This window comes from Pleurodeles waltl, chromosome 8 (assembly GCF_031143425.1).
Source record: "Pleurodeles waltl isolate 20211129_DDA chromosome 8, aPleWal1.hap1.20221129, whole genome shotgun sequence".
NCBI lineage: Eukaryota > Metazoa > Chordata > Amphibia > Caudata > Salamandridae > Pleurodeles > Pleurodeles waltl.
The window spans coordinates 496,131,807-496,203,895 of NC_090447.1; positions in this window are offsets into that span (position 1 = coordinate 496,131,807).

Here is a 72,089-nt window from a genome sequence, read left to right on the forward strand (position 1 = left end):
TGTGGTTGTAATAGGCCACATGTACGTCTAGATCCAATTCATTAGGGAAACAAAAAATGGAGAATGTTAATCTCCTAATAGATGTTGATTAATTTTACCTCACTGTGGCCCAGTTTTAAGAGGGCCTACTGCCATTTTAGGGCTGCCTTAGCATAATTTTTTTGACTCTAAGGCGACCTTTTCTCGACGCCAAATTGACAAAGTAGCTACATTATGCAAGTACCATGCATAATGTATTCAAAAGGGGTGTTCCCGCATTAGAAGGGCTGAAAAAATGGTTCAAAGAAATCTAAGAGACTTCTTTGTGCCATTTATTTGGCAGTTTTAACGCCTGCTCAGAGCAGGTGTTAAAGGGGGCACACCATTGTTTACAATGGGCCCCTATGTACTGTTCAGGTTTACCGCCCAAATTTTGGTGCTAACCCTGAACAGTACAGAAATAGTGGTACAAATGCTGATGGTTTTGCCCCCTACTCTGCACCATGGTGCATGTATCTTAGATACGGCACACACATGGTGGTGGTAGTGGGGTGATAGGGGCGCAAGGAAAGTGGCATTGCACTGGGTGCAGCACCACTTTCCTTAAATCTACCCCTATGTTTTTTTTAGAAATTAGAACTCATTATTGGTTTAAAATAGGAACCACAAAAACTAAGTATAACATACAAAACATGACACATAATCATTAAAAGTCACATAGCTGCTGTTGGGTTTAATAATATTTAAAATCTTTTTTACAGGGTGTTAATAAACTTTAGATACATTGTCCCAACTATTGTTTATGTTGATTTTGTACATATTTGTATATATTTAAATAATTAATACCATTAAGACAGAATTGTCATAGCATGCGCAGTTAAAAATGATACACAATTCAATTTACACAGAATATGAGTTAGGATTATAGAATGAACATGATGGGAAATAGAAACTTCAACTTTCTGATCTGGGAACATAGCATATGATCCATGACATACTGTAGCTGGATACAGTGTCCTCTATATTGGAAACATGCCCCAGTATAATTTGCATAAACCTCCTTTTTTGGAATTATTAGGGCCCATTCACAAAGGCATTTTATAGAATGAAAATGAGTACTCCTGTAATACTTTTCCATACTCTTGCATGCCTTCTAAATTGACCCCAAAACAGCTCAAATTGGAATAAGATGAGGGTATTCTTGTGCATGTAGTCCAAACAGAAACAGCCGTGCTCTCTTTACATTAGACATTTAGGGGCAGTTAAAAAAGGCATGTAAATCTCTCTAGTAGGTTACTTCTGTTATACTACCTCCCATACTCAGAAATGATTCTGTGAATCAGCTGCAATCTATTCTCTATTCATTTATCCAAATCTAATGGGCCTGTTCAAAAAGGCATCTGGAGTATGTAAAGTGGTACTCATGTAGTACTATTTTATGTACTCTTGGATGCCTTTTGCAGATTGGCTCCAAACATCTAAAAATGAGAATAAACTGGGACCAATCAGGTCATATTCACATACAGTTAGTACAACGATAAAAGGATTGTGCCCTTTTTAGACTTCTACTAAAGGTGTATTGAATGTTTCAAAGCTGATTTACAGAAGACTGTAAGAGCATGCAAAATTACACTCCAAAAGTACTACTCCCCATATTTATTAATGATTTGGAGAATTAGTCCCAAAGGAGTGTATCTACTAAATGGGCCAGTTCTCAAAAGTATTTATGAGTATATTGAAGTAATACTACAGGAGTAGTCTTGTACATACTCTTAAGTTCCTTTGTTAATGTCTCTCCAACTCCCCAATAGTGAAAGTGGAAAGTCAGCAGAGTCTTTTCTATTTGTACCAATTCTACATGAAGATGACTTGGCTATTCCCATTGTATTTCCAGTTTAGAAGCCTTATTACAACTTCACAAAGACTATCTAAAAGAAAACTACAGCAATACTCTTACTTACCCCATGCACACCTTTCTGAATCAGCCCCTAAGGGTCTAGCAAAACCTATGTCAGGTTAGGCTAATTATGGTAAATTAAGTCCTGGGTTACAGAAAAAGAGAATTACATTATTATGCAAACTCAAATGGGTTTTGAAATTGGAACTCAGTGACTCACAATGTGGTGCAACTGGTGTGAATATTAATTTCCTCATCGTTTTTGATGGGGTCAACAGATGTTTGCTCTAAAATATGTTTACAATAAAGAGATACATGTAAGGTGGCTGGAATAACAAACCCTCCGCTCCATAAACCACTCTTAGGTTTGCCCCTCATACTGCGGGAGGGTAGGTAGCAACATTTTTAAAATCATGAATATTCCTAAGTGGAGTCTTTTAAGTCCTTGATGCTTGATAACGTACCAAAAAGAGCTGCTCCAGAAACTCTGTACAGTTGGGTATCCTATTTTAAAGCACCTTCACCAGCTGGAACTTCATACTTGCACTGATGAAGGACTTTATGATTGGTAAACCAAGTTTAAAACTAAAAATCTCAAGTGCAGGTATAAAGAAAATCTGGCACGAGGACTTCATCAGCTGCAACATTTGAATTTCTCCCACTCTGAGTTTTTCCCGACAAAACCAACAACTTTAGTGGGATCTTGTCCAGCAGCTATCCAGCACTAAGAGGACTTCAGTGATCAACCTGAAACTGCATGCTGGCTCTAGTCAAACTTGAACAAGGTCTACTGAATGGCACTTGTTTTTCTTCACACGTTTTCCCTTAAATCATTAAAAAATTATTTGTCTGATTTCCCTTATTGGAGATTTGTTGCTTTGGTGTCATAATTATCATTGCATTTCTCTCTAGATTAGTTGTAGGATTTTTATTGTGTTTTAGTTTGACTTTCAAAATGTTTTCTTACTGCTTGATATTTTACACATTTCTCTAAGTTAAGCCTCTTTCCCATAGCTAGCAGTGGGTTAAGCCAAGGTTTAAATTATTTAAAAGGTGTGTTGTAGCATAACATTTTTGTAGTTTTTTCTGTTGGTGAACTCCCATCCACCCCACTTGATAACCGATTTTCTTAAACATCTCAAGCAAGGAAACATATCAGTAGGATTTATGTTACATAATGATGCAGTCTTAAAATTTATGACAGAGTGTTACCTGGATTTCTTGCCCACCTTTGGTGCAACTTCCCTGGCACACTTCAGCACCTTGTCCTGGTAATTTGGAGGTCATAAAAATGGCAAAGTCCCATCTTTTTCAAAGTTCTGGAAAAAATCCTTTTGGGCACTCCTGCAGCCCCCAGCATCTCAGGGCAAGATTTTAAGAATTAGGCCTCTCTCCAGTCTGATTTCCTGCATTGCCCAGTCTTCAATGGCCAACTTGGCCTACTTAGGTTCAAAGGTCCTTCTGATTTTTGCATCCCTGAAGCAGGTAGCAAGAGGACAAACAGAGGGTCCACACATAAAAATATAGGACTGTTCTAACTTTTTATGTGTGCAGTCATAAAGATACTAATCATAAAATACCTTTATGAACAGCAAATAATTGCAAACTAACATAAAGGTTTAAGTGCAGCTTTGTGACTAAAGCCCATAGTTTAAATACACAAGGATGACCACAAAATAAAACAATGGAAAAAAAAGAGTGGGAAAATAAAGTATAGGATCATTATTCCTGCAACTGACATCCACATATTTATAGATATATGTCATTGTAGGCAGGCATGATACCTCCACTCACAGCACAAGGCAGCCAACGGATGTAGTGACCTGACCCATTTCTCCGTGCTGAATTGTGCAGTGGACAGAAGCAGAGTGTGAATGACACTTGAACATACCAATGGGTGGAGAGAGCTGAATCAAAGCCCCTCTGTGTATGTATAGATTTATGCTTCTTTATTTATGATTTTTCTTCATTTTATGAGGGAGCAAAATAGCTAAAGCTGTCTCTATTCCACACCTAATAACGTGTCTATTCCAATTATTCACCTTTATGCGAAGTGTGATAATTCATCCCAAGTGATCATAATTCAAAACTTTATAATTGTGTAAATCAAGCCTATACCTTGGGTCATGTTCAATATATTTTGTATTTTTTATCTTCAATATATTGCATAGTAATTGCATTTATATAGTGCTTACTACCCCTGACGATGTTAAACCACTTTATGGCAGTCAGCACACTACTCTGTAGCCCAATGATAGTGGTAAATCCAGTGTAATGTATTGATGAGTTTTTGGGCTATTCGATTAGCTTGTGCTGTAAGTCAACTGACGAATGTCCTCCATTTTCAAGTGGTGATGTGTTACATGAATAGGAATTAGGTGTTCAATATGGATTGATGCTGGTTGACATGAAAACTACTCTTTCTTTTATTAATGTTGTTTCGATCTCCCTGTAATTTAGTAATGCATTATCTCTTTGAGTTATAGAATAGGCTTCATTGACATCAATTATTGTGATGTGATCAGGAGCATGTGGCATCAGCTGTGACTGCTAAAGATTCAATTGTGAAGAATGTAGGTTAATAACCATCAGAATGGGAGGCTGCTAGAGCATTTTAATAAATTATAAAATGAATTCAATAACTTGCAGAATTAACATGTAGGCCTAAGAAGAAACATGATGCTTTAGATTGCAGAGCAAATGCACCAGGCAGTCATAGTCATGTGTATTAGGCTTAAATAGCTGAAGCAGCATTTTCTGACAAACTGACCTGATTAAAAAATGTGAAATGGTATGTTTTCTGGCCTTCCCGTAGGCATATTTCTTGATGCATAATAATTGAACTGAAATGTTTTTCACTTAACCCTGCAAATGTTTCTACTTACACAAAGAACACTGTAGAACCATGCTTATATCTTAAAATGCAATTTCAGGCAGGCAAACAAATGGCAAAAACACTTGTATGATTATACAATGTAGTTGATACAAATGTTTTTTTAGACATTACTGTCTGTGGACTATTGTATTCCTGGTGAGAAGATAAAGGAGTGTACCTGTTCCCATGAAGATTTCAAGAGCTGACTGTCTAACTGGAGGGAAAAGAAGAAACATGCTTCAAAAGCTATGATTATGCTGACTATGATATTATGTTTTCCTAGAAAAGGTTACCTCATTGCTCTTCAAGCTCCCAGACCAATTCTACTTTGCCACGTGCTACTCTGAGACTCTACTGAGTTTCTTGAATCTTTCTTTGTGAGAAGTTCTGCTTTGATTGATTCTGCCATTTGATAGTGATTCTCCATGCTTGACCTCTCTAATTAGAAGTATTATGAGTTCTGACTGACACCTTCTACTCCTTTTCTCCAAAACCATCCTCATTTTTAGAATGGGGATTCTTTCTTTTACGGAACACTTTATGCATTGATTATGGCTTGTTGATTGCTTATTTTTGATCTTTGATTAAACTGATGATTAATATTGATGAATACACTCAATGACTCAATAAAGATGAGCTACTATGAATGGCAAAAAGACAGACTAAGAGGTGCTTATTTAGGTTTGCAGGTGTGTGGGTGTGTGTGCACCCTTTATAGTCAGTGGGAGAGAAGGTGAAGCATGTTTGCCTGCTCCCATTATATTCAACATGCAGATAGGACCAAGAAACACATTAATCTGTAAATTTAATGCTATTATGTTGCAGCTGAAGACAGCGTTCTGTATCACTAAGTTATGCAAACTAACTCAAAGGGCTGATTTTGGAATTAACTTTCCAGGCCTGGAAAGTAGCCATGAAGTAAAGCAAAGTAGCACTACTTTATGCAACTTTGTCTCAAGGGGGCTTACAATATGTGGCACATGAGTGTTCTTTTTCAACAACCCATGGATTTTGACCCATATTGATATCTACTAATATTGGTGGACAGAGGTTTCTGCCAAAAACTTACACCTGCTTGAGGCAAGCATAATGTTAGAGAAGTTTTCTTTTCTCAAAAGCTTTCGAACTTTGCATGTGTGCTGTACTGTAATACATGCATACTCATTTATAAAAGTGTTAAAGCATAATATTTTGTACTGAAAGTGTCCACTTCCAGTACAACTCTGCTTGACATCACGCACATACCTATTCACTATGTTGCAAGGGTATTTTTGTTGGTGCAGGGCAGCTAGCTCAGTGAGAGAGAAAAACAGTTCCATATCATAGTAGATGTACTACTCTCTTCTTTTCACACAAAGTAGTGCAACATCTTTTGATGCTGTGTTGTGTTAATTCATTGCAATTTTGCTCCTCTGTGCTCACCCAGTTTTGGGTTCTGAAAATCTGTGAAGGCCATACCACTGTATTCTTAATCATATCAATGAACAATTTGCAGGCCTTGTGTGAAGATAATCCTAAATCAAGGCTGCAATTAAAGAATGTCTGCTTCAGAGTAGCCTATATCAGCAAGGGGGAAATGTTCAAATGTTTCGACATGTAAAATGAAGCATGCATTTGACATCCTGGCCAGAGCATTGAATTTAATAGTACAGATATATATATGAATTTGAAATTATGTATACAGATTTTTAGAGCAATTGAAAGTATTCATAATGGCCTTGAATTAATTGTTGACAATGTGTTTTTGACTTAGGCAGCATTTTGTGAAACCACCACTTAGATCTGAATCAAGTCCTAGCTCCATGATAATCCACAAACCCCTAATATGTCTCCTAGGAAAAAGCTGTAGCACATGGTAAGATGCTGAACTCCAAAATCATTTTAATGTTAAGACACACTAGCCCCTATGGACAGTGCTTAATAATTCATTGAAGGAGCATTTCCAGTGCAGTTAAAAAGCTTGGATATTGATTAACTGTAACACAGTCATTACCTGAACATGCTGATGCTGATTTGTAAGTATTCGTGAAGGTCAGCGAGCCACACTGGTGTTTATAGTCATCCGTATACCCCTGTGCTACCACTTCTTTTCTTTTGGAGGGGCACAGCATGTAAGAAACACAATGACAGCAGTACGTCCTTTTGTGTACCATATTCTGATGTTCCAATTTAAGTGCATATCTTTCAAAAACCTAGCAGCCCTTTTTACAAACGTATTTAATAAACATTGAGATGAAATACAGTGCATCATATATGGATGTTAGACTCTGAAAAATGTTCAAGTAAAGATTACACCCACAAATATTTGTGTAGCCAAACATATACAATGATAATGCAAGCATCAATTTGAGATATAAAGAATGTAAAGTATCTTTTTCAAACATCAGTTCATAATAAAAGGCTTTTGCAAATAATATGTTTGTCAATGTGTTTTTAAGCACTGTGATATTCTATTTGGATTTAATCCGGCTAGAGGGGGACAATACCAGTCATCTTCAGTATGTACTACTTGACATCATAATATATGTGGGTGCCAGCTCCTATGGTGAATTACCTCAGCACAATCAAATGAGAAAAATTAAACATTAAGGAAGTAGGAATGAAGTTACTAATGTTGCTGTGAGATTATGACGTCCGTCCGGTTCTTTTGTTAAGCTAGCATTGCATTCAATGGTTTTGTTAATGCACAGTGTGGATAAAATCAAGGGCCAGATTTACAAGGCCCTTGAGCCCTTTAGCTCCACATTAGAGGCAACATTGTTGCCGCAAATGTGAGGCTAACGGACCTCTTCAATAGCACCATATTTACAAAGTGGCACAAACTAGGTTTGTGCCACCTTGTAAACCCTTTGACAACATCATGCATAATATATGCATGATGTATGAAAAGTGGGCATTCCCTCGTTAGAGGGTCAATAAAATTGGTGCAATGGAATGTACAAGATTCTATTGTGCCACTTCTAGCATAATTTTTAATGCCTGTTTAAAGCAGGAGTTAAACTTAGGCACCCATTGATTTCAATGGACCTCTAAACACTACACTGGATTAGCAAAAAAAAATTCATGCTAATCCTGTATAGCGTCACAATAGCATTAAAAAAATGAATCTTTTGTCCCTAACATGCGTCATGGTGCACCGTATTGTAAATACGGTGCTACCATGGTGGCGTTAGGGGCCGCAAGAAAAGTGATGGATCACTAGTGATGAGCCACTTTCTTGTAAAAATTGCCCCTAATCATTGAAGAAATGATATGGGGTACTTAGAGAATTGCCTAATGTGTACGGGGTTCACCAAGTTTATAGTCATTTTGACATATATTTACACTTTTTTTACGTTGGCCCTTCCTGCCTGATTTGACATTAAGGATGTGAAGTGTTTACAGAGTTTTTCAACTCACAACTTTGTGCATTTAGAAAACTTTAGCAGTTTCACAAAGTGCAAAGCCCATGAAGCTGGTAACCTTTGCACACCTTTGCCAAGATTGAAGTTTCCTACTTCGCGAGAGGTTGCATACCCAAGAAATCTTCACACACTACCAATTGAAATGCGAACACAAATTTTAAAAAGCAAAAGAAACTCAAAATAAGGGACAGGATTTCTTGAAAGTAGACCCCAATGAAATTTCGATTACGCTGGTGTAATTGTATAATTTCCAGCATTTTGCTTGCCACCCAAAATGCCCATAATTAGCCAAGATGCCAAGTTGCAAATTGATCTTTCATTTTGGTAAATATTCTATTGCGGAGCCCTAAAGCAAAACTAAAAAAGAGGACTCAACCAGTTGCTGTTCTTATCATGTGCAATTTTTAACTTTTTTTGTGTAAAATGTGTCCTCCCATCCAAAAATTAATTTGAAGGTGTATTTCACAAAAAGAAATAGCACAGAATGCTGACTCAGTATTTCACGGTATTTCATATTGCTTTCATCAATTCGCATAATTACTTCTATGGAAATTTAGCACATTTCTACAAAGCCTTACTTAAAACACACTTCATTTGTTCAGAATGCATATCATCAAAAAACTAACACCACTGTAAATCAGAAAACCAAAAATAAGTTAGTTTCTCAAGATCATTAAAAGTATGTCACCTTTTTTAAAATGTTTCCTTCGATATATCAGTGCGCATAGCTGCAATGTGTCCAGTGTGTCCTTGTGATCACATTTGGCCATTCCTGGCATTTTAGCATACATAGTTAGAATTTTGGGACTTGTAGTTTTGATTTTAACTTGTAAACCAAATGGACCAAAATCGCATCATGCAAAATAGAGCTGGTCAAAAACCCACGACCGACAGACATTCTTACACATGAAACTCAGGCTCAAGCATCTGTACATGTGCGATAGTATGCGTGCATTGAGTGAATGCCAGTATCTATGCCTCTGTGCGCTGTACTTATATTAAACAGAACGTTTCAAATATGGTATATGCCTGTAAATAGCCCCTCTTCTTTCTAAGCAAATCACTCAGTCACTGAATTAAAAACCTAAATACAATTCTTTGTCTTTGAGAATCTCATTATTCTTGTCTACTTTTACTTTGCCTTTTGGTAATTGTAGTCCTTTATTTATAGTGAGAATAGTACAACGAGCCCTACACTGCAATCTAAAAAACAGGACTGGAAAAACTGCTCAAGCATCGTATGAGGCAACATGTGACATACCTCTCAACATTTTATGGCAGTTTGGTAGGTGAGGAATGCAATTTGGTAGAGCACTTGTGAGAATGTGCCTCTGTTTGCCTGGTCAACACCATTTTCGCTGACTGGTATTGCTTTTTTTTAAACTCTGCGCACTAGGGCACATCTGTCCAGGCCCCATGTATGTGCCCTGATCCCTGAAACATGATAAAATGGCCTAATCCCCAACTGATGGATTTAACTTTACAATAAAGTCATAGTATATGGTTCAGGAAAATACACCAAAGGCATGGAAGTTAAATGTCACCAATCAACTGCAGTACTTTTTGTGCCATCCACTAGAGTGACAAAGAAAACATGGCTTCAGGCCTACCATATGTAGTATGACTCCTGCAGCTCTCAAACATGCAGGTGAACCTGTCAGAACAACCATTTGTGACCCCTACATAGGCCTTGCAGTCAAAAGTAGGATACATGGAAGAATTTAACATTGTCAAATACCTACAGCGGCTATCCCCCAAAAGCTATTTTTACTGCAAAGGGCTGTAGATGTCCTGTGAGAAAAGGTATATTTCATAATAAAATCATAATCCTGCTATCTTGAGTTTGGAACAAGTTATTGGAATGATTCCAACACTATTTCAAAGTGTAGTAAGAATCCATTCAATGATGACGTTGGATTTTAAATAATATTTTGGAAAAAGTGACTTTTTAAAGTTACACTTTACGTTCTTGAGCCTCCAGTGGCTAATTAGCATTAGCCTGCTGGCAGAAGGCCCTGTCAGTGCTTCCCTGTAATGAGGTGTGAAAATTGCTCCCAAAATAAGAACAATGGCTTATGCTTTTTTACAGGACGGCCCTTGTAAGAGGTATGTGAGAGATATCCGCTGAAGAAGGATAGCTGGGGAGAGTCTTGGAACTACATTAACTTGAAAGGGAACAGGGTGAGGCCTGTCTGTTCATAGTTAAATGTAAACGGAGGCCTGTAGGAGAGAAGCCTTTTGCACTAGGCCCGCTGTAGTCAGTTTGGCACTAGCCCAATGGGATTGGGAGCTGGTCCCAAAACCAGCTAAGTGTAGCTGAAGCCGGGGGCACTCATTTCTATAAGCACACCTCTGGGTAGCACACAGGCTCCCTATGAGGAAAGATTCTGCCATGTTGGATTCATCTCTGAATAGAACACTGTGAGATAGTTTGCAGTACGGCAAACAGTAAATTCTGCCAAAGTGTGAATGCTTCCTATTGGGAACTTTTCCTTCATTGATTAGGTGTGTAAAGAAGCCTCAATTAAGACATTATTTTACTATTCATTCATATACTTAAATCCCTATATTTGAGGCACATTGACTAATCTTTGAAGTACACTGATTAATCATTGGTTTAAGTACCACAACCTTTTTAACAAAGCTGTTTTTTTTTGCACTTGCTCTGTTGCTCTGTACTTCTTTCACAGCTGTGAAATGATCGGCCATATGAGAGTGGCAGGCTAATGTGATGAACACCTTGATAACTGGGTTATAGGTTCAAATCCTGCAAGCCGGATGACTTATAAGTCCATCTTTAGAAAGGTCAGTATATTAGATCCCAATGACATTCTGTTGTTTCCATCTCATAAAAAATCACTATATAAATGAAGTTATTATTTTTAGATGCATCTGATTAGAGCCACAGATGAAAGTGTCAGTTGTAGCAAGGAGGGCTAGCGAGTGATGATGGTGAGTGAGCTGGTGTAAGATGACTCCAGAGCAGATGTCATCCACCAAAGATGGAGAATTATGGTACGTATGAGACCTTCCTAAAATCTCCCTGCACCAGTCAATTGCACATTGATGTGTCGCTCTCAAACTGTGCCCTCAATGCACATAATCCTGTGGTTGCTGATGAGCACACTATACAATACACAAACACTGTGCCCCTGCATTGTATGTTGGTGAATTCTCCCTTGATGTGCTGCATGCATAGCACCAGCATTATATAGAGGTAGAACACTGAGTGCTACAGCAGTGTACACCACCTTGTCCTCTCATGAGATGCATTACACATTGCTATCATAAGATTGCTTTAATAAGATGGATCACTAGTGATCCCCTTGGCACATTAATCACCCTGTGCCTCACCTGATGGACATCCGCTCATGGCTTTCAAGTTTACATCATTTTGTGGTCTAGAGGTGCATATCAACATGCACTTCCTCCTAAACAAGGTTCTGTATAACAACTGGTCTGTGAGCATCTGCGCCATATGTCTCTTGGAATTTGTGTGAAAGGGTCTAAATAGGTGTACTGGTCTGTGCAGACATCAAGTGTGCTTGCAGTATGTCATTTATTTATCTTTGAAATGTGAATTTTTTGTGCCCATGTGCACATGCACAGTACAAAAGCCAAATCTATTGCCTTTGTCAATATTAATTCTTTGTGACTTGAGTTAAGAGTTGTTGCAGATAGGTTATGATGTCACCTATAACTAGAGGAAGTGCATTCTGGGCCCTGAGATGGCGCAGGAAGGAGTCGCGTAGAACTCCTGCCATGCTCCTCGGCTGAGCCGATGTCAGACAGAGGCCGAGATGGTGGCTGGGCGAGTGAGGGACGAGTGTCAGTGAGCAGTGCCAGGGATCAGAATGGGGCCAAGTGTTGCACTGTGAGGTGATGCGAGAGGCGTGACCGACACACTGGCACACTTTGACAGGCAGTGTTGGAAGTGAAGAATAAATACGGATGGTGATCCCCAAACCTGTGCAGCACAGGTAACGCGCAAGGGGAGGAGCTGGCTGACAAGCCATGGTATTCATGAACCGTGTCAGGAGCTGGGCCAGCACACAAACCAGCATGCAAGAGCTTGGCCATTAGGCCACTAGTTGACAGTATTTCCTAAATTTACTAGGCACACAAGCCACCAGAATAACAGTCAAATTTAGTCATGTGAAATGTGAAAATTAATACAAAATAGTTCCACCTATGTACCAGTTATTTATTAGTCCATACACATGTTCAGATTGGCACCACTGTATCCACAGCCACTTTGGTATACAGTCTAATGAGTCATATTCCATAGATCACTAATTCAGTATTCAAGATCAATTCCTCATTGAGTATTCCATCAATAGAATCTCCTGTTCTCTCTCAGCCCGCCAACACGTATCTCGTCAGGGATATTACCCCTATGACTTCTTCAGGGCTATAATGATGTATAACATACTTGTTATTAAGTATCAATTTATATACCAATGTCCTTATAATATTCATATCCATGCGGTGTCCTGTGGGTAATTGAATAGTGATAAAGAACACAGATGAACACATTATATTAATATGATAGGTAACAACCATATGATGTGCATGCGTGACCATGTGACCAGAAATTTCTGAGTGTACCTGAGTAAGTAACAATCCTTCCAATATTATAGCCCAAAATTTGCCCACCAGTGTGAACAATTTATGTGTGCAAGCCACTGTGTTAAGTACCCAACAAGGAAAAGAGGAGAAAAAAGAAGAGAAAAGAAAATTATACCATAATGTCACTAACCTTCACTATCAAAAAAGTCCTTCATTAAGAAGTCTTACGACTTGTCAATATTACAGTGAATTTCATAACGACGTGTCTAGGTCTATAGTGATGACATTCGTATTCTCTGTCCAAATACCAAAAGTAAGTTCACATTAAATGGGTTAAAGACCTCACTACTGTGGTTAAGCTTCTTAGCCCCTAGATAGCGTAAACCTACAAAGTCCTAAATTCGACAGTTACACTATCGGCAATTTAGTAATTGTGACCAAGTAAACGTAAGGTAAATCTGAACTAATCAAAATGCCCTACTCATTAATTTGGGTATTCATTACACATAACATGCCTGTAAACAAATCAATAGCGACCTAAAATATAACAGCTGTCAGTATTTACTTGGTCCCTTTAGAGATAACTCGACCACCGTACACCAACAATCACAATCGCTAATTGATATCACATGAAGCGTATAACAGAGTGCCGTCATTAAGTGCCTCTGCCCAGAAACCCGGTCCCAGTCCGACCGGGCCTGTACACTTACCTCAGTCCAAATCTCTACCATCATTAAGTACAGTCTGGTTTGATGCGAGTGCACTCATCAACCGAGCAACATTCTCGCCAGAGAATAAATACCGTCCCCAGTGCGTCTTGAAAAGGAAAAGGAAAAAACTAACTGGGACGTGTTAGTCCTTCCTCAGTGTCCACGAGCATTACATAGATGTAGAAAGGACTCCTCCCTCACTCAGCACTCAATGTCTCTAAACCGCTAATTAAACGCGTTCAAATTGATATCAGTGTAACCGATAATTTGCCAAACTCCTATTGTAAACCGATGTTAATATTCAATGTTTATACAGTATTCCCACACTTAAAACAGTTTAAACCCAGTTTGTAAAGTGTTAGTAAGAATATATAATGATATATATTAACCTAAAAAACAGTGGCAAGCTCACTTAAGTTATTAAGTTACTTAAGTTATTACCATAAGTCTATACTACATCTGAGTGTTATGATGTATAACTAATCAAAGATTATTCTAAATAGATTGTAAGTTCCAACCAATATTGCAAAACTGTGAACTATAAAGTCCAGACTGTTTGAAACTCAAGTTGCCACATTATGTGCCTAAAAAATATTCCAACTCATGATCTGTATTTAAACCCACCTCCACCGCCTGTAGTCTCATGATCCAAAGAGATTCTTTTCGACTGAGTTGTAATTATCTATTTCCACCCCTGGGGTCTACAGAGACATATTCCAAACCAAAAAATTGAATTGTAACCTGTGTGGTTTGATTCTTACAAACCAGGACATTTTGTGCCAAAGGATATCTCTCATCCCTTTGTTTGATCGCCCTCAGATGTTCACCAATCCTTACTTTCAATGGGCGTATAGTACTCCCCACATATATGCATTTACACTTACATTTTATAATATAGATAACATACTTCGTGTCACAAGTCATATGTGAACTTATTCGATAAACCTTACCATCATTATCAGTAAATTCAGTTAAACCATGGCATGCCCATTTACAAACCCCACAATGGCCACACTTATAAAAACCTGGATGTTTTCTAGATAGCCAATTGTCCTTGTTTGGAGGTCTAGGACAGGTCCGACATAACAAATTATTCAAAGATCGTCCTCTTCTGTACGTAAAATTCAGGCGTGATGTAATAAATTTTGTTAGCATGTTATCTTGTTTCAAAAGGTTCCAATGTTGTTGCATCACCCTCCGCAAAATAGATGCACTCTCATTATAATCTGTAATTAATCGGATCTCATTTGCACTTTTGTCCAGATGTTTCTGACGTGGTAGCAAAGTCTCTGTCCAATTCACTTTCTAAACCCTTTTCTGTGCATTTTTAATCGTGTCCCGACTGTACCCCCTTTGCACAAAGCGAGAGATCATTTCTTGTGCACATTCCTTAAACTCCTCTGTTCTACTGCAATTACATTTTGCCCTGACTAATTCCCCAAAAGGTATTGCCAATATCTGGTGTTTGGGGTGTGCACTGGAAGCATGTAAGATAGCATTACACAAAGTTGGTTTTCTATACAGTCTACTGTGAATTTGGTCATCATGTATAACCAATTCAACATCTTCCCAATGAAGGGAGGGGTGCACTGTTAGCCTTAGGTAAAGGGTATAGGATGAAGTCTTTGCTCATAAAAGACACTGTTATCAGGAAATATGGCCTCACACCTGAGAAGTACTGGCAGAGATTTAGGGACAGCCAGAGGTTTCCCAGACAATCCTGGGTGGATTATGTGGATTGCTTTTGTGAAGCACTGGATGGTCGGAAGAAGGACAGTGGTGTTAGCAATTACCAAGGGCTGTACAATGTATTTACCAGGAAGAACATGTTCAGTATTTTTTTTCAGAGCTGCACCAATACCTAGTTGATAGTTAGATCACTGACCCCTCGGAGCTTGTTAAACAGACAGCCCACTGAATCAGCACCACATTTTACAAGAAGGTATCTAGGGAGGGTGGAAAAGCCAATGAATGTACAGGGCTTCAACAGAAGAAAGAAAGAGTGGGAGAACAAATTAAAAATAAGGAGTTCTTTTCTGCCCCCAAGTGAATTGCCAAGGGAAAGGTAACCCGTTCCAACTTGATCAGAAGAAAAGGGGTTTTTCCACAAGAAAACAGGGAGGTTTGTCTGCCAGTGTACCAAGTGTTACATGTATGGGCATGTGAAGGGCAATACCAAATACCTCAAGAGGGCACAGCTCCCCACTGGTGAGCAGACACCAGGGTTGGTCAGTGTAGCACTTGGGAGTAAGGTGGTCCCAGTTAGCATGATGGAGAGAGCAGCGGTTACCTCAGTGTCCTTGGGTGACAAGGAAATGGTGCCCAAAGCTCACATGCCTGCTCCTTCTTCAAGTACATTCAGTGGGCCACCATGAATTGACAGAGGGTGGAACCCCTGAGGGACCCAGGAGCCAGAATGACTATAGTAAGGTGCCATCTCGCATCCATTGATCAGGTGATACCTAAACCATTTCAACCGGTTTTCGTAGCAGAGACATATGAGTGAGAGTTACCATCTGGTGGCTCTGGTTCCCTTCGAGTAGAGGGTTCTCAAGCCCCCTAAAACTAACTGATAGCCCTGCCTGTGGATTGCCTGTTAGACAATGATCTGGAGGATTCTATCTGGAAGGAAGTACAGCTCAGATCACACCTGGTGATATTAGGGTTACCTGAGTGGGTGTGCATGACAACACACTCCATGGCTGCGCAAGAAGGGAGTCAAGGAGGCCTTAACCCAGCCTGGAAAAATGGGCCAGGGCACTGCCAAAAAGAGTAAGGGCAAGGGAAGTGGGAAGTCAGCAACTGAATCTTCCATGTTCCAGGAGAAAGTACCTGAGTGCATTGCCCTCGAACCTACTAGGGAGGACATTGCTACCCTGGAAGACCTGCCTGAGCTTGCTGAATGGCAAGTGAGGATGGGTCACTATTGAGGAATTATAAAAAGCATAAAAGGAGTGCCCAACTCTAGAGAGCTTGAGGTGGCAAATTGAGGCCCAGGCAGCTGCTGACACCTTTGGAGATCTCCTCATATATTGAGAAAATGGCTTCCTATGTAGGAAGCCTAAGGTTCCTGAGCCTGTGGCAACTCACGTGTTGGTGGTTCCCAGTGCAACAGAACCTTCCTACTGGGTCTGGCTTATGATGTACACCTGGCAGGATATCTGGGTCAGGACCAGACCTTCTCTTGACTTCTCACCCACTTTTATTAGCTCCGGATGAATACAACCTCAGACATTCTACAGGTCCTATCCGACATGCCAGTCAGTGAGAAAACGGGGAAAAAGCACAATGATCCTCGGATTCCCTTGCCTGTCATCGACATCTCCTTTCAAAGTGTGGTCATCAGTATGGTTGGGCCCCTGGAACTCAAAAATGCCTTAGACCACAGGCTATTCATGGTCTGGTTCCCCAAAGAAATGGTGTCAGACAATAGCACTAATTTCATGCCTGCACACATGAAGTCCATGAGAGATTAGAGTGAAGCAACTTATAGGTTCTCCATACCTTATCACCCTCCGACCAATGGCTTTTGAGAAATTCAACAAGGCTTGATTATGGGCCTGCCAGAGCCCATGAGTCGGAAGTGGGACATCCTCTTGCCATGAATAATTTTTGTCTACACTGAGGTGTCACAGAAGGGAGTCGGATTCATCCCCTTCAAATTCCACTATGGCCACCCTATTACAGTAGTGTTCATCAAGTCCAGCAAGTGTCACAGCAGGTAACCGTGATGTATCTGGGTCACATTGTGGGCGGGGTCAAGGTGCCGACCCTCCAAACTAAGATAGAGACTATCCTTGCCTGGGAACCCCCTAAAACACAGACTGAAGTGAGGCATTCCTGTGTCTCATTCAATATTACAGGAGGTTTTTCAAAGGATATGGAACCATTGCTGCTTCCATGACTGAGCTTACTTTCAAAAAGCACCCCAAGAAGGTGGTTTGGACACAGGCCTGACAGAAAACCTTTGACATTCTCAAGAAGGCCATGTGCATGGCACCTTTGTTCAAGGCCCCTGACTTCTCCCACAAATTCAGAGTACAGATAGATGCTCTAGAGCATGGCAGAGGGGCTATACTATCACAGTTAAATGAGGAGCGCCCCTAGGCCAACCTCTAGCCTTCAATAGCAGAATGTTACTCCCCAGGCAACAGAGATGGAGGGTTATTGCATGCAAAGCTTTAGCTGTGGTCTGGACACTGAAGAAGCTGTGACCATACATGTTTGAGGCTCACGTCTAGGTTCAGACAGAGCACAGGACCCTCAGATGGCTCATGCCAATAAGGGTGATAATACCAAATTATTGAGGTGGTCCATGTCTTTACAGGGAAAGCACAAACGGACTACACCAATGATGATGGTCTTCACAGATTCTTCCGGCTTAATGATGAGAGCTCCCATAAGGGTGGTTAGCTCTCCCCACAGTGAGCTAGGTGTGGGACAAATGTTAGATCTGACATTCGTTCCGTTGTTTTCCCCAGATGTTTTGCCTTCCTTCCTGTTTTGCAGAATTTGTTTTTGATGCCATTAGGACTTGATACACTTCATCACTGCTAACCAGGGATAAAGTGTTTGCGCTCTCGCCATTAAAAACTGTGAAACCAATTAGTACATTTAATGTACTTGTAAGTCCTGAGTATAGTGGTTCTAATATACCAAGGGCCTGTAAATTAATTGGAACTCTTCGACCTGCAGTACTTAATCTCCCACCCACTTAAGTAGCCTTATAAAACAGGTCTCAGGCCTGCCATTGCAGCCTGAGTGCAGTTTTGAACTGCCACTTCGACCAGATGAAATAAACCTCTTGCCAAGCCTAAATCTTCCTTTATCATACGAAGAGATCAACCCTAGGCTAGGCCCTAAACAGCCCGTAGGTCGGGGTGCAGTTAGACTTGTACTCATAAATTGTACACGTCCTGATAGTGAAAAACATTTACAATTGGCTTTTCACTACTGCAAGGCCTACCTCTACCATAGGAAAACATTGGGTTTACATCTAATAAGTGATAACATTTTTTTGGGACTAGGTAGAAAGGCCTTGTTTGGTCTTTCATGAATTTTAATTTAAAACTCTTTTTAATGGCAAAGTCAGATTAGGCATTTTCTGGTTCTAACCTTTTGGTGCCTAAAGCCTGTTTCCTAGGTCACATGACTAATTGAAGTGGGCAGTTGGCCTTTTTGTATTCCTACCAGACAGTATCACAGTGTTTGCAGGATAGGCCATCCTCATCTGATGGTAGGGGCATAGCTGTCGCCTATAACATTTGCACTTCAAAGGAGCTACCTCAGAAAACACACAAATACCTTCACACTAGTCTTTTGTGACTCTGTACATTCTGGGACGGGGCAGGATGAAGGAAATTCCAGAAGCAGACCCTCAGATCCACTATTCAGTACACTCCTCGACCTGTGGACACTACAGAAGAAGGACTGCCCTGCTGCCAGAATATTGCCCTGCTGTCTGAGATGGAAGACAGGACTCGCTCCCTTCATCCCAGGCTACCCGAATTGATTTCAAGGGTCAGCGGACTGACCTCCTATTTAGAGCTACAGGCAAATAACAAGGTCTCTCTGTCCAGCTAACCGGCTGCAACTGGCCTCACCTGGATCTGCAATTGGGTCTGCCTGAGGTATGCTGTCCTCTGAAAGAGTGAGGTTCCTGACACCCAAGAGGTGTCTCTCAATGTACTGGCCCCTTGGGTGGCATCGGAATGCACTCCTCTGGACACAAAGAAGAAATCCTAAAGTTGTGTGCCCTTCCCTAAATGTTTGTGCCAAGACCTTGCATCCATGCTGACCACCAACGGGAAACTCCAGTGAACCTGACTCTTCATGCTACAATGAACCCCAGCAACGACCGGCAACACAAGATCTGTATTTGGCACTACAGCATCAACAGACCATGGTGACCTCAAATGTGAAACTCCAACAGCAATCATCCGTGATGCCCAACATTATCTTTACTGTACAGAAATGACCGTCTGCGATGTCTGGCCTGCTCTTCCCACTACAGCATAACCATTAGCTATGCTCTCGCTGCTCCTCGTAGCTTCTTCCACCTTGAGCTGGACTCTCAGTGCCAGACTTTGAAAAGTTAACTCTTTCAGCTGGACAAACCAAAGGCCAGATGTAGCAAAGACTTTGCTATGCAGAAATGCATTTTGCGAGTCGGAACTGACTCGCAAAATGCATTTCCGAGTTGCAAATAGGAAGGGGTGTTCCCTTCCTATTTGCGAGTCGCAGTGGTATGCAATTCCAATTGCGACCGCAAAAGCTGTCGCAAATGGACTCGCAGTTACCATCCACTTCAAGTGGATGGTAACCCACTTGCAAACGGGAAGGGGTCCCCATGGGACCTCTTCCCCTTTGTGACTGGACCAAATAATAATTTTTCAGAGCAGGCAGTGGTCCAATGGACCACTACCTGCCCTGAAAATTACCGAAACAAAAGGTTTTGGTTTATTTTTCAAAGTGCAGCTCGTTTTCCTTTAAGGAAAACGGGTTGCACTTTGAAAAAAAAAAACAGCTTTATTTAAAAGCAGTCATGGAGGTCTGCTGCTCCCAGCAGGCCTCCATCCCCGTGAGTGCCCTGAGTCGCTATGGGGTCGCAAATTGCGACCCACCTCATTAATATTAATGAGGTGGGTCTTTGCGACCCCATAGCGACTCGCAGAAGGTGTCTGAGACACCTTTCTGCATTCCAAATTGCGAGTTGCAATTTGCGAGTCGCTGGGACTCGCAAATTGCAACGCGCAATTTGGAACCTACCTACATCTGGCCCCAAGTCCCTGTATCTGGCCCATCCCAGTGAGCCTAAAATTGTGACTATCACCCATTATTGCATAACCAGATACCCACAAGTGGCGCTTTGTGTTTGAAGGAGCTATAATTTCCTTAAATCTTTGAAACTGCATATCTCTGGTCCTACTGATTGGATTTCTGTTGTTTTGATGTGAAATTATTGTTTACATTTTATTCTATTTTTCTGAACTGGAGTGGGATATTTCTTGTGTTAGTGTTTCATGTTATCACTGTTTGGGTGCTGCATAAATACTTTACACATTCCCTGTAAGATAAGCCTGACTGCTTTGTGCAAAGCTACCAGAGTAGTGAGCGCAGGTGAATTAGGCAACTTTTTGTGGTTCACCATGACAAGGAATTGTGGTTGTTGCTTGAGTAGGGTTAAGCCCCCACAAACCAAAAAACCTACTTCTCACATTTAAAAAACGCCCTTCAATGCAGTGATACAATCCAATGCTCTAAGATGGAACACTTCCGCATTATACAGTAATACATCTGCATTTTAAAATATTTGTCATCATATTTTTAGCTGACATTTGGTGCACAGTATGCATGCCAAATATTTAGATGGCTTGGCTCGTGGTGTGGCTTTTGGAGCCAAGACTCACACTCAGGGCCAAATGTATCAAAGAATTTTGCATTCGCAAACAGTGCAAATTGCAAAATTCGGCCGTTTGCGAATGCAAAATCACCTTTCTGAATGTAAGAAAGGCATTCGGAGTGCAATTTTAAGGAATCGCTATTTTAGTGATTCCTTAAAATTGCAACCACATTTAGGGCCAGATGTAGCAAAGTTTTGCGAGTCGCAAATGGCCCGAATCGCTATTTGCGACTGTGCAAAATCGGAAATGGGATGCAAAAATCCCATTTCCGACTCGCAAAAAGCGATGTGAGCCGTTAGCGACTCGCAAAAATTGCACACCCATTTTGCGACCCGCAAATAGGAAGTCGCAATTCGCGAGTCGCAAACCATATGCAATTGCAACTCGCAAATTGCGACTAGTCGCAAAAAGCCCAGTTTGCATGTCACATTTACCACTAACTCAGAGCAGGTGGTAACCATTACCAAAGTATAAAAGGAGACCCAGAAGGCATCTGGGTTACTCAAGATGGCGGAGATATACCTGATAGCAGTGAGGAGGAGAGTCCACGCAGCCCAGCAGAGGAGGAGGAGGAGCCAGAGACAGGAGAAGATTTATAGAACAAGGCAGACTCTTTTTCAGCAAACTGAGGAAGAGATCTTTGACAAATACCGCCTTAGCAGCACAGCCATACTAGAATTAATTGAATTACTAAAACCACAGCTAGAACGCCAGACTCTGCGCGGCTGCGCCATCCCTACGCATGTGCAAGTGCTATGCTCACTGCACCTCTTGGCCTCAGGGAGCTATCAGGGGGTCATTGCTGTGGCAGGTGGGGTATCTCAAAGTGCACTGTCAAGGTTCCTCAGGGCATTCCTAGATGCCATACTCACACACATGTCTCACTTCATATACCTACCCAGGAATGAGGCAGAAATTAACAGCACCAAGCTGGACTTTTACCGGATTGCCAACTTTCCCCATGTAATAGGGTGTGTAGATGGGACACATATTCAAATATGCCCCCCTGCAAACCTGGAATATCTGTTCCGCAACAGAAAGTGTACCCGCTCACTCAATATTCAGGTTGTTTGTGACGCCCATTATGTCATCACTGACATTGTTGCGAAATTTTCAGGCAGTACTCATGACTCATACATTTTTAGGCACAGTGGGATACACCAACGCCTGGAACGTGGGGAGTTTGGAGACGGATACCTCCTAGGTAGAGCTGCATACACCTTGTAGACATGCACACAGATCAATGTGAACACCAACCAGGACTTTCTAACAGTGTATTTGTTGTGCCCAACAGGTGACAGTGCATATGCACTACGGCCATGGATAATGCCTCCGTTCTTAACACCCAGCAATGATTCCGAGAGGCGATACAACAGTGCACATAAGAGGACCAGGAACATAATAGAACGCACCTTCGGATTGCTGAAAGCAAGGTTCAGATGCCTCCACCGCAGTGGAGGTGCCCTCCAGTATACCCCTATTACAGCATTCAAAATTGTTGTCGCATGCGCCATCCTGCACAATATTGCCACCCGACGTGGGCTACCTCTCACCCCTGCAGACCCTGATTCAGAGGATGAAGAGCAGGAGCAACCACATCGCCATCATGGGGATCGGAGCATCGCAAATCAAGGCAGACTGAGACGGGAACACATCGCAACCCAATACTTTGGAAGGTACGTGTCAACTTCAACCATACTCATCTATTGGCCAAAAACTCCATTTTTTAAGTGGAACAAAAAACTATTTAATATGTGCATAAATTGAACTATTTACAATGACTAACTGTTCATGTACATCAAAAAGCAAACCATGCATGGGGCACATTGCTGTCATGTGCCCCAACATCAGGGACAGGGTTCAGTCTATGTCCTACGGCGGCCTCTGCCAGCCTGGCTGGTCCCAGGTTGTTCTGTAGTGCTCTGCCTGGTAATCCCACTCCGGAGCACCCTAGTGTCACTGGCAGAGACACTGCTCACTGTGGAGCCCTCTTCGCTGTCCTGGGGGGTGTCCCCTGTGCCCCTGGACAGATGCCGTGCCTCCATTAAATCGATCACATGTGTGATCCGGCCCAGGCCTCTAGCCACATCCCCTGCAAAGTGGCCCATTTCAACTTGGAGGCCAACTGTCCTTCTCGACAGGCCAGTCGTGTTGACTGACAGTCTGCCAATTGATGAGGCCACCCTGTCCAGCCTCTGGAGCAGCTGATGGTCCCTGCGCCGCCCACCCTCACTCTGGGACAGTAGTCCTGCCACCAGTTCCCACATGGACAGGGTTAGGTCCCCAGTGTTTGTGCCAATGACATCCAATTGGGAATGGAGCTGCTGCATGCTTGCCTCATTGCTCCTCACAAAGCGGTGCAGAACCCCACTAATTCTCTGTAACATATTGTTCTGCAGGCGCTGACCACGGAGCAGCTGTGCCTCGGTGATGGTGGACGATGGACGATGGACGCCCGGACTCAGCCTGCAGCCCTGCTCTCCTGAACCTGCGTCGCCTGCGCAGCGGTGGATGCCTCGTGAGCTCTACTGTGGCACTCCTGGCTGTTGCTGGCGCAGCCTCCTGACCCACTGTTGCAGCAGGTGTTGACATCAAGGGGATGGTGTTGGTGGTGCAGGTGGGAGTGGTGGCAGCTCCTGTGCCTTCCTCATCTGATGGCGGCTGTGGCTTGTGGTGGGGTCTTGTGGGAGACCTGTGGGACATGGGGGAACAGACTGTCAGTGTCTACTATCTTTTGCACACTTCCTAATAAACATTTGCCTATTTACTGCCTACTTGACTACATTGCCCATAATGCATCATTCTGGTGTTTGCTACCCTGAAATGGAGTTATCTTGGTTGTGCATGCCCCTGTGTACATGGTGGGTGGGGGTATGGCATTGATGGGGGTACAGGCATATCACATGGTACTCACCGGTTGATGTAGTGGGCTCAGAGGTGTCCAGATCTCCAAATCCTGACACTGCCTCCTGCTCCAGGGTCTCCTCCACCCTTTCCTCCAGGGGTGTGGGTGGTGGTACGGATGGTGGTCCCCCTCCTGTGCCTCTCATCTCCCGGAGCCTTTCTGCCACCCTCTCCTTGGTCCGGGAGCAGAGGTCATACCACCTCTTTTTGATCTCATCCACACTCCTGTGGCTGACCCCGAGGGAGTTCACTTTTTCCTGTATTTCCAGCCAGAGTTGTTTTTTTGTTGCGTCTGGCACATTGAGGGCTGCCTTTCCAAAAAGTTCATCATAGTGTTGACAGCATTCTTCTGTCAGCACCTCCAGCTCCTTCTCAGAAAATTTAAGTTTTCTTTTTCTTGGTGTTTCTGCCATTGTAGCTGCTGTTCCTCCTGTTTGCTGTTCAGCAGTTTAAAATGGGTGTGGTCCTCCCTCCTCCCAGGTGTATTAGTAAACTTCCTGGCTGTGATGTCATCATCATGTGCCAGGAAGTGTTTCCAGAGTGTTCTGGAGTGGTTTCTGGAGTGTTCTGCAGCACCTGCAATCAATTTACATGGAACTCGCAATTTGCGACACCCACTCGCAAATTGCGAGTCCGTTTTTTGCGCGGTCGCAAAAATCGACCTCGCAGACAGCGGACTCGCTATCTGCGTTGCGACTCCGGGTACGAGTCGCAAAATGTACACGGACATTGTACCTGCATTCCCATTAGCGACACGCAATTTGCGAGTCGCTAATTTTTTTGTACCTACATCTGGCCCTTAGAGAATCGCAAATTGCGATTCTCTAAATAAGAAATCGCAAATAAGGAATCCTTATTAGTGATTTCTTAAGCACATGTATGAAGCAATTCCTTAATGCGAATTGGGCATTAAGGAATCGCTATTACCACCAAGTTGAACTTGGTGGTAACCATGTGCAAATTTTAGAAAATGCATTCAAAATGCATTTTTAAAATTGACATGTAACGCACACATGTCCTTTTGGCATGTGTGCACCATACATATCATCTCCCGGAGCCTTTCTGCCACCCTCTCCTTGGTCCGGGAGCAGAGGTCATACCACCTCTTTTTGATCTCATCCACACTCCTGTGGCTGACCCCGAGGGAGTTCACTTTTTCCTGTATTTCCAGCCAGAGTTGTTTTTTTGTTGCGTCTGGCACATTGAGGGCTGCCTTTCCAAAAAGTTCATCATAGTGTTGACAGCATTCTTCTGTCAGCACCTCCAGCTCCTTCTCAGAAAATTTAAGTTTTCTTTTTCTTGGTGTTTCTGCCATTGTAGCTGCTGTTCCTCCTGTTTGCTGTTCAGCAGTTTAAAATGGGTGTGGTCCTCCCTCCTCCCAGGTGTATTAGTAAACTTCCTGGCTGTGATGTCATCATCATGTGCCAGGAAGTGTTTCCAGAGTGTTCTGGAGTGGTTTCTGGAGTGTTCTGCAGCACCTGCAATCAATTTACATGGAACTCGCAATTTGCGACACCCACTCGCAAATTGCGAGTCCGTTTTTTGCGCGGTCGCAAAAATCGACCTCGCAGACAGCGGATTCGCTATCTGCGTTGCGACTCCGGGTACGAGTCGCAAAATGTACACGGACATTGTACCTGCATTCCCATTAGCGACACGCAATTTGCGAGTCGCTAATTTTTTTGTACCTACATCTGGCCCTTAGAGAATCGCAAATTGCGATTCTCTAAATAAGAAATCGCAAATAAGGAATCCTTATTAGTGATTTCTTAAGCACATGTATGAAGCAATTCCTTAATGCGAATTGGGCATTAAGGAATCGCTATTACCACCAAGTTGAACTTGGTGGTAACCATGTGCAAATTTTAGAAAATGCATTCAAAATGCATTTTTAAAATTGACATGTAACGCACACATGTCCTTTTGGCATGTGTGCACCATACATATCTTCCAAAATAGTTTTGGGGTGCAGCCTTAGGCTCCCAGCACCCCGAGAGTTTGCATTTCTCAAATTGCGAATTCCAGTTAGGAATTCGCAATTTGGGAAATGCAAAAAATTTGCAAATACGTGCCAACAGGCCCATAGGTGCGAAAGGGGGCTGTATCGCAATTTGCGATTCGATAATAGCATTTGCGATTTTTGAGAAATCGCTATTACCAAATCGCAAATATGATATATAGCATTTTGCGACTCAGAAATAGGGATTTCTTAAAAATCACTATTTCCGAATCGCAAAAGGCTTTTTTGATACATCTGTCCCTTAGCTCGGCACTGGCTCGGTACTCGGTCTTAGGGCCGTTTGCGAATCGCTAAAGCCACTTTGCTATGTAGAAATGCATTTTGCGAGTCGGAACCGACTCGCAAAATGCATTTCCGACTCTCAAATAGGAAGGGGTGTTCCCTTCCTATTTGCGACTCGCAATGCTATGCATTTTCATTTGCGACCGCGATTGCGGTCGCAAATGAAAGCGCAGTTACCATCCACTTGAAGTGGATGGTAACCCAGGCACAAACAGGAAGGGGTCCCCTTCCCCTTTGTGTCTGGAAAAATAAAATAAAATTCAGAGCAGGCAGTGGTCCAAGGGACCACTACCTGCCCTGAAAAAATACCGAAACTAAAGGTTTCGGGTTTTTTTTCAAAGTGCAGCTCGTTTTCCTTTAAGGAAAACGGGCTACACTTTGAAAAAAAAGACTGCTTTATTTAAAAGCAGTCACGGACTTGGAGGTCTGCTGTCTCCAGCAGGCCACCATCCCCGTGAGTGCCCTGAATCGCTATGGGGTCGCAAATTGCGACCCACCTCATTAATATTAATGAGGTGGGTCTTTGCGACCCCATAGCGACTCGCAGAAGGTGTCTGAGACACCTTTCTGCATTCCAAATTGCGAGTTGCAATTTGCGAGTCGCTTGGACTCGCAAATTGCAACTCGCAATTTGGAATCTTCCTACATCTGCCCCTTAATTCGCTGAACTGCCAACCTCAACTTTCGAAGTAAATCATCATCTCTAGTATATTCCATGCTGAAGAAATATCGCCACTTTACAACATACTGAATATACTGTAATTAGAGGATTATAATAATCTTTCGCACTAATATTTCATTTCAGCCAGGTGTGATAAGGCCTAAACATAGGGCCTCAATTTCCATAGCTCAGACTTGCAGTATTTATCGCACGTGATCACTTGACCAAAAACAAGTCCTGCATAATGCCATAAAAGATTGGATTACTTCTAGACAGCATTATCTTTAGTCTTAAATTTAAAGATCAGTGAGACAGGTAAAAGACAAAATGAAAAGTATATATTCGTAAGGATGTTTGGTTCATAGATAATATCAACCAGTTTCTAAAAATCCAATTCTGAGGATTTTCATACAAGTCAGCCACAGAATATAGATGAGCACCACCGACATGGAAACTTCTCACTGCGCATAATTAGGGTGAATAGAACGTGCATCAATTCTCAATGTGTTGCTTTTATTTCTGTAAAACTTAATTTCTAAAAAATAAAGTGGAGATAAATGGAGGCGTTGTCAGTTTGAGCTGTGAAGTCTTTCAAGCTTCAAGATACAGTCTGGGATAATGGCTGCATTTTTTAATACAAATGGGTATATTCTTGGAGAAGCCTTTGCGGGACCTATTTTTTGTTCTTCTTTTGTGGTATTTTTTTCTTCAGTGAACGATAGATCTAGCCAGAGAAAGGACAGGCACTGTGAACGCGTTCCCATGCAGGGCTGCCAATGCTCCTAATCCCTGCCGTTCACAAGCCTTGCCATTCTTCTTTTGTGCCCCTGCTGATTATAAGTAGAAACTGTTAGTTATTCGGGGGAAAAAGGGGGACGTGCATTTTTGCATCATGTGGTTACGTTGCCTTTTGGCCAATGCTTGCTTGTGATAAATTGAATGTTCAGAGCCGTTCGACACCACCTGTGAGAAGAAAAAAACACTCTACCTGCAGGCCGGCCAGGCCTCCTTGAGATGTTGCAGTTTGGCCCATTATATCTTATCGGAAGGACTGTCAGCTGGAAATAAAGTGTGCCTTGGCATCGACAACGCTCCTGAATTCTCTCCTAAGGTTTGCTGCTTGGCATCCACGAAAAACGGATTAAATAGTTTAGGCCTCATTTATAATACTTTATTAACATAATAGGACTTTCTTTTCATTCAAAAACGTGTAATTTTGTGCCTTTGCATGGGAAATATCACCTTTTGCTAAGGCAGGCGTATTGATTCGATTTTTATTTGTATTGTAATATCTCACATGAAATCGTTTTTAAAAAAATACCGTAGTATCTTTACCGTAGTACTTTTTGAAATATCAAGAAGTATTGTGAATTGAACACCTTTCCTTTTAAAATTTGCCAAATTCTCCATTCTAGGCGATCTTAACTTTCACTTAGCCATTCCATCTAACTCTAATGTTAGAACTGTTTTTGAGTCGCTAAATATACTGGAATTATCACAGATTGTCTCGCTGCCCATACTCACCAGACAGGCTATCCGTTAGACCCCATTTTTCCAGCCACAGTGGCGTTAGGGCCTTTGAACCTATTCCTCTTATTTAGACTGATCACTTTTCTGTGTCTTTTATTTTTCTGCATCAAAGAAATCAAAACAGTTTAGATACCTTCACTAAGCGTTTCTCAGTCAGAGAGTGGTCCAAAGTCGCTTGCTCTAATTTCACTAGAGCCGTTCTAGGAGCTCATCTTTGGTCTCAGGGATATTTCATCGTATGCTCAACACTTTATCAACTGGACCAGGTGATGCCACCCAAAATATATCTCACACACCATAACACCCTCTGCCCATTGGTATACTGATGAACTACGGGGCACTAAAAAATAATGCAAGCATTTGAACGTGTATGACATATGCAGTATGATACGGAATTACAAATAACCAATAGAGTTTTCATACAGCTATCATGACTGATTAGTGCTATCCGCATTTCATAATGCACCACCAAAACTAGATTCTTTGCAAACTCTTTACACAGCATTTTCTCCATCATGAAAATCACCAACTACCAGATTCCTCTACTAACTGTGGTACTTGTGGCAGTCTACTGCCTAAGCAGGCACCCTTGTGCCATGCATGGGACACCTTCCTGCACAAAACCAAGTCTTTGAGGCATTTTCCCCATTCCCTATGTGCTGCAGAACGCAGCATATATAGAAAGTGGAAGTAAAAAGGAGAAATAAAGACACATCATTTTGGTACAATCCTAGATTTACTGACTTTAGTAAATCTAGGATTGTGTCAACAATGATGGGGGGATGGTTGGGAACACCCACACTCCACCCATGGAATGCCTCTCACACAGAAGATAATTATGAAAAGCGGCAATATGCCCTGCCTTGTGTTACTTTGGATTTACTAAACCATGCCGAACCATGCAAGGTGTAAAGTAAATACCTTTTAAGAACTTGCATTAGCTTGCAATGGCTTGTGTCGTGCAAGAGCAATACAAGCCCTTAGTAAACATGCCCACGTTTATGTCTAACCCTGGCAGATATCTGCAACCTATCTGTTTGCACGGCCCTGGCATCTGTGAAAACGTACACTTGTCATTCCCCTTCTGAAAAACCTTCATCATATCCAATTATTCTAAGAAAAAACCTCCCGATCTCTCTTCTACCTTTTCATCTAAAACAGCACTAAGCAGTAAATAAGCAAAATTTTAATTATCTAAAATCTACCTGACAACTTGACCAACCACAACCCTTGTTCTCATACCAATAAAAGAGCTTTGCTATCAGTTACTAATGAAATGAGAATGCTCTTTGGCCTAGACAGGTCGACTACCATGGTTTTGATTGATTTGATTGATTTGTCATCTGCATTCAATATTGTCTCACATACTACCCTCATGTGCAGCCTGATCAAACTAGGCATCTTCAAGAACAATCACACGTGGCTAGGTTAATTTCTGTCTTTCCGAATCCAGGCTGTCCTTTTAACTCAGATGCCTCAATGCTCCTTTGTGAGATACCGCAAGGTTATCAGTCAAACTCACTTTGTTCAATATCTACATAAATCCTCCTTCATCCCTTGTTCAATATTTTTGATTTGCCATAATGTCATATGCTATGACACTGAGATCATCATGTCTGTCTTTATCAATCCTTTTGGTAACCACACTAAGGGCTTCATTATGAGTTTGGCAGGCGGCGGAAACAGTGTTTCCACCCGTTGACCAAGTGGGAAACTCACCACAATATTGCCACTGGCTTTTAATCAAGCCAGCGGCAATGTAGGGATGCGTCGGGTGTGACAGCACCTGTTGCGCTTTTCATTGCCTATAATTCAGGCAGTGAAAAGCGCAAAAGAGCTGTCCACGGGGGACCCTGCACTGCCTGTGTACTGCCCAGGCCTAGTATCTCCCATTTCCGTTAGCCTTTGCATGGCGGTGTAACTGCCATGCAAAAGCTGGTTGGCACCAGGGTCGTAATCCCTAGGTCTGCGCTGCTAGCAGTGCTGCCCTGGCGGATTAAGACCGCCGGCACCGCCGGACCATCGGCCTGCCTAAAAGTGGCACACTCATAATGAGGGCCTAAATGTTGTTTTTGCAGGGCTGAAGTTTCCACTTAGATGAAGAAAAGCTCTCTCAAACTAAACACTGACAACACTGAGGTCCTTATCTTTGGAAACCCTTCAGCACCATAGTCACCGTTATGGTGTCCATTCAAGCTTAGCCCTGCTCCTGCAACTGTTGAATCAACCATAAAGCTTGGCGTTTTAATAGATTGAAAATTTCTATGCTCTAAACAGGTTAACAAGGTACCTGGCTTCTTTTTTCCATTGCACAGATGTTAAGGAAGATAATCCATTTACTCTCTGAATCAGCCAGAAAGACAGGTGTGCAAACCTTAATCATCTTTACACTTAACTGTGTCAAGTCTCTATATCTTTTGATCATTTTTTATCTCACTCATCATCTTTAGGTGGCGAAAAATGCAGGAGCTTGGCTGATGTTGAATCTTCCACCCACTTCTTCTGTCTATTATCAGTTTGATGACCTCCACTGACTTCCTATCAAGAAGTTCTAAGTATTTCTAAGTATCTTTCTGAGGTCGACTGACCCTTAGAAAACTCCCGCTAGCTAACTTGACTTTGGTGTTTTTGTACCTCACTAAGTTACACTTTGAACACTGTGTAAGGATATAAAGTGAAACTAAGGAAAAGTGATTAGTGCACTATGTCTAATGTTCGGCTGTGATGGTCAATTTTGTTTTAGCTTCACTTTATTATTTAAGAGTTTTGTAATGCACTGTGCGTTGCCTTTCATTAGCTTCACAGTTCTGACCAGAAGGGAGGTACAGTTTGATTGTTGGGTTTCTGGCAGTGGGTTTCGGTGTTTAAGCAGGAACAGCGAGTAACCATGTTTGATATTCTTCAACATGAATCTGTTCTTTTTATATCTTTTTGGTAGGCATTTCTGAAGAGTTCTGTTTTCAGGAATTTCAGGAGTTGGGTTGGTGTTGACGGCATTCCAAAGATCTGGTACTTATATACCTAGGTGTTGGAAAATGGGTTATTGGTAAGGGCAGGTAAGTACCTACACTTTGCAATAGGCCACTATCCTCCACTTAGGTCCAGTTAGGTCTCAGTAAATTAAACCTAGCTCAACCCTTGGTAGCTTGGCAACGAGCGACAAGGCTTAACTTAGGAGACAAAGGGTAAAGCATTCAAATATCACAAAACAGTAATTAAATAAAACACAGGAAACAGTTTAAAAATCAGAAATCAATTTATAAAAATAGGAAATATTTTTAACTTTAAAATGACACCAAAATGAATAAAATCGGATAAGGGGAACCGGAGATATGAATTTTTAAAGAATGATTGCTTTCTAGCGCATAGAAACAAAAAGCCCCAATCTGGTTATCTGGTCAAACCTCGACTGGAGCAACGTCAAAGTTTAGGGCCGACCGCAATGGAGCCCATTTCGGCTACAGCCCGCAGGAGGCTTCAGTCAAAAGTTTACCTTAGGACTTAGTCGTTTATCTGGAGATTTTCTTCAGCGGGACGAACCTGTCAGTCCAATCCGACTTCCTGAAACTTGTCCTCAGATACGCGTTGCGGGAGCCTTCGGAGATTTTTACCTTTGGACTTAGTTGTTTTTTCGAGGTGAAAATCCTTGGACTGGGGCAAACCTGAATCTTGATCCGACGTCCTTGGAGCCCTCTTCGGATACACTGCCGGGGAGGTCCCGGTCAACTTCCTACGTTCGGACTTAGTCACTTTTTTGGAGATTTTCTTCACCGCGACGAACCTGCAAGTCAGGCCGGGTCACAGTTGAGGCAAGCCGGCTAGAGTTGCCACGATGGGTCGGTCCCTCTATGGAGCTTTTTTCCAAAAGTTCTCCAAACTACTCCAAACTTCTGGATCTTCTCCCAGATGTTCTTTTAAGGTTCTTTTGAGGTCCACAGTTCACCCCAAGATACCAGAAGCTCTGAGATGCTCCTTGAGGGTGCGGACTACAACTCCCAGAAGGCACCGAGTGCAAACTCCTATTTGGCCACTGGACAGTGGTCAGCTGGTTGGTTTCTTCAGGAATTGGTGCAAGGGACTCCAATTAGCAAGTTTGCACCTGTAGCAAACAGGGAGTTCCTCCTTGAACCAGATGAAGCCAGGCAAAGTCCTTCTTGCGGTGAAGCCCAAGGGTGCAGCTGATGCAGTCTTCCAGAGTGCAGTGTCCAGGTGCAGGCCGGGGGTCCAGTAGGGCAGTCCTTCTTCTTCTGTAGTTCTTCCTTGTTGGAATCTGATAGGGATCTGAGGTGTGGGTGCAGTTCTGCCAGTTTTATCCTTGCTCCTGGTTGAAAATCAGGGGGGGTCCTGGTTCTCCAATCAGGGGCAGGGTCCTTCCCCCTGTGATGACCACTTCCTGGGAAGTGTAGCAAAAATCAATCCCAGGGAACAACATTCCTCAAAAATCCATCATGGCTGAAAGTGATTTGTGGAGGTTACATCTGGCTGAGCCCACCCACTGGTGTGGCTAGAAATATTAAACACACCCCTCTCCTGCCCTCTACTAATCTAATGAAGGGGGCACCTAATTGTCTGGGTTTGCAGGATGTGAGAGTGTTGCTGAGATGCTCGAAATGCTCTTCCCTGCCTTTGAAGACCAGTTTGGCAGCCCTCCCCTTTCCTGCTTCCCCATCTACTAAGGGGAGCTCTCCTTCCCCAGGCACATCTCTTTGTGTTGAGCCAGGCCACTTCAAATCTCATCAAGGCAGCCTGGCCAGGCTGCCAGAGGCTGGCCAATCAGAGCAAAGTAGCAAAAACACTGCAGGGCTGAAGTTGGCAACTTTTCAGGTAAAGTTTAAAACTCTTTACCTGAACAAGTTATATTAAATCCCACAACTAGAAGTTGTGGGATTTACTATAACAATTAATTTGATTCCAAACTTGTGGTATCTTTAACTTAAGGGGATTTTTTAAATTAAAATAAAGTTTCTCCATTCTAGTCTATCGAGGCCATTCACTGCAATGAGGGAAAAACACATTTGGCTGTTTTACCTCACCAGGGCGTATAAAACTATTTTTATAAGGTGCCTGCTTATAGTTACATGGCACCCATCCCTAGTGGCAAATAGGGCACACCTTAGGGGTGACTTATATCTAAAAATAAGGTAGTTTGAGACTTTGGAACTACTTTTAATTCCAAAGTCGAATTTGCATGTAACTTTAATTTAAAAGCAGCCAGCAAGGCAGGCCTGCCTTTAAAATGACACTGGGCACCTCAGCAGTGCACCTATGGGGGCACTACCTATGCTGGGGTCCCTAACCCTCCATGCCCTACCATATGCTAGGGACTTATAGGTAGGCTAATTTTGCCAATTATAATTAGCCTAATTTCCATATCCACTTTACACAGAGTACTGGCCCTGGGACTGGTAAGCAGTACCCAGGGCACAGCCAAGAGTCAGTAACCACCAGTACCTGACCAAAAAGGTTGGGGGTGACCAGGGCAAAAAGGATGACTTTCCTACACTGCCCCCCAGATGAAATGTGATGTTTACTAACCTACACCCTGGTATTCCTCATCAGCTAAGTGGAAAAACCTGGAAAGGCCATCTGCATTGGCATGAGCAGTCCCAGGTCTGTGCTCCACTGTGAAGTCCATCCCCTGTAGTAAAATGGACCAATTTAACAGTTTTGGGTTCTCCCCCCTCATTTGCAACAACAATCTGAGAGGTCTGTGGTCAGATTGGACACGGAGGTGAGTTCCAAACAGGTATGGTCTCAACTTCTTCAAGGACCACACCACAGCAAAGGCCTCCCTCTCAATGGCACTCCATCTTTTCTCGCTGGGAGTAGTTGCCTGCTGATGAAGGCAACTGTTCAAGCTTTGCCCTCCTCATTAAGTTGTGCTAACACTGCCCCAATCCCTTCCTCTGAAGCATCTGTTTGCACTATAACTTCATATAGTCAAGGGTCAGTAACACTGGGGCTGAACACATTGCCTGTTTTAGGGTGTCAAAAGCTTTCTGACACTCTGGGGTCAAAATGACCTTCTTGGGCTGTTTCTTGGAGGTAAGATCAGTCCGAGGGGCCACTATGGTCCCATAATTCTGAGCAAACCTCCTGTAGTACCCAGTCAGGCCAAGAAAGGCCCTGACTTGAGTTTGGGTTTTTGGAGCCTCCCAATCCAGGATAGTCTGGATCTTGGGCTGGAGAGGTTGTACTTGGCCTCCACCAACAAGGTGGCCCAGGTACACAACTGAGCTCTACCCCTTCTGGCACATGCTTGCCTTGATAGTCAGGCCTGCTTGGAGCGGGGCCTGAAGCACTTCCTTCAGGTGGACCAGGTGGTCCTCCCAGGTGGAACTAAATACAGCTATATCATCCAGATAAGCTGCACTGAAAGTTCAAACCCAGACACAACTCTATTCACCAACCATTGGAAGGTGGCAGGAGAATTTTTCAGGGCAAGGGCATCACCTTGAACTGAAAGTGGCCCTCTGATATGGAAAATGCTGACCTCTCCTTAGGTCCTGGACTTATGGCAATCCACCAGTATCCTGGGGTCAGATCAAATGTACTCAGGAATTTGGCAGCCCCCAAACTATCAATGAGCTCATCAGCTCTAGGTATGGGGTGAGCATCAGTCCTAGTGACTGCATTTAGACCTCTGTAGTCCACACAAAATCTCAATTCCTTCTTCCCACCTTGGGAATTAGGTTTGGGTACCAGTACCACTGGGCTGGACCAAGGACTGTCAGAGGGCTCAATTACTTGGAGCTCCAACATCTTAGCCACTTCAGTTTTGATGTTGGCCTTGAACTGGTCAGACAGCCTGTACAGCTTGTTTTTGACAGGTAAGCTGTCACCAGTGTCAATGTCATGGACACACCAATTGGTGAGTCCAGGGGTCAGGGAGAACAGACCAGCAAACTGCTCCAAAACTTTCCTGCAGTCTTTTTGTTGCTGGTCTGTCAGCTTGGGAGAGAGTACCACTTCCACCTCTGACCCATCTTGTTCATTTGAGGACAGGAGGTCTGGCAGAGGTTCACTCACTTCCTCCTTCCCTTCATCAGTGACCATCAGCATGGTCATGTCCGCCCTGTCCTGGTGGGGTTTCAATTTGTGGACATGCAGGATTCTATGAGGATTCCTGGGGGGGCCAAGATCCACCAGGTAGGTGACCTCCCCCTTTTTCTCCACACTTGGATAGGGCCCAGTCCACTTGGCCTGAAGGGCCCTAGGAGCCATAGGCTCCAAAACCCACACCAGCTGTCCTGGGTGATACTCCGGCATGGTAGCCTTCTGGTCATATCAGCGCTTCATGAGCTCTTGGCTGGCCTCCAGGTTCCTCCTTGCCTTCTTCATGTATGCAGTCATGCGTGACTGCAGGCCCAGCACATAATCCAGCACATTCTCCTTGGATTCTTTGAGAGGCTTCTCCCAAGACTCTCTCACCAAGCACAATGGGCCTCTTACAGGGTGCCTAAACAGTAATTAAAAGGGGCTGAATCCAACCCCTTTCCGTGGCACCTCTCTGTAGGCAAACAACAGGCATGGGAGGAGAACATCCCATCTTCTCCTGAGTTTGTTAGACAAACCCATGATCATACCCTTCAGGGTATTATTAAATCTTTTCACCAGACCATTGGTCTGTGGATGATAGGGGGTGGTGAACCTATACGTAACACCACACTCATCCCACATGGCTTTCAGATAGGCAGACATAACCTTTTGGCCCCTATCTGAGACCACCTCCTTTGGGAATCCCACTCTGGTGAACTCACCAAGTAGAGCCCTAGCCACTGTGGGAGCAGTAACTGTTTTGAGGGGTATTGCCTCAGGGTACCTGGTGCCATGGTCCACAACCACCAAAATGTACCTGTTGCCTGAGGCAGTTGGTGGGTCTATGGGACCAACAATGTCAATCCCAACCCTCTCAAAGGGAGTCCCAACCACTGGCAGTGGTATCAAGGGAGCCTTTGGCTTGCCCCCTGCCTTGCCACTGGCCTGGCAGGTAGCACAGGAGCTGCAAAACTCCCTGACTTTTTCTGACATTTGGGGCCAATAAAAATGGTTGACCAGCCTGTTCCAGGTCTTTATCTGTCCCAAATGCACACCTAAGGGAATATCATGGCTTAAAGTGAGGAGGAATTCTCTATAATTCTGGGGGACCACCACTCTCCCGGTGGTCCCTGTTTTGGGGTCCCTTGCCTTGGTGTAGAGAACTCCATCCTCCCAGTAAACCTTGTGCCTTGTGGGTTCCACTGATAGCCCCTTGTTTTTGCCTGGCAGCAGTTTGCCTTAGGCCCTTAAGAGTGGGACACTCTCTTTGTCCTTGGCACAATTTTTCTCTGGTGAGCCCACCTGCCCCTTGGAGTTCTGCCAAGTCAGACAGAGCTTGCAGGGAAAGTGGCCCTCCGTCAGAGGTCAGATCCTCCCCCTCAGGTTTGGATTCCTCCTGACTCTGTACTTGTTGGGGCTGGCAAGCCAGACCCAGTGCCCTTTCTCTTTTTCTTGGAGTCTTGGCCCATTGTTCCAGGGTCCATGTGTCAATCACTTCCCTGTTGTGCTGCCTGTGACCTGGTCACAGCACACACCCATTCAGGGAGGTCCAACATCTGTACATGGACCCTTCTTTCCACCTCTGACCAGTCAGATGCTTCCAGATCATTTCCCAGCAGACACTCTACTGGGAGGGCAGGAGCTACAGCTACCTTCTTAGGGCCAGTCACACCTCCCCATTCCAGGCTCACCATGGCCTTGGGATGGAGTTTGGTTCTGCTATCTGCATAAGTTACTTGGTGGAAGACCTGTTCTGGAGAAACCAGCTTCTCTGTGACCATTGTCACACTGGCTCCTGTATCTCTCAGACCTTCCACCTCAGTCCCATTGACTTTAGGCCTCTGCCTATACCTCTCCATGCTGGGAGGTAAGGTGGCCATAGTTGCAATGTCTACCCCACCCACGGATACTAAGGTGGCCTCGGTGTACCCTGATCCCAGCCTTGGGCCAACTTCCACCCCCATCCCTTCACTAGCAATCCCCTGGGATTGCCCACCAGTGGGAGGCTTCTTGGAGCACATAGCAACCCCTCTTTTGTGTCCAGGTTGATGACACTCAAAGCACTTGCCAGCCTTAGCAAGCTCCTGAAACTTTCCTGCCTTAACAGGATCATAATGCTTCCCCTGATACCCTTTCCCCTTAGAAGTGGAATGGCTCGGGGCTCCCCCACCCTGAGAAGTTTTTGGGGACTGTTGTGAGGACTCCTTGAGCTTTTTATCATCTTTCCCTTGATTCTTCCCATGAGAAGAACCATGTACTCCCTTTTTCCGATCACCCCCTAGGGGTTTCTGGTTAACCCTAGTTCCTAACCAGTCATCCGCTGCCTCCCCCAGCTCTCTGGGGTTGGTCAACTTAGAATCAACTAGATTCAGGTGGAGCTTCTCTTGGGCACAATCGGTTAGAAGGTGCTCCCTCATAATCAAATTGTAAAGCCCCTTAAAGGTACTTACCTTGTTGCCCTGTATCCAGAGCTCTAGTGCTTTAACTGAGATGTCTACAAAGTCCACCCAGGACTGGGTACTTGTCTTTTGGGTGACCCTAAACTTGAGCCTATACTGCTCTGGGGTCAGACCAAACTTTTTAGTTAAACATCTCTTCATACTGGGGTATGAATCTTCCTCCTCCCCACTCAAGGTTAGGAGCCTATCCCTTCCAAAGTTGGGGACCAACTCCCAAAGAAGTGAACCCCAGTATTAAGGCTTAACTCTCCTCATCTGGAGGGCCCTCTCAAAGGCCCCCAGCCACTTATCTATGTCATCCCCCTCTACATAGTTAGGAACCACCCCTTTGGGTAATCTGGGGCAAAACCCCTCACCCATGGACACCTCAGTTTCTCTGTCGCTGTCACTATCTCTTTTCTCTTCCCTTGCCCACTTTTTCTCTTCTAAGGCCAGCTTCTGTGCCGCCAAAGCTATAAATGCTAGCTGGCCCTCCAGCTCTCTTTCCCTGAGGGAGAGGTTCTCTACTCCTGAAGGGACCCCCTTCCCCCAACTAGCTTTGGATATGCCCCTAGTGACTGTGTGCAGTGAGGACCGGTCTTCCGCCGCCTCACTTAGGCTCAGATGCCCTCCCTCCCCTGAGTGGCTGGAACAAGCATCCTCCCCTGCTTCTTCCTTCTCTAGAGCTTCCTCCTGGCCTACTTCTTGGGCCTCAGCCCATGCTGTCAGGGATTTAATCAGGACATGCTTCCTGAGGTCAGTGGTTGCAGGCAACTCCCTTGCAGTATACAACTCCCTAAGATGGATTACTGTCAGTGTGGGAAGGCTAGCCAGATCAAGCTCCATGGTTCCCTAGTTTTGTGTCAACAAAAACTTTTTGCAAAAATTGGAAACAAGAATTTAGAAAAATCACAAAAATTCTATCATTGAAATTAATCTAAATAAAAAAAAAAAAAGTTTTGCACTAGAGCATTTTAAAGGATTTTTAATTTGTTTTACTTAAAACTGTAACATGATACTGAACACAAGTACAGGATCCCACCACTGTGCACCAAAAATATTGAAAAATGGTTAATTGGTAAGGGCAGGTAATTACCTATACTTAGCAATAGGCCACTAACCTCCACTTAGGTCCAGTTAGGTCTCAGTAAATTAAACCTAGCTCAACCCTTGGTAGTTTGGCAACGAGCGACAAGGCTTAACTTAGGAGACAAAGCATTAAGCATTCAAATATCACAAAACAGTAATTAAATAAAACACAGGAAACTGTTTAAAAATCCAAAATCAATGTATAAATATAGGAAATATTTTTATCGTTAAAATTACACCAAAACGAATAAAATCGGATAAGGGGAACTGGAGATATGAATTTTTAAAGAATTAATGCTTTCCAGCACATAGAAACAAAAAGCGCCAATCTGGTCATCTGGTCGCACCTCAACTGGGACAAAGTCAAAATTTAAGGCTGACCGCAATGGAGCCCATTTTGGCTACAGCCCATGGGAGGCCTCGGTCAAAAGTTTACCTTAGGACTTAGTGGTTTTTCTGGAGATTTTCTTTAGAGGGACAAACCTGCCTGTCCAATCCGACCTCCTGGAACTCTTCCTCTGATATGCGTCGCGGGATCCCCCGGGTGGAGATTTTTACCTTTGGACCTAGTCGTTTTTTCGAGGTGAAAATCCTTTGACCAGGGCAAACCTGAATCTTGATCTGACGTCCTTGGAGCCCACTTCGGATCCACTGCCTAAGAGGTCCTGGTCAACTTCCTACATTCGGAATTAGTCACTTTTTTGGAGATTTTCTTCACCAGGACGAACCTGCAACTCAGGCCGGGTCGCAGTTGAGGCAAGCTGGCTAGAGTTGTGGCGGCGGTTCGGTCCCTCTATGGAGCTTTTTTCCAAAAGTTCTCCAAACTTCTGGATCTTCTTCCAGATGTTCTTTTTAGGTTCATTTGAGGTCCACAGTACATCCCAAGGTTACAGAAGCTCTGAGTTGCTCCTTGAGGGTGTGGACTACAACCCCCAGAATGCACTTGGCGCAAACTCCTTTTTGGCCACTGGACAGTGGTCAGCTGGTGGGTTTCTTCAGGAGTTGGTGCAGGGGACTCTGGTTAGCAAGTGTTCACCTGTAGCAAACAGGGAGTCCCTGCTTGAACCAGTTAAAGCCAGGCAAAGTCCTTCTTGCGGTGAAGCCCAAGTGTGCAGCTGTTGCAGTCCTCCAGAGTGCAGTGTCCAGGTGCAGGCCAGGGGTCCAGCAGGGCAGTCCTTCTTCTTCTGTAATTCTTCCTTGTAGGAATCTGATAGGGATCTGAGGTGTGGGTGTTGGTCTGCCAGTTTTATCCATGCTCCTGGGTGAAAAACGGGGGGTCCTGGTTCTCCAATCAGAGGCAGGTTCCTTCCCCCTGATATGATCACTTCCTGGGAAGTGTGGCAAAAATCAGTCCCAGGGAGCAACATTCCTTAAAAATCCATCATGGCTTAAAGTGATTTTTGGAGGTTACATCTGGCTGGGCCCACCCACTGGTGTGGCTAAAAATCCTAAACACACCCCTCTCCTGCCCTCTCCTAATCTAATCAAGGGGACACCTGATTGTCTGGGTTTGCAGGATGTGATGGTGTTGCTGGGTTGCTCCAAATGTCCTTGCCTGCCTTTGAAGACCGGTTTGGCAGTCCTCCCCCCTTCCTGCTTCCTCATCTGCTGAGGGGAGATCTCCTCCCCCAGGCACATCTCTTTGTGTTGAGCCAGGCCACTTCACACCTCATCAAGGCAGCCTGGCCAGGCTGCCAGAGGCCGGCCAATCAGAGCAAAGCAGCAAAAGCACTGCAGGGCTGAAGTTGGTAACTTTTCAGGTAAAGTTTAAAACTGAAAGTTGTGGGATTTATTATAACAATTAATTTTATACATAACTTGTGGTATCTGTAGCTTAAGTGGATTTTTAAAATTAAAATAAAGTATCCCCGTCCTAGCCTACCCGAGGCCATTCACTACAATGAGGGAAAAACAAATGTGGCTGTTTTACCTCACCAGGGCTTATAAAACTATTTTAAAAGGTCCCTGCTTATAGTTACATGGCACCCAGCCCTAGGGGCACATAGGTACACCTTGGGGGTGACATATGTGTAAAAATAAGGTCTTTTAAGACTTTGGAACTACTTTTAATTCCAAAGTCGAATTTGCATGTAACTTTAATTTAAAAGCAGCCAGCAAGGCAGGCCTGCCTTTAAAATGACACTGGGCACCTCAGCAGTGCACCTATGGGGGCACTACCTATGCTGGGGTCCCTAAACCTCCATGCCCTATCATATACTAGGGACTTATAGGTAGGTTAATTTTGGCAGTTATAATTAGCCTAATTTGCATATCCACTTTACACAGAGCACTGGCACTGGGACTGGTTAGCACTACTCAGGGCACAGCCAAGAGTCAGTAACCACCAGTACCTGTCAAAAAGTTTGGGGGTGACCAGGGCAAAAAGGATGACTTTCCTACACTAGGGATCTGCTCCATGTTTCATGTCATTGATTGATCCGGTGGGCCGATTCTGAGTCAAGGTCCCCAGTTAAGATTTAATGAGATGTCACTTTCTATAGCTAAGCAATATCTTTACCGCACTTGTGAACAGTTAGCAAAACAACAAATTGATTCCTAAAAGCCATAGGAATCCACTTATGGGGACTGCAGTATTATGTTTGAGGATATTTTTAACCATTCCAATTTTAGTGAATGTTGCTTCATTATAAGTAGCATTCTTTTTGTCTTTGAAAAGCATATTGATTCATTTTCATGTCTCTCTCTACCTCTAAATTCCGTGAGGGGGTCTTTTCTATTTTGACTTTGATATTGTTCTTGAATGGGTCTTCTGTGTAAGAACGCATGCCTTTTTTTAAACTAATTTGTGGAACTCGCGCCAACTATTAGTTTTTGCTTCATAAATTTTTTATGTGGTAGGTACTCTTTGTGATTGTGTACCCATCTACCATGTTTAAATATTGTTATTTCTTTATGACTGTTATTTGCATGGTTGACCACTTTGGAGTAATTTTAGGATGCAAGTGGCTAACTTGTCCCCGCTAAACAACAAACCATCCTTCAATGACAATACTGCTGCCACCTTAATTTAAGCCTGGAAACTGTATACTAAACTTTGTTCACTCAGACATCCATGTATCAATACTCCTAAAGCCACATGTTTACATAACCTGGGTCACTATTCTCAGTATCCTCCTGCAAATCAACAATTTTGTCTTCCTCAGTGTCATGAAGTCGTAATATTGAATATCAATACACCTCTATTTTTTAACATGCTGTATGTTCTCCACAGCAACATGTTTCTTTGCGAGTGTTGTAAAAATTATGGCCAGTCTAACAAATGACCTGCTTCTATGCACAATTGTTCATTCTAATTACACACCTCTAGCCTACAGTCAGTGAGCACAACAAACTTTGTGCCCTAGAAGTATGATTTAAATTGCTTTGTTGCCCACAGCAAAATTTTTCCACAAACACAGAGTACTTATACTTTGGCAAAACCTACTGTACATTCACTATTACCACTCATATGGCAATGGACATCACTGTGCTTATATTACTGGCACTGTCTTTCACACGTACTTCACATCCCGGCACAAACATTTTCAAAATCAGTATATTTTTTTAATTCTACTTTACTCCTGTTAAAGTTATGATTTGTTCTTTATTGCCTTCATAATTCATGTCCTTTCTGTAAGGAAAATTATCCCTCAGGAGTTTAAATACCTGATAGGTTTTAAGGTATACACATAAAGAATTGCAGTGATAGGCTAGGTGAACAAAAGCCATATAATACAGGTGCACCATTATGATGTCTTCTATGTTTAGAAGAATGAAAACAGGAGCATTATTTGCCAGGAGGGCTCAAGCCAGTACACAGACATGGGCCCCATTTTTGAGGAAAGATAATTTCTTACATTTAAGGCAATGCAGATACAACTATGAGTGCAATCAGCCCAAATCTTTGTTGCACTCACCTCCCCAGAGCAGACAAATTCACATTACCATATTTTAGAAACAACCATCTGGGATTTTGAGGAATTAGTCAGATTGACAACAACTAAGCAACATATATTAACTCCTGTTTAACTCATCCTACACCACCACAGACCCACTACCACTGGAACCCCCATCACACCTGAAAAAGCATCACAGAAGAGGAGTGGGATTCCCTTCTCTCCATGCAATGGGCTGAGCCCATCAGCAATCTGCCAAAAGCCTTCAGGAAACTCAACAGCTGGATTGCCACATGCACCAACACGCTGACTACCCTCAAGCACAAGCCAACAGCAAAAGCCAACCTAAGGCTGATGAAATGCCACTGTAAATAAAAGGAGTGCAAATTGAGAACAAGTCAAGACATCAAGATAAAGACATCTTCAAAACAGCCCTAAGAGGCTACAACCAGCAGATGTGGAACACCAAGTGCACAGTTCTTGCAGGTAGCATCAACACCGGCCTAGCAGTAGCAAGTAAATCTTCACCATCAACAAAGATCTCACAGCGCTTCCTGCCACCTCCAGCAACATCACCCCTCACAAGACCTTTACAACAAGCTCTTAGAATTCTTCTTTAGGAAAATCACCTCAATATACAGCAACTTCGATCCTAAGCCAGACCCCATCATTGTTGCCACTCAACTTCCCATGACAGCAGAAGAACGGACCCTGACCACATGGCCCACCATTAACTCCATTGAAATCACAGCTTCCATGAAGACCATGAACTCCAACTAATCATCAAAGCACTAACACCCATCATCAATGCCTCCATGAACTCAACCACATCCCTAAGCGCCTAGAAGCATAGCTCCATCATGACCCTGCTAAAACCACTACCGGCTGACCCAGCTACGCTTTCCAACCATACACAGCAAAGGTCTTAGAGAAACTTTTAAATCACTGCCTCACTGACCACCTCGGCAACCACCAGCTCCTCAACCCCATGCAGTCTGGATTGAGGCTCATTCACAGTACAGAAACATCACAAGTCTCTGCTATAGATGACATCCACATGATCCTCGATGGAAAGGGACGCAGCAGCCCTCATTCTCTTGGACCTCTCTTTAGCATTTGACACAACATTAAAACCCAGTTTTACGAAGCACCTTGTATGAGGTTGACATCCAGGGACCAGTTTTCTGCTGGATCTTCTCCTTCTTAACTGATAGAACACAAGCTCTCAGCTGTGCACCTTACTCCTTAGAAAGCCACAAACTCATCAGCAGGGTGGTTTAAGGTTCATCACTCAAGCTCATCCTTTTCAATGCATGTATGATCACCCTGGCCAACATCATCTAAGCACATTATATCAACATCCTTTCATACGTCGACGACATGCAACTCATACTGCTCTCTCAGACAAGACCCCTAATACAAGAAACAAGCTCATTCCTGGATGACCGCAGTCACTAATTGAATGAAAGCTAACTGTCTCAAGCACTACATGGCCAGAAGAAGTGATATTTGGCAAGAAAATATTACTATAGGACTCCAACTGGTGGCCAGTCACACTCAGACCAACATCCATGATCCATGCAAGAAACCTCAGAATAAAATGTGGCAGCAAACTAGACATGCCTGCACAAGTCAACACCATCACTTTACCCTGCTTCCACACTCTGGCAATGCTGAGGAAGATCTTTAAATGTCTTGCAAGCAACACTATAAATCTGTCACTCATGCCCTGCTCACCAGCAAATTGTACTACAGGAACACTGCCTATGATGGGATCACCAAGTAACTCACTAGGGCCTATTTTCATAGACTGGTGGTGGAGGACACCACAACAAGTCACCTTGCATCACTGGGAAAGGGCAGGAATGTGTGGTATTTAAAAGAATATCACACATTCCTTCTGTCCTTTCCCAGGTGCTGTGGGCAGCCTAGCGTCTTGCAGGCACCCTTGCACCTTTGTGCAAGGTTACCAGCATTACTTGCAGGTTTGCTTTTGTGCAGGAAGGGGTACTTTTCTACACAAAAACAATCCTAAGTGGCTTTTTCATCTTTCATAAAAATTGAAAAAACGAGGAGAAATAAAGATGTTTCTCCTTGTTACGCCTCTCCTGGGGAGGTGTATCTTTTTGGCACGTTCCCAGGTTTAAAAGGTCTTGTAACTCTGGGAATGCATCAAAATCCATGGATGTTATGTGGGAATACCAATGCAACACCCATGGAAACACCTCCCTAGGACAAAGTAATGTAACACAGCTATATGTGCTGTGCTACATTACTCGAGATTAATGAAGTCACGCAGGGCCAAGCAAGGTGACCTTGCAGGGCATCATAAATCTCTCTTAAGGTTTGTGTCACTCTTGCACCATGTGGCATGGTGCAAGAGAGATGAAAAACAGGTCAGAAATATGAACCCAGAAGACTAGACTAGAAGAACTCGACAGCCAGACTCATCCTCATTCTCCCACACAGAACTTCTGTCACATCACACTCCGGGCAGCTCCCCTGGCTTCAGATGCACAAAAAACCTAATTTCAAACTCCTCACACACACATTCAAAGCACTATACAACTCAGGCCCAACTTGCCTGAACAGTCACATTTCCTTCCTCCAACCAGCCAAACACAATTCCAAGAGTTCCTCTTTAGGATTGAACCATATGCTGTCTTCCTTGCCTGTTTGATCAACCAATTAGATAAGTATTAATGTATCCGATTCTCTAAAGAAGTCATCTTTCTTGGTACAGTATCTGGAAACTTCTATTACAGTCCAGTGAGAGTGGAAGAAAATACACAAGGGTCTTTTTTTTGTTATTTTGCTTAAACATACACACTGTTATCTAATGTTTCACATCATTTTTGAGTGCTGTTGGTGCTGCTGTATTTTTTAGCAAATGGGAATCCTTTAGATCTGGTCCGACTAGCATGCACAGAGCATTTGGAGTTCTTTCTATTTTTAGACTCTGTGCCTGTGCTTTGCACATGTGATTTGATGAAGTTCTTCGACTGCAGTACGTATATCCAGCATTGACTTCATGGCAAGAAAAGTCCACATTTGGGTATTCATTTTCAGTTCTGAGCCTTCTTTCGGTTTGGTTTTTACAGATCCCAGCTCTGATCGGCTAACAATGGTTTTTTTCCTCATGTTGGATCAGCCTATTAGCTGACTGTGGGTAAGCGAAGGCTTTTCTTTTTTTTCTACTGAAATCGACTACAGAGGTGGATCACTTAATTTTAATGCATGACACGGGGAGCATTTCTCAATTGTACCATTATTTCTATTATTTTGAACTGGCACCTGTTTTCGTCAATGGAATTTTTGCAGTTTTGACAAAGGTATCAGCAATTCGGGTTACCGGTAATATGATTTGAGTAAACACCAACAGACTGGTGGTGTTTTGCTCCTGTATTGTTTTTTTCCTGAGTGTCTTGACCATGTAAAGTGCCGATGAAAGATGCATGTTTAATAGTTTTTTCAAGCATATACACAGTGCCTTTCATATTACTACTGTCCACTTTGACGAGCATACGTCACCTTTTTTCTCCTTGCTTGCAGCCATTTCTGGAACAGGCACATGGCGCGGAGGTTTTGTGGTATTATGGAACATCTAATTTTATAACATGTAATTCGAGTGCAGAATCTTTTTTCTTATTTTCCATTCGCCAGAAATTAAAATAGTATCCTGCCAATGATAAGGATCCTTCTATTAGAACCTGATCTTTTACTGTTCATATTGAGGAAAATACATGCACAGATTCATAAGTTAAGCCTCATTTGTGGGAGGCCCTTAGCAACAATCTCTTGTTTAATTGTCATTATTGGTGCAACCACCTAGTCCTGAGGAAGTGAGGAATCCCCCTGAGGACTAATAGTATAAGGTAACAAAATGTCAACATCACAAAATCTAAACGTATCATTATTGCCATCAGCCCAAACAAGTATTACATATCCATCTTATCAATATTGCAGTATATTGGTTTGTTTGTTTTAATGCTCATGTCAGTAATGGGCTTCACTGATTTGATTAATTTGTTTGTTTGTGCTGATTCTGATGACTCATTTGCTTGTGATGACTCTGATGACTCATTTCTTGTTTCAGTTTTCCAGCACAGATAGTTCAGGAACGTGATTGAGGGCACCACCTTCGGGGATCGCACCTCTATTTAAAGTGGGCGTATCCTTTCAGCTGTAATTGCCATTTTTATTTGGTTTTGATAGGAGCTGGCACATAGAGAACCCAAACATCTAAGAGGTTTTTTTGATTCCGTAGAGCTGTTATGGTCTTTGCTCAGATCAAGGTTGCATATGTTTCCAGACACTGTGCTCTCTCGCTCTGTGTGCTTTCAGTCCCCATTCACCTTTTCAGATGCTCTTAGGAGGTGCCACCTTCTGGCACTCGAGCATGAATTATTTTGCACTATAGGGATACAATAGCACTCCTTTAACGTGGAAAGTTGGGGGCACAATTAGACCTGGACTAGGGCTGGTGAAAGAAAATCAACCACCTAATGCATAAGAGATAAATCTGGAACTAAGTCCTGCTTCCTTTCAGGGTAGATTCATTTGTGGATATACAGACATGTTTTGTGAAATGTCAATGAACCTTCAGAAGGACTATTACAGCTTTTTGATTCAGGAATATCAAGAACTTTATGTTATTTAAAATAGGAAACTGTAATTTCAGACTTTGTTTTCTTAGTGGAAACAACCAGCATTTTCTTGTGTTAATCGTAAAAATAATTCTTCGTGAAAGTAGAGCTAAGAATTGTTGAGTAACTCCGTGCAGTACCCACCCTAATTTTCCTCCCCCTGTTGGGCCACATTGATACCAGGGGGAGCGCATCTTGAGAGCATCACCTCCGGAAAACTGCGCCTGACACTTATTCTCCGTGGTTGTATTCATCTTTGCTGTATAATCACTGTAAGTGCACCATTCACGTATGGCATTTCTCACTGTGTCGTTCACTGGAGCACCTGGAATACAAATTCTAAGTTGTTTGGATTTTTAGATATGTACATATGGTTATTTCTATTAAAACTCTTAACAGGAATTGTTACTGTATGCACTTTTTTGCCAAGGGAGGAAAGGCCTTTTTATCTTTTTGTTTAGGGGTAAACATTCTAGGGCTCCTTAGCCTCCTCCACGAAAGCTTAGGAAGCAATCCTAACTATTCTGAGATTTCTGAAGGAGGAAGTCTCTCTTATTTTCTTCAGAAAAGGCAAGAAGACATTTCAATGGATGTGTTCTAAAGATATTGGAACAAGTCAGTTTGTTGGATTCATGTACAGTGCATCAAGCCTATACAAAAAATCCAGTTAGGAACTTGGCTCAAATAAAAAAAAATATAAGAGCTGCTAGCAAAAAAGCAATTTGCCTTGTTCCAGAAAAGAAAGAGGATTTAACTCCAGTATTTTTCTGGGTCAGAAATCTTCTGGAAAGTTTAGACTAATAATCAACCCGAAAAATGTAAATAATTTCTTGAGAAAGACATTTCAAAATGGAAATACTACAGTGCATAATTACTCTGGCAGTTTCTAGAACATACAAGTGTAGTATGCCAAACATTGAAGATCCATAGACTTTTGATAAATCTGGAGAAATTTCGATTGGCTCTAACTCAGCAATAAGAACTCATCATTTTCCCATTTTCAGGCACATTTGGATAGTTTTCCTGAGCTTATGAATCTTTGTTAGGGGATCCTACATAAGTCATTTTCATTGCACTCTTTTTATCTACCCTTTGCATGCATCATGTGGCTCTGTGGTTCCTGGGTACATCTACATTTGGGTCCTCAGGTGTGTCACCTCCTAGAATTCTAAGATCCAGCAGACCCACAATCTGGAAGACATGGTGCCTATAACAAATTAGATTTTGGGTGGGGGACAGTGGTGGATTAATACCATAAAACTGGTCAGTGGGATTAGTTTGACCATGACACCTCCTTTAGTTCTAACTACAGATGCATGCAAGGTGATATGGGGTACCACCTTGAGCCATCAGACAATTCAGGAGAGGTGGTTTTTAGAAGAGGGAAAGCTCTCTTCGAGTTGGAAGAGAGTGAAAGCAGTTTTTCACTTTTCTCATCGTCACCAAAATTAGGTGGAGATAGTGAGGATGGACAGCATGGTCAAGAATTCCTACCTCAATAAACAGTCAGGCAAGAGGTCTCATTCCCTAGCACATCTCAATTACCAGATAATGAGCGGGAAAGAAAACAATTTAATCTCCCAGTCTGCATCCTGTATTTGGGTAAAAGTCAATCTAACAGATAGATTGAGTGAGGCCTTTTCTCTTTTCCACGTTTTCTGCCTGATAGCTTATTTTTTTTAAAAAAAACAATATCCAAAAGGTTTGGGATTTCACAGTTTCACCTCTTTGCTAGTGTGAGCAGCACCCTCCTGCCAGAATTCCTATACGGGTTCCAAAAAAAGGTTCCAGGAGGATGGATGCCCTGATATATCGCTGCCCCCCACTTTTATATGGCTTCCATCTCTTCCCATTGATTGCCAAACTATTAGCTTATCTAAGGTGGTAGCGAGTGGATGTTATTCTGGTAGCCCCTAACTGGCCGATGAAGAGCTGTCTTAGGAAAGATAGGAGTCATGCCTAACACCCCAATGTCCAGCAAAGGGGACAAGTGTCCCCTGGGCATGGCCATTGCACCCAGTGCCCACCACCCCAATGGCCAGCACAGGGGACGAGTGTCCCCTGGGCATGGCCATTGCACCCAGTGCCATGCAGGGGGCCCCTTGTTGGGCTCCCAATGGCACTTTAAAACAAAAACAAAAATACTTACCCAACTTACCTGGGATGGGGTCCCCATCCTCTGGTGCCCCTCTGGTGTGGGTGGGGGTGTTATTGGGGCTTGGGGTGGGCTCCTGTGGGCCCATTCCATGGTGTTTGACTATGGAAATGGGTCCACAGGTCCCCTAACACCTGGTATGGCTCAAGCATTAAATAATGGAGCTAAGCAGGCCTAGCACCACTATTTAGGCCCACCTTCCACCCATGCACCATTTCTGCACAGGAGGATAAATATGACGCTACGGGCTTAGAGTCATTTTTGGACTGGAACGCCTACCTTGCATCTCATTGACGCAAGGTGAGTTCATGCATCCAAAAAATAACGTTACCACCAATATTTTGACGCTAGGCGGGTCGGGTGTCAAAATATAAATATGGAGTTAAGTTTGCACTGAATTTGCATAAAAAAATGATGCAAATTCAGCACAAACAGAGTATAAATATGCCCGTGAATGTCTTAATTTAGAAGAACTGGATCATCAACAAAGTGAGTAACCTAGAAGATGGAAGTTTGCAAGTTTGAGAACAGAGAAGAATCGAAGTGCTATCTTTCTCCTCTCAGTGATTCTTTTAATTCTAAAAGCATGTCACAAATACAGCAACGGCAGTACCCGCCAGTGGTAACTCAGAAATACACATTCCAAGACAACGCACCTACTACTAAATCAACATCAGCAACATCAACTGTATCACTTTTAACCCTATCAGTGTTGGTGTCAGCCAATGGCCATCACCCACACACCCTCTCCAGTGCATGTGTCAGCCACTGGCCGACACTAGGGGGGGCAGAAAAGGATCCTCTGATGCTTGCACCAGAGATTTTTTTTTTAAGGGAGAAGGAGATGCAAAATCATTCCTGTGTCCGCCCCTGCCAACCCAACCCATCTATCTGTGAGACGCAGTGCACTAACGTCACAAAACGTCATGGAGTGGAGTAGCAACAGGTACAAGCACTCCTACTGCATCTGCTGGGATTTTCTTCCCTTAGGATGCCTTCCCATGTTTGTGCAAGGCATTGTTGGAAAGAGGAGAGTCTCCCCTTTCCAGCAATGCCTCTCTCATACCTATTCCTACTCATGATCCATGAGCTGGAATACCACTACCCCTTCCCAGGATTACAATATATATTTTTTTAATTCTACTTTCCCCTGGGGCAGAAATCACCCCCAGGGAATAGCATATATTATTTTTAAACATAAATATCTAAAGGAAATTGACAGGGGTTTGGCCCTTCTGGTAATAAGTCAATCCCCTGCTTCGGGACATAAAAAAAGAATTAAAGGTGCATACATAAAAACATAAAATAAATTGACTGGTGGCTGGCTCTCCTTTTTTAAGGGCCGACCACCTTGGGCCTCAATATTTTTTTGTGAAATGTGTGGTTCCCTAGATGAGCCACATGTTTAAAAAAAAAAAAGAAGATAGGGGGTCGACCCTCATTCCACGTGTAGACCCCCTTTGGGGCCAGTACATATATTTCTTAAAATGTGTATTTTCCCCTGGGGACCAGATAGTGCCCCCACCCAGCAAAAAACACACATTTCAACAAAAAAAAAAAAAGTATATATACTGCATATGCCACATAAATCTACTATCTGCAGATTATGCAGCAGATGGTAGATTTATGTGGCATATACAGTATCTATGCAGTACATACGTGTTCATGCAGTGAAAAGGACTGCACATACTTTGACTGGTCATCTTTCAGTTGCTTATTTCTGCATTTGATTGCCAAACTGGTACCAATGAGGTGAAATGTTGGCCCAGACAGTATTACCATGTTTACAATTTTTTTTTAATAATAATGAATTAATACTATAAAAAGTGTGCCATTATGCCCCATAATTCAGTCAAGCCTGTCTGATAATGTGGTGCTCTTACCCATATGTCTAGTGACTTGGGTGATAGCAATGTGAGATTTCACAAGAAACAGGCCTGTGCACAAATTTGCAGGTGCTACCATGAGAATATGTTCTTCTGTGGATCAAAAGTAGGTTTGTAGCTTTGGGATTTTTTTTTTATACTGTCAGTGACGCAGCATATCACACACCAATAAAGTTTGTATAAGCCATTACAAAAGTATGCTGTGGAATTAGGTATGTGGTACTGTGAAGTAAAACTGTCTTCTTTTGTCTTTTTAGAGCTTTGGCGAACCAGCAGATTCACCCAAAAAAATAAGTTATTGTTTATTTACTGTTGCACACATTTCACAGACACACACACCGACCATCTGATTTAGAACAATACTCTGCCGTCTACCTACAACAGAGTTTTGGAAGGAAGGCTTTAGCCAGTCAGCAGAGATGGCATCTCAGTGGATGACTGCTGCCCAGGCCCTAACTCAGGTTATGCAGGACAGCTCTGAGGCAGCATCAGAGACTGAGACAGCAGATACTGAGAACGTATCTGAGGAAGAGGAAAATGTAGCAGAATTTGAAAGTGATCTTTCAGTCACAAGAGGTCTATCAGATGACTCATCTTCAGGCGATTCTGAAGGATATGATGATGGTAGTTATGCTGTCCCTTCACAAGCACTTTCTGTGCAGAGGATACACTGTAGGAGGTTAGATCAACCCAAATGGCTGGCACTTGCAGCAACAAGAACAGATGGAGTGCTTTCTCGGCAGCCCCCCAATTTAATTCAGCCCCAAATTCCACCTTTCATTGACAGCACTGGATGTAAATGTGATATGGCCACTTTTTTGACAATTGGCTATATCCATCTCTTTTTGGATGTTGACTTCCTTGAGCAAATTGTGAAGCAAACAAATTTGCGTGCTGAAGAATTTCTAAGGGAGCATGGGGTGACTCTAGGGCACACGTATGGACTCCCACTTCACTTGAGGAGTAGAAGATATTTTTGGGACTTACACTTAGAGTGGGGTTAGTGCAGAAATCTACCTTACAGTCCCACTGGTCTACTTGCATAGTTTGGGTAACCCCTATCTTCACACCGTGCATGAGCAGAGCTTGTTTTTTGCTATTACAATGTATGCTGCATCCAATGACAATTCTGCTGCATTGCCCAGGGACCATCCAGACGATGGCAAGTTGTTCAAAAATCAGCCTGTTGTGGAACATTTGTCTTCCAGGATTCTAGAGATTTACAATATTGCAAAGAATATAGGCCCTCATTACAAGGGTGGTAGTCTGAAGAACACCACACTAATGGTGGTGGTCTTAACACCACCGGTCCGCCAGTGAAAACTGGCATATTATGACTGCAGCAGTTTGGCTGAAGCCAAACCACCACAGTGTCACAGATACCGCCAGAATGGTCGGTCCACTGGGCCGGAGGTGAGCACATCCGGCCCGGCGGCAGCTGTAAGACCGCTAGTGGTATTATGAGTTGGCAAACCCCTTGCTTTTTCGTAGTGGTCGCACCACCATGAAAACCTGGCATTAATGCATCTGCCGACAGGAATCCCCACATGTCCACACACTTGCAAACACCGACAAACTGTGCCTAAAATTGCACATTTACCTTACATTTCTGTGATGTGAACTTCCGGAATCAACAGGAATCCACAAAATCCCTACCACCGAGCATTCCTCCCCTAGTCCTAATAAAAATGCTACCCCAATTGTGTGTCTTTGCCTAGAGCCACTCGACATGCAGAAATCATACCAAGCTCTGTGAGAGTTGCTACACAAGACTCCCATTGACCTTGGTTTGATGCATGCCTGTCACATGCACTAGGTCCTGCCACACAAGTGATGTAGCATTTGTATTGGGACAAGTGGGAGAACGCTGAGTGGTAGGAATATTTTGGATTCCTGCTGATTCCTGAAGTTTATGTCTCAGAAATGCAAGGAAAGTGTGCAATTTTAGTCTACGTTTGAGGTTTGCAAGGGGTTCTAGGTAAAAACAACCTGGTGTGAGCCATGCAAATCACCCCACCATGGCTTTCAAAAATGTACAGGCTTGCTAGGTTTCTATAGGTGCCAGCTGATCTAGGATCTAAAATCTACAGTTGACCACTTTGTAAAAAAAAAGGGTATGTTTCAGGTGAAAAATGTCATACGTCCATGCTGTGTTTTGGGCCATTTCCTGTTGTGGACCCTAGGCCCGTCCACACAACTGAGGTGCCATTTGTATTGTGAGACCTGGGAAATACTGTGTGGAAAGAAGTTTGTGGGTCCCTGCAGATTCCCGAACTTTGCATCACAGAAATGTGTGGGAAAATATGTTTTTAGTCACAGTTTGGCGTTTGCAAAGGATTCTGGATAACAAAACCTGGGGAGAGTCACACTGCTTAACACACCCTGGATACCCCTAGGTGTCTAGTTTTCAAAACTGTAAGGGTTTGCTAGGTTTCCATAGCTGCTGGCTGAGGTAGGGTCCAAAATCTACAGCTATCCACAGTGGAAACAAGCAATGGCAAAAACCAATAGGTCTCCCCTATGCAAAAGCTATCGGCTTTGCTGTTATCTTTTAGCCATGTTGCACAGCAGCGTGGCTGCTTTTCAGCATGGCTAAATGGGGTGGAGTGGAGTTCCAAAGTGGAGTGTTATTGAGTGTTATAGAGCTGTGTGGAGTAGTGAAGAGTGGTGTAGAGTTGAATGACATGGAGAGTCATTGAGGAGGTAGAGTGCCACAGCGTGAAAGGGTGTAGAGTGGAGTAGAGTGTCATGGAGTTGTTGGAGCTGAGTGGAATGGTGTAGAGGGTTCTGCGTTGAGTGGAGTAGAGTGATGTAGAACAGAGTCGTATAGAGCAGAGGAGGTTGTCATAAAGCAGAGTTGCATAAAGTAGAGTAGTGCAGGAGAGTGGAATGGCATAGAGTGGAGCAGCGTAGAGTAAAGTGGAGTGGCAGAGTGGAATTGCATAGAGTGGAATAGAGTGGAGTAGTGTGTTGTAGAATAGAGTGAAGAAAAGTGGCATGGAGGTAGTTGTGTAGAGTGTTATAGAGGAGTGTTGTACAGTGGAATAGAGTAGAGTAGAGCATTGTAGAGTGGAGTGGAGTGTCATAGAGTGGAGTAGAGTTTAATAAAGTAGAGCATCATAAAGTGGAGTTTTGTAGAGTGTCAAAGAGTGGGCTAAAGTGAAGTGTCATAAAGTACAGTGATGCAGAGTAGATTGTTGTAGAATGCAGTGGCGCAGAGCTCATTGGTTTTTAGTAAAGTAGTGTAGAGTATATTGATTTACAGTGCACTGACAAGTGCAATGGCATAGAGTAGAGTGATGTAAAGTAGTGTGGAGCGGATTGTTTCAGAGAAGAGGGAAGTGGTGTAGAGAGGAGTGGTTCTGGGTGGAGTGGAATGGTGCAGAGTAGAGGTGAGAGTTGTAGAGTAGACTGGCATAGAGTGCAGTGGTGTAGAGTAAAGTGGTATGGAGTGCAGTGCTATGGAGTGCAGTGGTGCAGAATAGATTCAAGTGGTGTGGGCTGATGTAGAGTGAAGTGGCGTAGAGTGCAGTAGAAAAGCATAGAGTTGGTTGGTGCAGTGGCATAGAGTGCATTGACATAGAGTAGTTTGATACAGAGTAGTGTGCTGCAGAATGAACTGTTACTCATATATTTGACACAGCTAACAGGCAATAACAAAGTCAATAGGTCTGGCTTGTTTTAGGCCTGTTATGTTGTTGTGCTATAAGCCTGGATGCAATCATAGAAAAAGCCAAGAGAGACACCCAAATACTTTGCAGGTGTCAGGTTGTGAGAACCCCAGGACTTTGCATGTTTTAAGCTAAGCCATTAATTTGTTCATTCAGCTACACACACACAAACACAAGTGTAAATTCATTGAGCAGCAGGAAAGCCTTGCATGCACCCAGGCACCAGCAGTTGCCAGGGCAAAGGACTAGCTGGTACCCCAACCTCGAGTTCCGCAAGCTGCACACTGAGCTCCAGCATTTTTTCACAGCTCAGAATTTCAAACTATTTCACAAAAAAAAGATTAAACCAGTCACAAGAGTTCTGATTCAACAACATATATTTTAAATTTTCCCTAAAAAGAATAATTAAATAATATTTCAGCTCGACAGTCATGCCATATTTAGGGTGACCAGATGTCTCGGATTTGCCAGGACAGTCCTGGTTTTTCAAGGACTGTCCTGGTGTTCCGACACTTTTTTCAGAATTGAACATTTGTCCTAGTTTTGAGAGAGGGTCAAGAGAGCACGCATGTTTAATACCACTGTCTGTGAATGCTCACATTAATACTGACCCTCTCATCACATCTGTAACAGAGCTTACTTGAATGGAGTCCTCAACTGTGCTGCCTGGCTTTAGACACGCAGCACCGCAGGATTTAATGAGGCGTGAATCAGTACCTATGGTGCCCATCACACAAGGCCCGACGCTGCATTGACAACGCCAGCCTGCAGCCCCAGATGCTGTCACCAGAGTATGGACAGACAAAAGTTTAAAACAACTGGCCTAGCTGGGTGAATGCCTTTCATGAAAGCAGTCATTTTCGTAAAGTACCATTGTGTGTAAAATCAGTGTGTAGCCTAAATGTAGACAGCAGCTTTGAAGGCCTGACAAACGTTTTTGCTGGGCTTGGGTCAAAAAAAATGATGAACACGGGCCCCACATATTACTTCTTCCATTTATTCCAGGTAGGATGAGCACTTTAGTCTAAAAAACATGAAACATCCATGCCCTTAAAATAAAGCTTGCATGCTCCTTGTGTGTCCTTGTGTGATGTAACTAGTGTTGCTCATGTGAAGTCCTCTAACTGCAAAAAAGAAATTCCCGAAGGGAGTATTTAATTTTATGTATTTTATATATATTATAAATATATATATATATATATATATATATACACACACACACACTTATTATATATATATATATATATATATATATATATATATATATATATATATATATATATATATATATATATATATATATAGGTACTGGTCAGAGTATTACTATCTATGTCAATGGCCCTCCAGGCTTCTTGTTCTGAAAAGCTGGTCACCCTAGCCACATTTTCATTCAAAATGGAAGGTACTATAATCAAAATATAACCGACTCCACCAGCTGCAGACAGTGGGTATTGTTCCTTCATACAGAAAATAAACACAGAAAGTAGGTTAAAAGGTCATAAAGCTTCAGTTCAGCATTATGGATTTAAGTGAAAACAGCTATTCTGAGGGCCTCGGCATTCAACACCTCCTCGCAGGAGTCACATGACAACCACTTACACTGCATATCTAGTCCATCCAGATTAATTAGATGTACTTTTACGCATGTATATATGACGTACCTTTACCATGGGTCTGGCCCTCCTGGACTCACATTGGACACTCCAGGGATGACAAAGTGTACCCGATGCGTAGTGAACAACTTTTTGATCCATACCGAGAGCACAATAACAGCACAAACACAGTGAAAGAGACATGCCAGTTGCACACACTATCCGGACAACACCAATGACAAAAACAATTGTATTGAATTGATGAGAACTAAAACAATCAGTAACAAAACAATAGCCTGGTTTTCGCTCTGCACTTGATCAATACCACTATGAGTGTCTGGTGCATGGTGCCTACAAGACACACAATCTGCAAGTTCGTCTCTTCCCATTACCAACATTTATTGCATGAGACTCAATGCCCGTTTGTAGGATGCTGGCCTGGCTTGTAGTGGGTACCAGATTGTAGGAGGTCGAACAGTATAATAACCCACAGAGAGTAAGTATGCTGGTCAGATAAAAGGTTTATTAGAGTTTTTAAAGAAATGTCTCTAATTGTCTCTTTTCTTCCTCTTAGGGGTTCAGTTCTTAGGGTACTGTCTCTTGTTCCTTCTTCTTGATTGTCTTGTCTCTTCTTCTTCCTAGGTGAGTGTTCTTCCCGTCTGGTGACAGCCTCCAATGGGTGGTACCGTGGTGACAAAAAGGAAACGCTAAGGTAAGTGGGGTAATTAAATGCGCTTGATGATTTATTAATTTAAAGGGGAGGAGGGGACCAGGGGGGTGATGATGGTGAGTTAGGGTTAAGTGAATAAACTCTCAATAGTGCACTTTTGTGACTCTCGTGGTTTTTCTTGTGCTCTTTAAACCCCCTTCAAAATCCTCCCCTCCCTCTGTCTTTGTCCCCTTCCCCAGTGCCCTCTTAGTCGTGATAACCCCTTTTGTGTTCCCACCAAGACCGTACCTTGGTAAGCCACGACCCTCCTGGGTCGTGGCTGGAGCTGGGGTGTTCCTTTGGGCTGCTGTCCTGGACAATCCTCTCCTTCTCCTTTCCACTCCATGATCCTCTCGTTCCTCCTGCTCCTTCTGTTCGTCTCTCCTCTCGCTCGTACTCCTCCTCCTGCTCGTTCTCTCCCTGCTGCTCATTTTCTCCTTCGTGCTCGTTCTTCCCTTCGCGCTCGTTCTCTCCTCCTCTCCCCTGAGCGTCCGGAAGTCCCTTTTCATCGGGAACTTCCCGCTGCGTTGTCGCCGTGGCCCGGAACCCCTCCTCCTTGGTTGCTGCGGCAACAGGAGGACGCCATCCGTCCTCCTCGGGCGTTCCCACAGCAACGTGGGAACGCGGAAGTGACGTGTCGGAGAGGTCCGACGCGTCTATTCCGGGTGCTGTGCAGCTTGTGAGCGGGCTAGCCCGTTCACACACCCCTTCCCAAGATGGGTCCTGGTCGAGGACCGAAGAGGTGCAAGGGTAGCGAGACAAATAGTCAGCAGGACCTTGTTGTGACCCAGGGACGTGTCGAACCTGAAAGGAAAAAGGCTGCATTTCAAGGAACCATCGTAAAATCCGTGAATTGCAATCTTTATGGGCAGCCATCCAGGTGAGGGGAGCGTGATCCGTGTATAGCACAAAAGACCGGCCCAACAGATAATACTGTAAACTATCCACTGCCCATTTAATGGCTAGACATTCCCGTTCGATGATAGGATAATGTCGTTCCCTAGGGAATAGTTTTCTGCTAAGAAATAGGATAGGGAGATCTCGGCCCTCCTCATCAGGCTGACTCAAAACTGCCCCTAAGCCCACATCGGAAGCGTCTGTATACAGATGAAACAGTTTAGTAAAGTCTGGGCATTGTAATATCGGTTCTTTAGTGAGATAGGATTTTAGTCCCTCAAAGCTGTTCTGCTGTAGATCAGAAAAGGGTAACAACTGGTTGGGGTTGGATTTGGACAAGAGATCCGTGAGAGGCGCAGCAAGAGTGGAATATCCAGGTATGAACCTGCGATAATAGCCTACTAGACCCAGAAAAGAACGAAGGGCTTTCTTTGTTTTAGGGGTAGGGGCATTGTTTATGGCTTCTACTTTTTTTATTTGGGGCTGGATAGTGCCTTGACTAATTTTATACCCGAGGTACGATATGTCGGTTTTCCCTAGGACACATTTCTTGGGATTGGCTGTTAATCCTGCTGTTGTCAGGGTATGGAAATATTTTTCGAAATGTTTTAGATGTTCCTCCCATGACTCGCTAAAAATGACTACATCATCCAAATAAGCCGCTGAGAATGTTTGGAAGGGCTTTAGTAACCTATCCATTAACCTTTGGAAGATAGCTGGGGCTCCATGTAGGCCAAACGGTAACACTGTGAAATGATAAAGCCCGGATTGGGTGGAGAAAGCGGTTTTTTCTTTATCCTCTGGAGCCAGAGGAATCTGCCAGTAGCCTTTAGTCAAGTCGATTGTGGACATATATTTCGCTTTCCCTAATTTCTCAAGGACGTCGTCTACTCTAGGAATTGGATAGGTGTCAAACATAGAGATTTCATTAAGTTTCCTAAAATCAATGCAAAATCTTACGGCCCCATCAGGTTTTGGTACTAGGACTACCGGGGAGCACCAGGGACTATTGGAGTGTTCCACCACTCCAAGAGCTAACATTTTCTGAACCTCATCCTCTATGATGTGCTTTCTTGCCTCTGGAATACGATAAGGTCGTAAACGGACTATTTTACCCGGAGAGGTTCGTATTTGATGATAAATCAAAGAGGTTTTACCGGGGTTTTCTGAAAAGAACTTTTGGAATTGCTTCAATAGGGAAAATAACTGCTCTTTCGCAGACCTTGTTAAGGACTCATTGATAGAGGGTATGTTATTATTCCCAGGCTGATAGTTGGGGTAACACTCAATGTGTGATTCCTTACTTGGATATAGAAACTGTCCCATTTCTACTACATTGTCTGTGTTCTGCGATGATTCCCATTTCTTTAACAAATTTATATGATAAATTTGTGTCTTTTTCGGGTTAGCCGTTAACTCAATCAGGTAAGTAACAGGAGAGACTGCTCGGATCACTCGATAAGGACCTTGCCATCTGGCAAGTAGTTTTTGTTCAGATGTGGGACGCATGATGAGAACTTGATCTCCTGTCTGCAGAACTCTCAACTTACTCCCTTTGTCATAATAGTGTTTTTGTGTTATTTGTGCCTGTTCCATATTTTCTCGTACCTCCTCCCACAGCCCTTGTAAATGGGATTTTAAGTTGTGGATGTATTCCAGCAATGGTCTTCCCCCCTCCTCAGCTTCTTCTTCCCAAGTTTCTATTGCCATGTCTAAAAGGGAGCGTGGTTGTCGACCAAACACTAATTCGAATGGGCTATGTCCTGTGGATGCCTGTTCATGAGTTCTAATAGCATATAACACTAATGGTAATTTTTGATCCCAGTCTCTCCCGGAATCAGTGACTACTTTCTTTAGTAAGGTTTTGATGGTCCGATTGTATCGTTCCACCAGTCCATCTGTCTGTGGATGGTAAACGGATGTTCTTATTTGGGAAATTCCTAAAGTCTTACAAACTTGCTTCATGAGATTAGACATGAATGGGGTCCCTTGATCTGTGAGTTTTTCGCGGGGAAATCCTATTCGGGTGAAAACTGTTATCATTGCTTGGGCAACGGATTTTGTGGTCATGCTGGTCAGGGGAATGGCCTCTGGATATCGGGTGGCATAGTCAACGAACACCAATATATATGTGTGCCCTTTAGAAGACGGCACTAAAGGTCCAATTAAATCCATTCCCACCCTCCTAAATGGTATATCTATGATGGGAAGGGGCAAAAGTGGTGCTTTCCTGGGCTTACCAGGGTCTGTCAGTTGACACCTGGGACACTGGGAACAATACCTTCTGATATGTGCAAAAACCCCTGGCCAATAAAATCGTCTGAGGAGATACTCTTCCGTTTTTTCTCTCCCAAAATGTCCTCCCCCTGGTTGACTGTGAGCTAGGGTTAGGACTTGATTCCTAAAATTTTCGGGAACTAATAGCTGATGTTTATGATCCCCGTCCCGGGTAGGGGTCACCCTATATAGTAGATTTCGTTTAACCAGGAAGTAAGGACCCACCTCCTCTGTTTCTTCTGTTTTTGCCAATTTCCATGCTTGAGCGAGTGAGGGATCCTCTCTCTGTTGTTGGTGGAAACTTATGGGTGCCTCATGTATTTCGGCTATAAGTCTCTGATTATGATCCTGCTTATTCTGAGACCTGAACTGAACTTTTATCTCTCGCTTCTCTTTACGTGACAGTTTCCTTCGAGGTAAGGGACCTTCAATATTACTGTCTGAAAAAGGAGCCTCAAACCACCAATCCTGGTGGATTTTCGGTTTTCGAACATGATCCAGAAGTTCTGGGAAATGTCCATAGTCAGTACCAATGATACATTCTTCAATAAGTTGGGACATTACTCCCATCGGATGTAAGTCCTTGTAGTCTTCCCACTCTATGTTAACTCCTGTCACGGGGTATTGTTTCTTATCACCGTGAATACAACAAATCGTGACCCACCTACTGGATTCCCTATCGATTGGGCTAATTAAATCTTCACGAACCACGGATTGGCTGCAACCCGAATCAATTAGTGCACATATAGACCGACCATTTAGTCTAAGGGTTTGTTTAAATTTAAGGTCTCCCCGTCCTGCACAGAGTACGCGTCTCCGGGTTACTCCTATTTCCATAGGTTCACCTCCCTCTAATTTCCGCGGACACATACGAGCTATGTGTCCCCACTCCCCACAATTATAGCACTGTGGCCCCTGTAAAGGAGGACCTTCTGTAAATCTGCGAGGACCCGGGTCTTCCATGGGAAATCTTGGTAAAGGTTTTGGATTGGGTACAACAGGTTTGATGTGAGGTCGTGGTGGCATACCTCTCACATCTGTGGATCGGTGGTATGCGCAGGCAAGTTCAATGGCCATCTCGGTATCCACTTTTGGATGTTGTCGAATCCAATTTTTCGTTGACGTTGGTAAAGAGTTTAGATACTGTTCGAGGACAATAGTCTGGATAACTTCCTCTCTGCTATTCCCAATTGGACCCAGCCATTTCAAAGCTAAATCTTTCACGCGGAAGTAGAAAGTTCGGGGGTCCTCATTTGGTCCCCACTTTACTTTCCGGAATTTAACTCGATAATATTCGCTGTCGTGGCCTACCCGTTCTAGGATGCTAGTCTTGATATCTTTATATGGTGTTGTTCCCCCGGGATTTGCGGCCTGATAAGCAGCTTGTAGGAGACCCGTAAGTGACGGTGCTACATATTGACCCCACCTGTCCTCCGGCCATTGAGCTGAAGAAGCAACCCTTTCAAAATTAGTGAAAAAAGACTCCGGGTCTTCTCCCTCCTGATATTTTTGCAATACTGAACTGGGTACATTGGGATGTACTTTGCTAGTGGCGATTGTTTCCGTTAACTTCTTCATGGCTTTTTCATGAACCAATTGGTTGTTTGCTAATATCGTTGCTTGGCTCTTCAATGCTGACTGTAAGGCCTCCCTGTCCTCTTTTGCCTCTCGTTGGTGGGCTTCCCAAACTAACTGCAGATGGCGTTGGCCTTCTGCTAGTTGTTTAATCATATCTTCTAGGGACGGATTGTCACTCATTATTATACCGTTTGGTTACTCGTGGGATAGTTCTTTACTTAATATCCCACTTCTGACACCACTGTAGGAGGTCGAACGGTATAATAACCCACAGAGAGTAAGTATGCTGGTCAGATAAAAGGTTTATTGGAGTTTTTAAAGAAATGTCTCTAATTGTCTCTTTTCTTCCTCTTAGGGGTTCAGTTCTTAGGGTACTGTCTCTTGTTCCTTCTTCTTGATTGTCTTGTCTCTTCTTCTTCCTAGATGAGTGTTCTTCCCGTCTGGTGACAGCCTCCAATGGGTGGTACCGTGGTGACAAAAAGGAAACGCTAAGGTAAGTGGGGTAATTAAATGCGCTTGATGATTTATTAAATTAAAGGGGAGGAGGGGACCAGGGGGGGGGTGATGATGGTGAGTTAGGGTTAAGTGAATAAACTCTCAATAGTGCACTTTTGTGACTCTCGTGGTTTTTCTTGTGCTCTTTAAACCCCCTTCAAAATCCTCCCCTCCCTCTGTCTTTGTCCCCTTCCCCAGTGCCCTCTTAGTCGTGATAACCCCTTTTGTGTTCCCACCAAGACCGTACCTTGGTAAGCCACGACCCTCCTGGGTCGTGGCTGGAGCTGGGGTGTTCCTTTGGGCTGCTGTGCTGGACAATCCTCTCCTTCTCCTTTCCACTCCGTGATCCTCTCGTTCCTCCTGCTCCTTCTGTTCGTCTCTCCTCTCGCTCGTACTCCTCCTCCTGCTCGTTCTCTCCCTGCTGCTCGTTTTCTCCTTCGTGCTCGTTCTTCCCTTCGCGCTCGTTCTCTCCTCCTCTCCCCTGATCGTCCGGAAGTCCCTTTTCATCGGGAACTTCCCGCTGCGTTGTCGCCGTGGCCCGGAACCCCTCCTGGGTTGCCGCGGCAACAGTAGGACGCCATCCGTCCTCCGCGGGCGTTCCCACGGCAACGTGGGAACGCGGAAGTGACGTGTCGGAGAGGTCCGACACGTCTATTCCTGGTGCTGTGCAGCTTGTGAGCGGGCGAGCCCGTTCACACAGATGTACTTACACCTTGTGCCAGGTCCAGTTATCCCTTATTAGTGTAGAAGAGGTGTTTCTAGCAGCTTAGACTGATAGCAAAGCAGCTTAGGCTGAACTAGAAGACATGTAAAGCTCCTACTATACCACTGTTGTCATATGCACAATATCATAAGAAAACACAATACACAGATATACTAAAAATAAAGGTACTTTATTTTTATGACTGTTAGAAATGGGGTCTTTGGTTGACAGTCAGGTTACCCCCTGTTCAAGCAAGGACAATATGCCAAAAGTATCTCAGTGAGTACCCTCAGTATGAGGATAAGTTATATACACAAGATATATGTACAAAAACCAAAATTATGCAGATAATAGCAAAAGGAAGTAATGCAAGCAATGTCAAGTTACAGTAGATTGCAATAGGAGCACATAGGTATAGGGGCAACACAAACCATATACTCCAAAAGTGGAATGCGAACTACGAATGGACCCTAAACCTATGTGAGCTTGTAGAGGGTCGCTGGGACTGTAAGAAAACAGTGAGGGTTAGAAAAATAGCCCACCCCAAGACCCTGAAAGGCAGGTGGAAAGTGCACCTACTACCCCCAGAGAGCACAGAAGTCGTGATAGGGGGATTCTGCAGAAAGAACAAACACCAGCAATGCAACAACAGTGGATTTCCAGACCTGAGTACCTGTAAGACAAGGGGACCAAGTCCAAGAGTCGCAACAGTGTCGAGAGTGGGCAGGAGCCCAAGAAATGCCAGCTGAGGGTGCAAGGAAGCTGCCACCTGTTGGAAGAAGCTTGGTGTTCTGCAAGAACGAAGAGGACTAGGAACTTCCCCTTTGGAGGATGGATGTCCCACGTCGTGAAGAAGCTTGCAGAGGTGTTCCCAATCAGAAAGACCGCAACCAAGCCTTGCTAGCTGCAAGAGTCGTGGTTAGCGTTTTTGGATGCTGCTGTGGCCCAGGAGGGACCAGGATGTCGCCACTTGGATGAGGAGACAGATGGAGCGCCCAGCAAGTCAGGAAGCCCTCACAGAAGCAGGCAGCACCCGCAGAAGTACCTGAACAGGCACTTAGAAGAAAAGTGAACCGGAGTCCACCCGAAGTCACAAAAGGGAGTCCCACGATGCCGGAGGACAACTCAGAAGGTTGTGCACTGCAGGTTAGAGTGTAGGGGACCCAGGCTTGGCTGTGCATGAAGGAAATCCTGGAAGAGTGCACAGGAGCCGGAGAGTTGCTGAGTTCCAGGGACCATGCTTGTCATGCTGAGAGGGGACCCATAGGACCAGTGATGCAGTCTTTGGTTGCCTGTGGTTGCAGGGGGCAGATTGCATCGACCCAGTGGAGATTTCTTCAGAACTCCTTGTGCAAAAAGGAGGCAGGCTACCCCCAGAGCATGCACCACCTGGAAACATTCGAGAAAGCCGGCAGGATGAAGCAATACAAGGTTGCTACCAGTCGTCTTGCTACTTTGTTGCGGTTTTGCAGGCGTCCTGAGCAGTGAGCAGTCGATCCTTTGGCAGAAGGTGAAGAAGGAGATGCAGAGGAACTCTGGTGAGGTCTTGCATTCGTTCTCTGAAGAATTCCCCAAAGCAGCGACCCTAAATAGCCAGAAAAGAAGGTTTGGCTACCAAGGAAGGAGGATTGGCTACCAAGAGAGGTAAGAGCCTATCAGAAGGAGCCTCTGACATCACCTGCTGGCACTGGCCACTCAGAGCAGTCCAGTGTGCCACAGACACCTCTGTTTCCAAGATGGCAGAGGTCTGGGACACACTGGAGGAGCTCTGGGCACCTCCCCTGGGAGGTGCAGGTCAGGGGAGTGGTCACTCCCCTTTCCTTTGTCCAGTTTCTCACCAGAGCAGGGCTGGGGGATCCCTAAACCAGTGTAGACTGGCTTATGCAGAGATGGGCACCATCTGTGCCCATCAAAGCATTTCCAGAGGCTGGGGAAGGCTACTCCTCCCCAGCCTTCACACCTATTTCCAAAGGTAGAGGGTGTTACACCCTCTCTCAGAGGAAATCCTTTGTTCTGCCTTCCTGGGCCAGGGCTGCCTGGACCCTGGGAGGCCAGAAACCTGTCTGAGGGGTTGGCAGCAGCAGCTGCTGCAGGGGAGACCCCGGAAAGGCAGTTTGGCAGTACCCGGGTTCTGTGCTAGATACCCGGGGGATCATGGAATTGTCCCCCTAATGCCAGAATGGCATTGGGGTGACAATTCCATGATCTTAGACATGTTACATGGCCATGTTCGGAGTTACCATTGTGACGCTGTACATAGGTAGTGACCTATGTACAGTGCACGCATGTAATGGTGTCCCTGCACTCACAAAGTCCGGGGAATTTGCCCTGAACGTTGTGGGGGCACCTTGGCTAGTGCCAGGGAGCCCACACACTAAGTAACTTTGCACCGAACCTTCACCAGGTGAAGGTTAGACATATAGGTGACTTATAAGTTACTTAAGTGCAGTGGTAAATGGCTGTGAAATAACGTGGACGTTATTTCACGCAGGCTGCACTGGCAGGCCTGTATAAGAATTGTCAGAGCTCCCTATGGGTGGCCAAAGAAATGCTGCAGCCCATAGGGATCACCTGGAACCCCAATACCCTGGGTACCTCAGTACCATATACTAGGGAATTATGTGGGTGTACCAGTATGCCAATGTGAATTGGTAAATTTAGTCACTAGCCTGTTAGTGACAAATTTGGAAAGCAGAGAGAGTATAACCACTGAGGTTCTGGTTAGCAGAGCCTCAGTGAGACAGTTAGGCATCACCCAGGGAACACATACGTATAGGCCACAAACGTATGAGCACTGGGGTCCTGGCTAGCAGGGTCCCGGTGACACATAAAAAACATACTGACAACATAGGGTTTGCACTATGAGCACTGGGCCCTGGCTAGCAGGATCCCAGTGAGACAGTGAAAACACCCTGACATATACTCACAAACAGGCCAAAAGTGGGAGTAACAAGGCTATAAAGAGGCTACTTTCTCACACCGTTGACAAATGTAAACATATACACATCAAACTGTTTTTGATAGAAATAGTAAGCATGGTTTTTATCATAATGTAATTATGAGCAGCTATTTAAAAAACCTGTGAAAGCACGACTCAGTAAATTAAAAGTGAAATCATGAAACTGCTTGCAAAAATATATTAAACAGAAGTAGGCCCTTTGCATTGCTCTTCTTCGATCAAACAAAGACCAACGCTGTTGTGTTTCAAAACAAAAAAAGCGAATCTGTCACGCCAATCTGTCACGCCTCAGCATGAATACTGAATGAAAGTGACAGAACACACGTAATTTTGGAAACAAAGTTTCAACAAATGACAATTCTGTATACAAAATAATAGACTAATGCATACGTAGTCATGTTAAATGGAAGTAAAAAATGTTTTTAAATAACGTTCATGGACGATAGAGCACATGTGCTGAAGAGAAGCAAACAAGGGAGTCAGCTTGAAAACACATGCACTCACAGAGTGCTTTAAAAAATAATCAGCTTAGCTGCCGGTGCAAGCAGCAATGGGTGTTGGGGCAGTAATATGGAGATGATGAATGAGAAACATAGGAGGAAATGCAATAGTACCTCAATGTCAGCACAAGCAGTGGATGGACATTAGTAAAGAGGAATCAATCTGTACTTCTTCTATGCTACAGATTCAAAACAGGAATTGACGCATGATGTGGGCTGGTCAATCAGGAGCCAGTAAGGAGGAGCAACAAATGGAGCCAGTAAGTGGGAAACAAACACAGGCTTCAAGACCTTTTTTGTTCTTAGTGCTCCTGGCAAAAGCAGACCTAAAAGTAGAAAAATATGATTTATTCATGTTGCATTTTGGCCCATTTACTGTGGCTGGCAATACGCCGACCCGCACAAGTGGGGTACCATATTTATAGGGAGACCTGGGGGAATAGCAGGTTGAAGGAAGTTTGTGGATCCCCACAGATTCAAGAACTTGCATTCACAGAAATGTGAGGAAAATGTGTTTTCAGTCAAGGTTTGAGTTTTCAAGGGATACTGGGTATAAAAAATAAATAAAAAAAACTTGTGTGAGCCACTCAAGCCACCCCACACTGGATACCTTGAGGTATCTAATTTTAAAAAATGTACAGGTTTTCTAGTTTCCATAGGTGCCAGCTGAGCTAGGGTCCAAAACCTACAGCTGCCCACATTAGGAAAAAAAACTGTAGGTTTTCAGCGGAGAAATGTGATGCATCTATTGTTGTGTTTTGGTCCATTTCCTAATGTGGGCACTAGGCATACCCACACAAGTGGGGTACCATTTTTAATGGCAGACTAGTAGGAATGCCAGGTGGAAGGAAATTTGTGGCTCACCACAGATTCACGAACTTTCCATCACAGAAATGCAAGGAAAATGTGTTCTATTAGTCAATGTTTGATGTTTGCAAGGGATTCTGGGGAACTTTTTTTTATTTATACTCAAGTATTTTTACGCAAAAAATGGTGCGAACTTAACTCCATATTTATATTTGACGCTAGACCTGTCTAGCGTCAAAATATTGGAGTTATCGTCATATTTGGATGCGTGAACCCACCTTGCGTCAATGGGATGAAAGGTAGGTGTTCCCATCCAATAAATGACTCTATCCCCATAGCGCCATATTTATCCACCATGCTAAAATTAAGCACGGGTCACAGTCAAACCCAAATAATGGCGTTAAGCTTGCTTAGCACCATTATTTAATGTCTAGGTCAGACCAGGCGCTAGGGGACCTGTGGACCCATTTTCATAGCTAAATGCCATGGAATGGGCCCACAGGAGCCCACCCCAAGCTCCTCAAACAACCCCATGCACACTAGAGGGACACCAGAGGATGGGGAACCCCATCCCAGGTAAGTAGGGTACGTATAGGTAAGTATTTGTTTAAAAAATGTAAACGCCATTTGGGGCCCCGACAAGGGGCCCACTGCATGCCACTGGGTGCAATGGCCATACCCAGTGTACATTGGTCCCCTGTGCTTGTCATTAGGGTGGTGGGCATGACTCCTGTCATTTATAAGTCAGGAGTCATGTGTTAAGGATGGTTGTGCATCAGGAAATGACACTAGGCTGCTTAGTGGCATTTGTTTTGCATCTAACCTGCCTAGCGTCATTTTTTTACGCTTAACCTCCATCTCCTCTAGTGCCACTTTCACCCCCACCCAGCTAGCATATTTTATTTTGATGATAGCCCAAGCTTAGTGGCGGCTTGCGCAATTCCTTAAATATGGCACCCGGCTGGCACTGTAGAATGGCTGTATATAAATATGCGCCTTGGTGAGAGCCATGCATGTCATCCCACTCTGGGTACTCCCAGGTGTCTAGTTTTCAAAACTGTGCAGGCTTGCTGTATTTGATACTCTGGGCACTTTTCCACGGCTAACCAGTGCTAAAATGCAGGTGCTCCTGTGTAAACTGTATGTGTAATTGGCTAACTATGATTGACATATTTGATTTACTAGTAAGTACCTAGTAGAGTGCACTAGAGGTGCCCAGGGCTAGTATATCTTATGCTACTAGTAGGCTTGCAGCACTGGTTGTGCCACCCACATTAGTAGCCCTGTAAACATGGCTTAGACCTGCCCTTGCAGTGTCTGTGTGTGCAGTTTTAAACTGCCAGTTCAACTTGGCAAGTGTACCCACTTGCCATGCCTAAACCTTCCCTTTTTATACATGTAAGGCACCCTTAAGGTAGGCGCTAGGTAGCCCCATAGGCAGGGTGCAGTGTATGTTAAAGGTGGAACAGGTTCTGATGTGTGTTACATGCCTTAACAGTGAAATACTGCTAAATTCAGTTTTATCTGTTGCAAGGCCTATCTCTCTCATAGGTTAACTTGGGTACTGTCTTTAAATATCATTGAATTGCTTCCCTTTGAGAGCAGATAGAAATATGGAGTTTGGGGTCTCTGAACTCACAATTTTAACTGTTGCAAGGCCTATCTCTCTCATAGGTTAACTTGGGTACTGTCTTTAAATATCTTTGAATTGCTTCCCTTTGAGAGCAGATGGAAATATGGAGTTTGGGGTCTCTGAACTCACAGTTTATAAACTACATATTTTAGTGAAGTTGGTTTTTAGATTGTTGGTTTGAAAATGCCACTTTTAGAAAGTAGCCATTCTCTTGCTTAAACCATTCTGTGACTCTGCCTGTTTGTGGATTCCCGGCCTGGGTCAGTTTGACAGATGGGTTGTTTTTGAATCCCCTATAGACAGTGAAACAAAAGGAGCTGGGGTGTAGCCTGCATATCCCAATCAGCCACCTGTGCTAGAGTGGAAGGAGGAGTGGTCACTTACACCTGAATTGTGTGTGTCTGCCCTCACACAATGCCCTTGTGTGTGTCTGGGGCCTGGCTTGGAAAGGACAGCATCTGGTAAACAATTTAGACTTTCCTTTGAAGTTTGCTTACTTCAAAGGCAGAAAGGGGTATAACTGTTTAAAATAGGCCTACTGGGTGAGATTTTATTGGAACAATTGATTGAACTGGTGATTGTGAAGGGGTTACAGGACAAACTAGGTTTAGAGTTGACACAGTAACACATAACCGGTTTTGGTGTTTTTATTATTTCTGAAAAATGAATCAGATGCACTTTGTTAGAAATGGGGTCTTTGGTTGGCAGTCAGGTTACCTCTTGTCCAAGCAAGTACCCTCACGCTAGTCAGGGTAATAGAGAATCACCCTCAGCTAAACCCTGCTTAACCCCTTGGTAGCTTGGAATGAGCAGTAGGCTTAACTTCAGAGTGCTAGGTGTAAAGTATTTTTTACCAACACACACAGTAATGTAATGAAAACACTACAAAAATACACAGCGTGAAAATGTACCTCGTGTGCGTAAAAAATAACCGCGCACGGGCGGGTGTGATGCGTCGATTTCATTCACGAGCGAGACCTTGCGTCACTTCTCCTTCAGTCAGGTTGGCGTATGTCGTTTCTTCTCTCCTCAGGATAGCGATGCGTCGATCCGGTCAGCACTTTCAGGTCCGGGGAGGCCTTGAGTCAGTTTTATACGCCCAGCTGTGTTTGCATCACAAATTCAGCCGCACGATGATCTGAAAACCATGCAGAGCGGGTTGCCATCTCACCAGCCTCCGTCAGCGATTCTGTGTGTCTTTTCTCCAGCCACGGGCACCGATCTTCAGGTCGCATTGCAGGCGAGCATCGATTTTCAGCCCTGAAGCCGGCAGCGCGTCGATCTTTCAGCCGCAGATCGGAGTTGCATCAAACTTTTCTCCGCACGGGGATCGCTGCATGGATTTCTCACTCTTGGGCTGCCAGCTTCTCCTTTCAGGGTTCCAGGAACTGGATGGGCACCACCTGGCAGAGTAGGAGTCTCTCCAGAGACTCCAGGTGATGGCAGAGAGAAGTCTTTGCTGTCCCTGAGACTTCAAACAACAGGATGCAAGCTCTAAATCAAGCCCTAAGGTCTGTGGTTTTGGTTGCCCTTCTTATACCCAGTTTGCCCTTTGAAGTAGGCCTACTTCAAAGCAAAGTCTCTCTTGTTTGTGAAACCTGCCTTGCCCAGGTCAGGCCCCAGACACATACCAGGGGGTTGGAGACTGCATTGTGTGAGGGCAGGCATAGCCCTTTCAGGTGTGAGTGAACACTCCTCCCCTCCCTCCTAGCAGAGATGGCTCGTCAGGAAATGCAGACTACACCCCATCTCCCTTTGTGTCACTGTCTAGTGAGAGGTGCAACCAGCCCAACTGTCAAACTGACCCAGACAGGAAATTCCACAAACAGGAATGGTTTAAGTAGGAAAATGCTAAAAGATGCATATTTAAATTGTGAGCTCTGAGACTCCAAACCCCACATGTCTATCAGCTCCCTAAGGGAATCTACACTTTAATTATATTTAAAGGCAGCCCCCATGTTAACCTATGAAAGAGACAGGCCTTGCAACAGTAAAAAAAACAATTTAGCAATAATTCACTGTCAGGGCATGTAAAACACACTATTATATGTCCTGCCTTAACCAAACACTGCACCCTGCCCTGTGAGGCTACCTAGGGCCTACCTTAGGGGTGCCTTACATGTAAGGAAAGGGAAGGCTTAGGCCTGGCAAGTGGGTACACTTGCCAAATCGAATTAGCAGCTCAAAACTGCACACACAGACACTGCAGTGGCAGGTCTGAGACATGATTACAGAGCTACTTAAGTGGGTGGCACAACCAGTGCTGCAGGCCCACTAGTAGCATTTGGTTTACAGGCCCTGGACACCTTTAGTGCACTTTACTAGGGACTTACTAGTAAATCAAATATGCCAATCATGGATAGACCAATTACATACACATTTTATATAGGAGCGCTTGCGCTTTAGAACTGGTTAGCAGTCGCAAAGTGCCCAGAGTAACAAAAACAGCAAAAACAGAGCCCAGCATACATCAACAACCTGGAAAACAGAGGCAAAAAGTTAAGGGAGACCACACCAAGGATTAAAAAGTCTAGCACACTTTGTGTAAAAAAACATATATGATTTTTTTAGCTAAAACACTAGGATTTACTTGTTATGTATGGAATAAAAAATGTGAAGTATTATTCTAGCAGAGAACCAGAATGTGTATGTGATTTATATGTGACTGATAATCCCAAAAATAGAGATGTTAACAAATGCTGATTTGAAAATATTTCTTTGACTATTGTACAACCAGTTCAAAGTGAATTATTTTTTACTTCCTTGTCCATATATGAGAGTAATATGAGGTGGTGTTTACAGACCATAAAGAAAATATGGCTATTTTGTTAATGAACGCCTTTTTCTAATTCTTCTCAGTGAGTGTGTACAATACTTTTGGAAGTG